At 49.0% G+C, this 70,915-nt stretch overlaps 1 protein-coding gene across 1 annotated transcript; it reads right to left on the bottom strand.

Moving 5' to 3' along the window:
- Positions 1-32,491: 32,491 nt before the first annotated feature.
- On the bottom strand, positions 32,492-68,718 carry TBX5 (T-box transcription factor 5). The gene is made up of 8 exons (XM_071444903.1): positions 68,543-68,718; positions 66,342-66,436; positions 63,668-63,787; positions 62,158-62,305; positions 59,888-60,040; positions 51,518-51,609; positions 41,446-41,672; positions 32,492-33,069 (listed from the first exon to the last, which is right to left on the bottom strand). Exons 1-8 carry the CDS (start codon positions 68,687-68,689, stop codon positions 32,492-32,494), a joined length of 1,560 nt encoding a protein of 519 aa, XP_071301004.1. The 5' UTR covers positions 68,690-68,718.
- Between the last annotated feature and the right edge of the window lie 2,197 nt (positions 68,719-70,915).

The raw sequence follows: 70,915 nt of genomic DNA, 5'->3' as shown, positions 1-70,915 counted from the left end.
CCAAGTGCAACACCTGGGGCAGAGTTTCCTAATGGGGCTGTGGCTGCATGGTCACAGAATCATGGAAGGGTTTCGGTTGGAAGGGACCTTAAATCTCATCTTGTTCCACCCCCTGCCATGGGCAGGGACGTCTTTCACCACACCAGGTTGCTCCAAGTCCTGTCCAGCCTGACCTTGGACACTTCCAGGGGTGGGACATCCCTCAGGGTGGGGTTGTTGGTCCCCTCAGGATCATTCCCAGCCTGCTCCAACTCATGGATGGGGTCAGGATGAAGCACTCAGACTCACATTTCCCTTGCCTTGGGATCACTGTTCCCAAGGCTGTCAATTGGAATCACCTAATTAAAACCTGCATCCTCACCTATGTCTGCAAAAAAACCTCACAGACAAATTTGGTCTGGGATTTTCAGACTGATTAAGCTGCCAAATATTAATAGTTTTTCCCCTCTTAGTTATCCCATAAACTGAAGGAGTTAAAACTGAGTAATTCTGGACTGTGCAGCAAAACCAGTGCATGTAAATAAGGAAACAATCCAGACTTTTCCCTCCTCTGCCTCTCCTGAGCAAGAAAAACAAATGTAAGAACTGAATTGAAGCTAAAAAAAATGTTGAAAGCCCACCCTTCTTCCTGGAGCAAACCCAGCTCAAGCAAGGTGGAATCTTCTGCTTTGGAGAGGGTCCCCAAATTGCCACCGTGCTGAGATGCCAGCTCAGGCATCTGAGGAAACTCCAATTCCTTGTTTGATTATTTTAAAGCAGTGCTTAATTACAGACCACTTCAAGATAAAAATATCTGTTTACTTCAAAAGTAATCCTCAAGTTTTCTTGAATACAAAGTAATGTGCAGTTTGTTATCTAATTCATCAAAATAAATTGTAGCTGTGCTGCTGTTCATTCTCCTACAAACTGAACTGACACCATTTCTTTCTGAGCTTTAACACACTCAAAGCCACAGGCTAAAAAAGTATTTTTGGGGTGTGGGGGGTTAAATTCAGCCTTAAATGCTGTTTTTCCTCTAGATTTCAGGCACGTGTGTGAATATTTTTAAACAAGGCTTGTGGAATCCAGCCCAGCATTTCCACTGAACACATCATTGAGTTGAGGGGGCTCAGAATCCTGAGCTGCCCCTCCTCTTTCTCTGCAAATCCCAGCCTTCACCAGCCTGGCAACCCCAGCCAGGAATTCCCTCTGATTTCCTCCTCAAACCACTTGATTCCTCCTGCTTCCTTTATTATTCCCTGTAATGATCCCTGACATGCTTTTGGCAGCCTCCTGCCAGATAATCAGGTTGTAGCGCTTGAGAGCAGCCCCGCTGCGATAAAGCAAAAATGAGTGATAAAAACCAGTGATGTATTTGCAGATCAGAGGCAGAGCAGCCTGGCCCTGGGACTTTTGATCAGCACAGAACACACGTTCCTCCTTGGTGCTGTAATCCAGCAGCCACTGGATTTGTCTGTCTCAATTGTCAGGCTGGGGTTGGGGCTGGAGCCTGGAGTTCTGTCTGCAAAACTCAGCTCCTTCCCCAGGGGATTGGACATGGCTCCTATTTTCTACTCTCCCAGATATTTCTCAGCACAAATCCTGCCAAGGGCTCTGTGTGTCCTAATAGAGCTCAATTCTCTGGCAGCCACCCTTCAAATCTTGGTCTGGCTGAGGGTTAAACCTGAAAAACTCACAAAGGAACTGAAAACTTTGATGGAAGTGGGGGGGGGACCCAGCAAAATGACCCACAAAAAATGAACCCAAATCAAACCTGAACCATGCAGCTGTTGGACCTGCAAAGATCTCCACTCCAACATTATTGATTTGGTGACACCTCTGCTGCCTGACCCATTAAACATGGCTCACTGGCAAGGTGTCAGATATTCCAGTGGCACTTTGCTACATCCTGGGCCATCTCCAGTGCCTGGAGGTGTTGGGCACCTCCTCAGCTTTTAAATTTCCTTGGTTTAGCAGCAAATTCCCATCAACCTCCATGTGAGAGGCATTTGTTCATAACCCAGTTTACAGGAACTCCTCCCAGTCTGAGGTGTGACTCCCCTGGGGTGATACTGGTTTGGACTCTTTTGGAATTTACCCAAATTAACCCCCAAAGGTCACTCTGGAATAGGAGAAGGGGCTGACACCTCAAAGCTCTTTCCTTCCAGCTAAAAACAGCAGCTGGTTTGAAAAATGCTCTCTTGGGGTGCTCATCACCTTCCATGGGCTGTGGATGGGGTCTGGACAAGTGGAAATGTGGTTTGGAGCTGTGGAGAGCTCCTTGAGGAGAACCCCTCTCCTTCCTCAGTGGTGGGGGTCCAGACACACTCCCAAAACTTATTGGGAAATTTATTCCCTGTTCTCTTCCAGGTATGCTTCCAAAATTTATTGGGACACACAACAGGCTCATGCCACAGCAAAGGCTCACAGGAAGGTCCTGTCCAGGGAAAAACAGGGACTGATTTGCCCAGAGCTGTTTTCTCTTGTCTTACCCAGGTGCTCTGGGTTCCAGGGTACTGGGCTAGGAGGTTGTTGGCAAAACATGGGAGAAAGAAAAGGAAGGATATAGGGAAAAGCCCAGTGAAAGCTGAACCCACTGTGCCCAGCTTCCTGCACTCCCTGGAGCAGGAGCAGCAAGGAATGTTCCTGGATTGGGGCAAAAATAGAAAAAATTCTGCAGATGAGCAGGGAGAGACTGAGGCAGCAGAAAGGCCTGAGTGGCACAAGTCTGGCCTAAGTGAAGGCCCGGGTTTATATCCAGGATTGACACAAAACCAACCACAATTCTGGTGTCCTGGATGCTCTGAGGGCACTAAATCAGGGCCCACTCGGTGCTGTGGGGAAAATTTCACTGGGGGAAAGCTCCTCCACACATGGGAGAACTTTGGAAAGGACCCAGCCCTTCCAGTGGCAGAAATGCTCTGAATTTCCCTGTTCTCTTCCCAAACCCCTCTGTATTTCCAGAGTGCTGTGCCTTTTCCTGGAGGAGCACTTGGGCAGTTGTTTTCCACAGGGGGGATAATTCAGCCTCCTGGGTCAATGCACAGATTTTTATCCCAGCTCTGCCTGTCTGTAATGGATGTGCCTGTGCTGGGGTTTCAGCTTGATCTCATGTTTTACCCAGAGTAAATTGTAGCCACGAGTGGAAGGACAGAGTGGATTTATCCTGTGGGAATGGCTCTGTCCTCTCTGGTGCTGGAAAACCGCAGGATTTGGCCGATTGCTTTTGGTTGAAAAAATAAACACCGATAAAACTTGAATTTTTATTTTATTTCAAAGAAAAAATTTCAGTTGAGGAGACACCTTGGGAGTTGAAATACCCCAGTAATGCATGGGCATCTCCCAGGCAATCCCTGCAGAGGAGTATCAAGGGTGTTTGATTGGATTCCTCAGGCAGCAGAGGACAAAAAAACCAAATTATGGAAACTGCTTATCAGACCCTTGGCAGGAGCAGGTTTTTTCCAGGCAGATCTTGGATATTTCCTTGTTGTCCCCTCTCCTTGGAAAGTCTTTTCAGAGCTTCCATGGCAAGTCTGCCCCAAACCCAAGGAACAGCAGAACTTTTGGCTGGAAAGCTGTGCTGAGATTTTGGGTGCTCATCACTTGGACGAGCACTTGGAGTGGGTGATTCCATGACACCTGCTGGAATCCACCCTGTAGACACAGGAGGAATGCTTAGGATGCATTTCCCTCAGACCACAATGTATTCCATATGCTCCCACTGTGGAGGAGAAGGGAGCTGGGTACATGGAGTTACCTCTGGAAAATCCATCATTCCCAGCTGGGGGGACAGCCAGGGCTTATCAGGGTTTTCCCTGGACTTTCCAGCTGGAAGAAATTTGCAGCCCAAGGCACAGTGGTGGTGCAAAGGAAGGATAAGCCCTCCCCAGCCGTGCTTACAAGCCCCAGTTGTTATCAGAGGATCAGGGGGGCTTTGGAGCCCCTTTATTGCTGCCCACCAAGGGCTCCTTGGGAGCCACTCCCTGTGGGATCCATCCCAGGAGCTTTCCCAGCAGCCATCCCCTGGAAAGCACCTGGACAGAACTGACATTAGCTGGGAGTCTGCATCTTCCTGAAGGTGCTGACAGAACAGGTTTTGTCCCCTCCCTTCAAACTCCATCCTGGTGAATCCCACACCCAAACCTCTCTTGCTGCACTCCAGATCCATTTTTGGAGGTTCCTCCTGTTGGAGCTTGGGTGGGTTCTTCTTTGCACATCCTAAAAACTAAACATGGCTGGAACCCAAATATCTGAGAGATTTGGGACTTCTTTGGGATCTCAGCTGAGCAAGGAACGTTTTACATCTCAAATCCATCTTCTGCTTTTGGTAAACTGGCAGCAACCAAACACCCAGCTACAATTTTAGGATTTGAAATGTTGATAAGAATTTAAATTTTTTTACCATGCAATTCAATAGGCTTTTTAATTATCTCCCTTTCAGCAGCTGTCCTTGATCTCTGGGTTTTAAAGCCATTGCTGGGCTTTGCCAGTCCCACATCCTCCCATGGAAAGGGTGAACTTGAGAGAACCCTGGATGGGAAATGGGGCCTTAGGGAGGCCAGCGAGATAATGATTGTTATCTAAACAATCGACTTGTTTACAAGCACCTTTTATAATTAACTTAACTGTTCTAATTAACATTGATTGTTGCTATTTAAGTGGTCATTATCTAAATTGTCATCTAAACTACAGGCAGGTTAGGCTGCACTTAAAATGTTCGTGTCTTTGCAACCAGTTTCTGCTTTTAAATATGGGACTATTTATTAAAACTTTAATAAACGAAAGAAATAAAAGTTCAGTATTTCAAACATGCTGGTTTGCCTTCCGAATTAATTTTTCTGCCTTTGATTTTTTTTTCCAGCTACATAAAAATACCTTGTTGCTGGCTTGCATCTGGAATAACAAACCCTATATATACCTGTGCACAGTGGCCCACAATTCCCAAAAAATCCTGATTATCATTAACCCAGCGTTTTCAAAGCAAAAGCCAAACACAAAAACAAAGTGTGTTCATCACAGAAGGTGAGAAAATCCATGAGGAATCAGATGGAAAAGTCAGGCTTTTAACACACTCCAGCAGATAATCAATGAAAGAATAATAACTTGAAAAACACCATGGCCAAGCTCCACCCTGGCACCGCTCCACCAAACCCGTGGGGATGGGCCAGCAGAGGATGTTCCCTGCATCTGAAGAGTTCCTTTTCCTCCTCTCACTCCAGTTCCCTGTCTCTGATGGATGGGAGCCCCAAAGATGCTGAGTGGAGGCAGCCAGGGCTTGCAGAGCTGGGGTTTTGCTGGGTAAAAGCAGAAGGGCTGGAAATGGCAAAGGGATTTCTACAAGAGCTGCCAAAAAAATAGAGATAAAAGGGGAAAAAAAAAAGAAGCTAGAGGTTGTGCTTTCTAAGGCCACTGCCAATTTTTTGAAAGGATAATCCCAGCAGATACAGCATTAGATGACAAAAGTCCCGTTGAGGAAATGCTGCCAAGTTTTCAAACATCAGCATTTAATCTCTTGGCAATAACACCAGTCCAGCTATGGCTTATCTTTATTTTTTTATAGTCACCAACAAGATATTTGCATAAATTATACCAGCAGCATATAGCCTGAAGTTTTATTTGCTCTGCAATTAATAGCAGCATGAAAACCTTCACATGGCAAATACAGGCTGAACTAACAGACAGAAATCCATCCATGGAATATGGAATATGGAGAGGAAAGGGATATTTGCCAAGCACCTGCCTCTGTTTCAAGCTGATTTTCATCCCAGAGCAGCAGGTGAAGGCAGCAACAGGTTAAATCCAGCTCTGTTCAGGCAAAACTCCTCCTGGTTTTTTACAGATGGAATATTCTAGGATTTGCAAAGAGGTTTTAAGGAGCTGGGACCCAAAAAGGACTTAGGGCAGGGCTTTCTCAGGGAGCAGAGCATGAAGCCAAGATCCTCATGGCACCCCATGGCAACAAGGATGAATTGTAAGGAGAGGCTGAGTGGGAAGAAGTCAATGTGGAATGGCTGGGGAGCCACTGAGCTCTGAGCAAGGCAAGAAACCCCTTGGAACTATTATTATTTATATCCAAAACCTTCAAATGTTGGCAGTATATAGAGAGATACACCATTATTGCAGGGCCATGACAATGCAGAGAGTGACTTTGCCTAGATGTAGATGTTTTTATCTGCATTTTATCTACAAAAGGTACAAAACCAAGCCTAGTTTCAGCTCAGCTCAGCTGTCCCACTCTTCCCAAGACAGAAAGCCTGGCTGTGGATCCTGAATCCCAATGCCCAGGCAGGGGCTGCTGTGTGACACTGCTCTCCCATCACTTCATTTTGCTGCAAGTCCTTTTCAGAGCAGGCAGGGATGGATTCAGAGCACTGGGCTCCCTGTGCAGGGGAGGAGGGACCACATCCTTCCCCTCCCTGCATCCAAAGCAGCAGGAGCTGGGGAGAAAAAGAGCAGGAGGTCACTGAGTTTTGGAGAGGAAGATCTCTGCCCTGCCCAGCTGGAGCATTTCCTGGGTTTTTAGAATCATGTGGTCAACCAGGAGTATTCATCTTTAAGGAAGCAATTCGTGTCTGGGTCCCTGATCACCTTGGGAAGGTGTGGGGCTGCCCCTGGGTCACTCCCCTTGCTCTGGAGATGGGTATTTTCCACCTTGGCTACAGAGAAATGATGGCTTCGATGGTTTATACTCCCAGCCAGTCTCCAAGTAAGGCAAGTGGTCCCCAAGGATGAAGAATTCTGAATTCTGAAGAAGAGGAAGAAAGGCTCCCTCAGAGCCAGGCAGATCCTAGGGAAAAAAAAAACCCAACAGACCAACCCTGTGCCTTTCCTGAGCCTAGTGACAGTGAATTTTTTGCAAGCTCTCCCTTCCCTTACACTAAGGACTTAGGCAGGAATTAACTTCCCAGCAGAGGCAGCCTTTCCTGCATGGCCATGAATAATCAACCCCAAGTTTTCCCAAGGAAACCCTTCCAGGCTGAGCAGACCCTGGCAAGGCACAGGCCATGGGGCAGCTGGGAGCTGAAGGCTCCTGAATTACCAGGATTTCCAAGATCTTGCCATAAACTCATTTGATGTATTCCCCCTGCTTTGGGATGAGGCTCCCATTGCTGTGGATAAAATCCATGGATGTGACTAAGGAACTTTATCCATGCTGGCCATCTCATCCAAATTCAAGGCTTTTATTATAATTGAAGGCTACTCTGATTTATGGTGCTGTTTTTTAAACACCACTTAATTCAGTGGTAGAACTCCTTGTCAGAGGAGGTTGTGCAAGCCAAGAGCATAAATGGGTTCAAATAACAATTAAAAACATTGAAAGCTCCAACCTGGGCAATTAATTCCACACAGGGATGTGGATATGACCCCTAGCTCAGGAAATCCTTCAGCTGCAAATTGCCAGGAGTTGGAATGACCACAGGAAAAATCATGAGGGACTTGCCATGGTTTTGTCCTGAGCATTTGCTGCTGGCACCATTAGAGACAGGATTTGGGGAGAGATGTGTCTTTGATCTGGGCCTTCCCAAAGTCTCCAAAGCATGACCTTTAACAGATTTACTCTTTCCAAAAGATTGTGGTTTAGGGCTGCAAGATACAGACCTGTCTCAAAAGCTGTATCTTCTCCATCTGGAGATTGAGCCAGAGCCTCAGGTCAGGAGTTCAGGATATCTTCCAAGCTTCAGCCTCAAGAAGTCCCTCAAAAGTGTGTTTTTATTAAAGGAATTTTCTGTGGTAGGAAACCTTGATAAACAAATATTGCAAAGTTTGGTGCAGATTTATGATTGCCCAAGCTGGCAATGCTTTTAAAAAAATATCCAGGGAGAGCACAGACATCATTCCCTGCAGATGCGTTTTCTTGCTGGCTCCTTGGCATGGCACAAACCCAAAAAATGGTGAACATTCAACTGGAGAAAACACCTGGAATTTCCCAGAACACACCTGGAATTTCCCAGAACACACCTGGAATTTCCCAGACCTCAGCCCAGGGTCTTCTTCAGATGCTCCAGATCCTCTCTTATGTAATAAAAATGGGCTGAAGGGAAGCAAAGTGGGTTTATTATTTATGTTTATGAAATCCTTGACAGAATCTCTTCATCCATGCAGAGGCTCCGTGGGAAAACAGGGTGTGAAGCTGAGCTTATTTACAGGAATTTTTCTGAGCTGTAAATGATGGCAGAAAATAAAACACAAAGGAAAATCTGGCCCTATAATTCATGCACAGGCCTTTTAGTGGGAGGGTGTTTTGCAAGGATAGAGATGTCCTAACCAAAGCTCTCTCTTTAACTTGTTTTTAAATATTTTAATGGTTTTGTTTTAATCAAAGGGCTCATCATCTGAGAAGTCTCAACATTTCATCTCTGAAGTTTTCCCACCCACTGAATTTTTGGCCAGCCCAGGTCTGGAGGGGGCTTCCCTCCAATGTCTTGGGCTGCCTCAAGAAAGCCTCAGCAAATAATAAATGGCAGCCTTGAGGGCATGGAGGGCTGGGATTGCACAGCACCTCCCTGCCAGAAGGCTGGGACAGTGAGCAGCACATTGGGCAGCACAGAGGGGAGGTGACAGTCCTGGGGAGCCACAGGAGGGTGACAGGAGAGACTGGGCTGGAGGGTGGGCAACAGCCAAAGCAAAGCATGCTGCCAGTGCTTGGTACCTCCTTCTATTTGTGCCTTCTCCACCAAATCAATCCCCCCTATTTATAAATCCAGGTGGAACCTGGATGTGCCCAGGCACCACCATAACAACCCAGATGCCCTAGAACCACACACCAAATACAGGAAATTTCAATTTCCCTTTTGCCAGGGAAATTCTGAGCTTTGTCCAGCTTTGTCAGCAGCTGCAAGGCAGAAGCACAGACCAGAGAACAAATATTTTGGCAAGTGACTAACGTGGCACACAGCTGGAAAATAAGGTATTCTAGTAAAAGAAGTATTTTGGGCTCCCAAGAAGGCGGGATTCCTTTCAACTTTCCAGACAGATTATAGTGGCCATTTCACGTAGCATTTATCACCTTGCCCAGCAATTTACAACCTGCAGGGTTGGCTCTTTTTAGCCCAACAAAACACTCCTGGCTTGGGAGAAGTCAGCAAGCTGGCACAGGTGACACTGCTGAAGCCCTGGTGCAACAGAAAAACCTCATTACAGCAAATTTGTTTAGGCAAATGAGCCAGCTAAGATTTCCTATGGCAGGGGACCTCAGAGCTTCTATAGACCCAGCTTCAAAGAAGCTCCTGGATTTAAAAAATCCCTATTTGGAGAAGAAACAGGAGGGGATTTTGTTTGTGTGCTTGATTTCCTCCTCTATTTCTGATTTAACATGGGAGTGTGTTTGGCTGGAGGAGGCCAAAATACTTTTGCAAAGGCACAGCCTCCTTCCCTCCAGGCAGCCAAGCTGTGGATTTGCCCACTGCTCTCCAGAAATCCATGGCACAGGCAGATCCCTTCAGGCAGGAATGCAGCCCTGTCAAATCTCAGGCCCTGAGCAGGACTGCCCTGACCCTCTGCTCCCTCCCAGCTCTGCTGGGCTCTCCCTGATCCCTGACCCCTGTGCCAGGAGGTGCCACTGCTGCTTGCCTGAGCACCCATTCCCCATGCTGGGGGTGCTCACAGGCCTGGGAATCTGCATCCTATTGCTGGGATCTGCATCCCCATGCTGGGATCTGCATCTCCATGCTGGGATCTGCATCCCTCTGCTGGGATCTGCATCCCACTGCTGGGATCTGCATCCCTCTGCTGGGATCTGCATCCCCATGCTGGGAATCTGCATCCCCATGCTGGGATCTGCATCTCCATGCTGGGATCTGCATCCCCGTGCTGGGATCTGCATCCTCATGCTGGGATCTGCATTTCTCTGCTGGGATCTGCATCTCCATGCTGGGATCTGCATCCCCATGCTGGGATCTGCATCCCCATGCTGGGATCTGCATCCCCATGCTGGGATCTGCATCCCACTGCTGGGATCTGCATCCCCATGCTGGGAATCTGCATCCCCGTGCTGGGATCTGCATCTCCATGCTGGGATCTGCTTCCTACTGCTGGAATCTACATTTCTCTGCTGGGATCTGCATTTCTCTGCTGGGATCTGCATCCCTCTGCTGGGAATCTGCATCTCCATGCTGGGATCTGCATCCCCATGCTGGGATCTGCATTTCTCTGCTGGGATCTGCATCTCCATGCTGGGATCTGCATCCTCATGCTGGGAATCTGCATCCCACTGCTGGGATCTGCTTCTCACTGCTGGGAATCTGCATTTCTCTGCTGGGATCTGCATTTCTCTGCTGGGATCTGCATCCCCATGCTGGGATCTGCGTCCCCATGATGGGATCTGCATCCCACTGCTGGGATCTGCATCCCACTGCTGGGATCTGCATCTCCATGCTGGGATCTGCATCCTCATGCTGGGATCTGCATCCCACTGCTGGGATCTGCATTTCTCTGCTGGGATCTGCATCCCCATGCTGGGATCTGCATCCTCATGCTGGGATCTGCATCCCACTGCTGGGATCTGCTTCTCACTGCTGGGATCTGCTTCTCACTGCTGGGAATCTGCATTTCTCTGCTGGGATCTGCATCCCCATGCTGGGATCTGCATCCCCATGCTGGGATCTGCATCCCCATGATGGGATCTGCATCCCACTGCTGGGATCTGCATCCCACTGCTGGGAATTTGCTGCTGGAGGATGCCCAGGTGCTTCTCTGGCCAGGGCTGTCCCTCCAGCTTTTCCCTCCTTGCTGCATCACCAAGCTCAGCACTGTTTTCCATGTCAGTGCTGGAGAAACCCGAGAACGCTCCGGCTTTGAGCGCTTCCATCCTGGCCTGCACGGAGTATCCCAGAAGAATGCAGCTGTCTCAGGCCAGGATCATTTCTGTAAAGCAGGAGATAGACTCTTTTCCTGATTTATTTATTCATTGCCTATAACAGCTTGTCCACAAACATCCCAGCTTGGTTAAATCTTTGACATGTAAAACATTTCCAGAAATTCTTGCTGCCAGCCGACAAGACAAATGGGGAAGACTTGGCTTTATTAATTTTTTTTTTTTTTAAAGACTCCTCACTTTTCTTCTGTTTTCTCCTTTCTAGTGTGACTTTGTCTCTGGCTCTCCCAAAGCAAGGCACTCATTTATCAGGCTTGCAAGTTCTTAGGGATTGGCAGACTCCGTGGCTTTTCCTCTTGGCTCGGGCCCTGCAGCCACCATATGGAACGAGTTGCACATTTTCACTCCTTATCGGGGTTTAGGATGGAAATATTTCCTTGGTTCTTCTCGGGGCATTTCTGCAATTGCACACATGCTGTGAGTGTTTAACCCTGACACTGCTGCTGAGGAGCTGCTCCTGTTCAGATGCCAGCCAGGATTGAAGTGGGAATCTTTCACAGGGAGCTCTGCCAGTGGTTTGATTCTGTTCCTGGTTATTACAAATAGCTCCTTCACTAGTTTTAGAGTTCCATGCACAGAACAGAGGAGAAGCTGTCTGTCTGTCTGTCTGCTTGTCTCTCTGAAGAGACAACTTTCTCTCCCTCTGCACATTGAACCAGTTCTGCTGCTGTGCTGTTGCAGCAGTGATGTCTGTGAAGGTAAGGAAAGCTTTTCCTCTCCATCCTGCCTTTATGAAGGTGGGTGACAGCTGAAGGCAGACAGCTTTTGAGGCCCAGAACTTCCATCCATGAATCTCCCACTGCTCTGCATCTGCTGGGGGGTTTCTGTCTGTTCCTTATGAAGCCACATCACACTCAGGGTTTGTCCAGCACTGCCCACCAGTCAGCCCAGCTGTGCTAACTGGGGCTGAGCACATCCAAGGCAGGCTCTTTGCATCCATGGGGGTATAAGTGCAGTGCTCAGGCTCACTGCTGGCCTGGAAAGCCCAGGAGAAGGTGAGACAGGGTTGGATTGCAGCCCTCAATCCAGTCACTCCACAAACCAGTAACAATATCAGGAGGTAATTTCCTTCCACTGCCAGGGTGATGGTCCAAGACACTTCAGGAGATGCTGCAGCCAAACCCAGCCCCAGGCAGAGACCAGGAATGGCTGCACCATTCCTGATTTACCAATCCACAGCTCTGCCCCAGTGAGCAGGAGCAAGATCTCTCCTGCTCTCCCCTGTGCCCTTTCTCATGGCAGCAGCTCCTTTTTCTGTTTAACTCCACATCCAAGGCACAGATCTTTCCTCATCAGGCATCCAAGCCTAGAAACCCTTGGATAAGATCAGTGGTGACAGATGTGTGCACTTCTTTTCACAGCTTCAGCTGTACACCAATTTACACATAAAAAGTGAGCTGAAAATAAAGGATGAAGTCCCTAAATCTACAGAGAAGAATCACAGCAAAAATGAGAGACTAAATATGATGCAAGATCTTAAACCATAGTGTCTCTTCCTCAGGGTCTCCTTCATGGAAGCGAGAATCTTCCACAACAAAGGCCTGGGGCTGGACCAGTGCAGTCCTTGTTGCATTTGACAACTTGCTGCAGCTCAAATACATCACTGGACTCTGTAAATCCAGATTTTTACACTTGTCAGTTCTGCTTTTCTCATCCTATGTGGTTCCTGGCCACGTCCAGCCCAGCTCCCTGCTATCCCAAACCAGCCCACAGTGGTGGAATACACAGGCCTTCAGTGGGAAGGGAATTGAACACCACTTTTAGGCCCAGGAATGCTGCCAGGAGCTTGTAAAACAATATTATAAACAGAAAGCAGCCTCTGGTGTCCATAGATCTGAGATTGGTTATTCTTGGTCAAATTTCTTCCATACTATAATTATTACTATTAAATTACCTGATTTGCTTGTCTGGCCTGTGAGGATTTCATGTGAGCCCCGTGTTTTTCCATCAGGCTCAACATTAGTCCCACGCTGATTTCCATGTTCAGTCCAGTGGTTTCAGCAGTAGCTCCAGTGCCAGCACTTCACCTTTAGTGAGCATACATCACCATCAGTCTCCAGAGTTGTTAAAAACCCCAGGTTTCCATGGAAATCACTGCTGATACTTGTCTGCATGTCTGGTTTTCCTTTCTCTGTGCCCACAGTTAATGGAGTAGAAAAGAAACCTACGTGAATCCCAGTTTTTTTAAATATTTCTCTCTTCACAGTGGAAAGACAATAATTTGTAAAAAACTGAGGAGAGGGCTGGAGTCTGATTTTCACATCCAGAGCCTACAGCAGCTGCTTTTCAGGAGCTGGAGCCCCACTGATGCTGTGGCCAGAGAGGTGCTGCTCTCCTTGCCCTGTGTAAGAGGGACAGCAAGTGCAGTTTTCCTTTGTATTTTATCAATATTCACCAAAGAATTTCCCTTCCTTTTGCCCCTCCAGGAGAGCAGTGCAATCTCAGATCTCCTTGGACATTTGGGCAAAGTCAGAGGAAAAAAAAAAACCACCAAATAATTTCCAACTTTAACCTCCATTAGAGGAAGGCCAAATATTTTAAGAGCCTCATTCAACTTCCCATGTGTTGTCTCCTCCCAGTCCAGCCCCTCACACAGAGGGAGAGTTTGGGTTGATTCCTTGCAGGCAAATGACATTTCCCCTCCTCTGCAAGCCTGGAAGGGCACTGGTAGCACTGTCCAAGACAATTTTTCCCTCATGTTCAAAGGATTGGTTTTCTAAATCACTTTCCAGCCCTTTCAGCGAACAGGAGGCTCTGAAAACACTCAGAAAGCTTCTCTTCATCTTGGTGCATCTGTTCTGTTTCTCCTCCATCTGGCCAGAGCACAGGTACACAGCCCAGAGCCTGGCCTTTGGCCCACATGCTCCTTCCAAGGAATTTTTGGACGCTCAGTGAAAAATCCATCCAAAGCTCACTCTGCAAAGGGCTTTTATTTCCATTTGAGTCCACTTCAAGGGGCTGCAGTGGGCTTAGTGATGTTATTTTTGTTCCTCTTTCCAAAAGGACAGCAGAGCCATCCAAAGTTTGGATTTAGGGAATTATTGGGCTGTTGCTGAAAAGGAAAATAGGAGGAGCTGCCTCTCTTCCCTTGTGTCTCAGGAGCTGAGTCTTGACCACTAATTGTACACCAGATGAAGTCCTCACTGTCATTGCCTAATTCCAGCTCAGACTCCTGGCCTGACTTCACAGGGCTGGATGAGGCAGGAATAGGAGCTGGCAGAGCCAAGGGATGCTGTTCCTCATCCAGCAGGAGGAACAGAGCTCTGGCAGTGACACTGGCACCTCCTGGAAGCAAGATGGGAATGCTGGCTGGGAGATGGCACCTTCAGGGAGCCAGGACAGAGGGCACAAGCTGCCACATCCCAGACAATTCCTGAAGCAGAGCCCCAGGTGCTTCAGGAGAGACAGAAGGAATCCTGTGTACCTGCAATTTAAAAACAAAATCATCATTCCAGTCCAGGAAGGACATCTCTGCCAACTTTCCTCCAGGATCTGAGTTCACAGAGCAGGTGTTTTGGCTTCCCACAAAGCACTTCAGGGAAGGAGTGGATGAGCTGAAGTGTGGGAAACTGGAGAAGCCAAAGTTTTCCAGCGGGGAAGCTCCACAATGAGGTTGAGAAGAGGAAAGCAGCCTCCAGCTTCACCCTCCCGTGCCAGGAGCTTTGCTGCCAACAGGGACACAGTGACACTGTGCCCCAGGGCTGGGGACAGGGCCACCAGGAGGGCTGGGAGCACCCTGGCAGGAAAGGCACAGAGGAGGAGGAGGAGGAGGAGGAGGAGGTGAAGCACATCCATGTGCTGCAGATGAGAAACCTGAATCTTGCTTTTCCAAAATAAACCCTTGGCCTTCCGAGGCTGAGATCCCAAAGAGCCAAGGCAGGATTCCTCCCGTGGAACCAGCCACCCTTTCCATGCACAAAATCTCTCCTCTTTTTTCTCCCTCTCTGGGGCCAGAGGGGAGGAACTCTTTAGCTCTAGATTCAAAACTGCCAATGGCTTTTCCAGGCCTGGGAGAGGAGAGATCTCCCCACACAGCCTCTGCCACGACCTGGAACTGGACAAGAATTTCCTCTTTCAAGACCATTTCAACCACTTCCTTTTATTTTATTCTCCTGTCTTTGATCCTGGGTGGGGTGCAAGAGGAAGAACAAGGCTTGGATTGTAGCAGAGATTTAGGAAGCTCAGCTCCGGACTGAAGCCCTTCTGATCAAACAGCAGCTGCCTCTTTGCTGCCATTGGGTGCAATGGTGAATTTTACCTGTAGAACCCTTCCATGTGCCACAGTTTTATGTTTTGCAGAGTAGCTGATCGTGCCTGACTCTTGGTGACATCCAGGTTGTGAAGCAGCAGCTCATCCAAGCACAGCAGGATTGGAGCCAGCTCCTCGAAAGCTTTTTTGTGGTTTTTACAGCAGCCATTCCCTTTTCCCTCATGAATTGCCTTTCCTGTTCATCTTTGAATGCAAGAAAAACCAAAACCATTTCAATTTTGACTCTGGAGCAATGTTTTTCTTTCTCTTCACTCACTTGGGCCAGCGAGAAAGTTTCCACAGATTTTCCCAGGTCTCTTCTTCGAAAACAGAGCAGAACAATTCATGGAAAGCAGTGCTTGTGTTGCCTGCTGCTGTTTGCTTTGGAGGGCAGGAGCAGGGTGGAAAAAGGAATTAGATATCCTCATGTAGCTACTGAGCTGCTGGATTCTCTCTGGAAAACAGCTGAGCAGGTGCAGCACTCAATTCACTGCTGGAAAATGAAAAAGCACAGGGAGAATGAGCTCCACCCAGCACAGGAGCAGTTCTGGGGAAGGCATCTCTCAGAACATCGAGCTAAATTTGATGCTCAGCACATGCCCAGCAGCAGAGATGGTTTGAAATTTGCTGCAGACAGACACCATGATCTCATCCTATCTCGTGGCCAAGGTCTGGATGTTCCCCTGAGGTCGAAACAGATGTTTGATGTTCAGTATTATGGGGTTTTGCTGGTCTGTGGGCAAAGGTTTTGGCCTCACAGAGGCTCCTTCCCTCTCCTGAGTTCCTCATCAACAGCAGGGAAAGCCAAGAGTCTGGAAATCTGCTGGAGAAGCTCCCTGCTCCATCCAGCTCACCAGTCTCTCTAGGTGCTGCATTGGAAGGGGTTTGTCATCTGAAATGAGCAGTAAGAAAAAGCAACAGAGCCCAAGAGGGGCCACAGGTGATAACCCAGAAGCCACCCAAAGCTCCTGCTCTCCCAACAGAAAGAGGAGTTTGTGTTTGTCATTGCACCTGGGTGATTGTGGAACTTTCTGCTGGAGAATCCACAGAATTATTTGGGTTGGCAAGGACTTTAAAGCCCATTTCACCCACCCCTGCCATGGACAGGGACACCTTCCACTGTCCCAGGGTGCTCCAAGCCCTGTCCAGCCTGACCTTGGGCACTGCCAGGGATCCAGGTCTGTGCCAGGGAATGATTCCTCCTGTACATTCTGTATAATATCCACCATTTTTCTGACACTGGTGACTCCAGAGCTTCCTTGCACCTCAAATGAAAGGGAGCTCTGGCCCAAATTGCTCCAAAGCCTGGCTGTGCCAGTGGTCCCTGTGCTGTTCACCCCTGAGGGCCCAGCCCCACGAGTTTGGTGACAGCAGAGCTGCTCCAGCTTTGAGGAGCAGCCTGCCCCTGTGGCCATCACCAACAACACAGAATTTGCTCTCCCTTTGCTCCAGGGGGCTGCTGGAGCCCCCAGCCAGGCCTGGGGGAGGCCTGGGGCTGCTCAGGCTCCTCCTGCAGAGCTCTATCTCTCTTTCTATTTCGAGGGCACTTTCAAGTGCAGGAGGTTGTGTGTCCTTATCACTTCCCAGCACCAGGGGCAGGCAGCCCTCAGCCCCTGCCAGAGCAGCCTTTAGGAAACAGCCGAGGGGACACGTTTTTTATTGTTGCTGTGATTATTATTGTCTTGTTGTTGACTTGTTCTCTGCTTTGAAGGAATGCAACCACCCCCAAGAGCAAATAGCAGAGGAGAAGCTGCATTTGTGTTGCTGCAGCCACTGTTTCCCATTTCTGTTTATCTTTCTGTCTCGGCCTACGAGAGGCTCTGAGCAGAAATCTGAGTCTGTGCCAGCTCCCTGTCCTCACCCAGAGCCAGAGCATTGTTTTGCACTGCTGGGGCATCCCTACAAGCACCACATGCTCCCTCTGTGTTTTCTGCTGACCTGTGGAGCCTCCAGGAGCTGAAGGACACATGTTTATTTTTAAAAAAGCCTGGATGAGTAGCTTAAATTTTAAGGGAGAAATTTTAAATTGCTAAAATTAGATGCCAAGGAGTCCCACAGCCCTGAATGCAAGAAGGTCTCTCTCAGGGGCAGTGCTCTCTCCCTGGGCTGTTTTTGGATTAAAGTTAATTCAGATCAAGTTAATTTCAGATGAAGTTAATTTTCAAGGAAAGCATTGGTGGGATGGGGTCACACTGCAGCCATCCCCTTCTGCCCTGGAGAGCACTGCAGGTCCTGGGACACACAAGGGGAAGGCTCCCAGGTATATTTTAAGGGCTCAGAATCTTTTCCTGCAGGTTGATGGTTATGGTGCTTGTAGGAAAATGCAGGAGCTGGGTGCAAGAACAGGATGCAGCTCCAGGGACATTCCCCCAGAGAAGCTTCATGGACTCTGCTCTGTCTGGGCTGCTCTGCCCAGGAACTGAGGCAAGGCAGCTTCACATGAACCAAGCCAGAGTGGGAATCTGCTGGAAAAACCCCTTCCAGGATGGAATGGAGAAGATCAGGACACAAATCACAGGTGACAGTTCTCAAGCAGAGCTGTGAGCCCCAAAACACAAATCCCTGTTCCCACCTAGTGCATGGCATTCCCCTCCTTTCCCTGTGAGATTCCCACAGGGAGTTCTTTTCCTATAAAAATGTCTAACTGCATCTTAAAAGCACATGAGACCTTTGTGGCCTTCTTGGCACCTGCCTCCACCACCTGACTGTACTGCCAGGGAACAGTTTTGTCTGCAATTCCCTTTTTTTTCTAATGGTCCCAGTGCCTTTGGAGCTTCCCAACATGGAAGTATGGAGCATTGACCATGTGGAGTCTCTTCCTAAATGGAAAAACTTCAATTTAGGGGTTTAGGTACTCCCATCAGAGGGAACACTTTGGAAGTGGACTCATCCCAGTTCACAGGGCAGTGGGATCCTCCCTCACCACCACAAACCAGGTTCAGTTGTTTTTTTCTTGCATGCCAAGGTGATGCCATAGCTGAATCTGGCCTAAGTACCAGCTGATTCCTTGCTCCAGGGAAGCACTGTCCCACATTCTCCTGCTAGCTGTGGTTTTTATCCCATTGTAGCTTTAGAACTGAAGGCATCAGAAGATTTCTGGGATTTATGAGGCAGCTTTAGGCCTTCCTCCTTTCTCTTTTGTCCTGACAGCCTGGCTTTTCAATATGACCTAAAAACCATTCTGTTGTCTCACTGGATGGCTTCAGAAGTGCCCATTTTTGTGCCAAAAGGAGAGATTATTGATCAGGAATTAAAGAGCTCTCATTGTGTAGGCTCTGGGAGCAGAGCAGAAGGAAGCAGCAGGTACCTGGTGTGGAGTAAGAGCAGAAGTCCCTAAAGCTGCTGGCCTCTGCCCCACTCCCTTCTGGACACATCTGTCAAACCTCCACCTCCAAAAGTGAAATTCGAAGAGATACAACCTTATCAAAGGACAGGGAACACAGCCCAGCCCTTCTGATTGCCCAGAGAATTCCAAATGGCATGGAAACAAATCAAGGCAGAGATTACATTTCAGAAATCTCCACTGAGCCATTTGAAAGGCAGTGCATGTAGGGCTGCACATTCCAGACTCTCAAGCATTGCAAGCTCCAGGGATGCTCCAAATCCTTCACTTTGCCAACATTTATAAGGCATATCTTGAGGCCATTGATCACTCCCAAAAGCCAAAGTTATCAACTTCTCTTATCTGCTGCCTGTCTTTATCCAGCTGGAAAACACTGTGTGCTCATTTAAGCATCCTTCAGGCACGGTCTGGTTATTCATCACACCTTAAAAAGGGGAATTCAGTGCCTTGGCCACAGTGTAAGCACTTAAAAGAGCAGGGATGGATCTCTGCAGCTCCCAACAGCATCCCCTGATCCCAGCTCCACCATCCAATACACAGGGGAGCAAAAAAAATAACCCAAAACTCAAAGGGGCCTCCTGGGAGTGAATCCCTAAAATAATCATCTCTTAGCTGAAGCAGGCAGGACTCAAGGACAGGGAATTGCTCCAGGAAGGAGGAGCAGGAGTGACTGGTTTAGGTAAATGTTGGATGGACAGACAGATGGAGACAGACAGATCTGTATTTGTATTTTTTCCACACATGTTTGTATTGAGTTGGATGCACTGAGAGAATTCTCCAAGCAGGTTTCTGCCCCACAGCTTCTTTGACCTCTCACTCTGTTTCCCCCTCTCTGAGTGAATAATCTCCCTCATGGAACCTTATCAAGTGATGTTTGACAGTCTGGGAACTCGATTGCATCCAGGAGCTTTCTGTCCTGCACCATAGCAGCAATATCTCCCAAAAACTCCTACTAAAGCCAGGCCCACTCCTCATAAATCACAGGCACACATTGGCTGTCTCTTAATCAATCTTCCCCAGGTGTTCCCTCATTCAACCTCACCACCAGCATCTTGAGGCTTTTCCTGGAAATTCAATTTTTTTTTTTTTCCTAAAGCATGCTCATGGCTTTTGGATTTTCTCTTTTCTCCCTGGTAATGTCCTGCTATCAATTTGCTTTTTGCAGAAGTCTCAAGGGCCCATAGATACCTTCTACAAATGTTTGATGAGTTAGAAACTCCCATCAAAAATATCATTTTGGAATCTCTACCTCTGTTTGGTTGCCCACCAATCAAGCAGATTAAAAAAAAATATTTTATAGACAGCTTAAAATACTTTATATAAATATATAAAGTCAGCTCACTTCACTTTTTCCTGTCTCCACAACATCTCCAGTAGCACTTCCCTGGTACCCAGAGAAAGCTTTTCTTCTTAAAATAGTTTTTATTCTCCAGGAAGAAAAAGTGATTTTTCAACAGAATGATAATTTTTTACCTTAAATTACCTGGTCTATTTGAAGACAGTTGATAAATCACTAAAGAAGCAAAACACTTCTCTGCATTGAATCATCTTGTAATGAGAAAGATTAATTTTGTCATAGCTTCATTGCTGGACAATTTTTTTCTTTTTTGGGCTTTTAAGTGTCTCATGAAAAACACACTGTTTGTAACAGGCCTGCTCCATTTCAGCTTGTAAAAAAATAATTTAAAAAAAATCAATGAAAGCATTTTTAATTTCTATTTTAGGTCAGAGCTCAGGCTTAGCAGAGCCTGACAAAGCCATGCAGGGCTGGCTGAGGTCCAGCCAGCTGAGGGGACGGGCAGTGAAGGTCGTGGATGCTTGGAAAAGCTCCCAGAGACACCCCCCAAAATTCCCTGAGCTTCCCTGCCTAAACACACAAGGTGATACAAAAAAAAAACAACAAAAAACCCCCAAACATTCCTGAGAGAGCTTTGAGAGCCTTCCACAAAAACAAGTCAAGATGTGATCCAGGGATGTTCTTTGTCCATCCTCTCCAGCTTTTCTCTGTCTCCAGAGGCTCCTGGAGAGCCCTCAGAGCACTGGGACATCCCTGTGCCAGCAGCTGAGCTGTCCCAGCAGGGGCACAGAGCCCCTGGGCACAGGGGCCACTGCCCAGTGACATCTGAAGTGCCTGAGCACAGCCAGGGACCCTCTCCAGGGCTGCACGTGGTGCCCAGGCAGAGCCAGGAGCTTCCCAAATTCCTGTGCTGAGCTGGGACCAGCCAGGCCCTCCCCAGCGGTGTAAAACACCAAAAAGTGACACAAATCAGGGGGGAAAAGCCCTTTTTGTGTGTTGTATCTATTGAACACCAAATATTTGGGTCAAAAGCTGGAAAATTGGCATCTCTCAGCTTGACTATTTTGTTTTCTGGCTGAGAATAAACCCTGCTGTGCTCAAAGTCACATCCCACTCCCCTTCTCTCACAAGGGACCCCTGGAGCCTCCTGAAACCCCAACAACCTGAGCCTGTTTAGGATGTTTGAACAAAGAGGATTTCCTAGAGGAAAAAAGACCCCTATAAATCCTATTTCTCAGCAGCTTTAATAGAGAGCCCAGCTCCTCTGCAGCTGAGCCTGTTGTGTCTGAAGTATCAGGCACTTGAGATAGCCCAGGGAAGTCGTGGTCCCTGCCCTTTTTATATCTATTGCCTGGTTCTGGAAAGCATCCTGTGAGGAGCCACTTGGACTTTAATAGGATGAATCATTGTTAAAGCCAGCATGTGCTTGGAAATGTTTACATGAGGGGGCCTGAAATGGAGATACCAAGAGGAGGAAAAAAAAAAAAAGAAATTCAGCTGAAAGCTGCTGGCAGAGCCGAAAGACACTCGTGTGGAAGGGTTCAGATCTGCTGGTTCCTTGTTTGAAATCAAAGTGGCACCTCAAGTGGAGGATTGCTAAACCCAGTGTTTGGGGGATCTCCAGAGGTTCTTCCCCCTGCTGATAAATGACCCCAGGACCAGCAGTGCCTGATGCAGAGGGAGGGAATGCAAAGGAATCGACACCTCCTGGCTCTGGGAGCCATGGCATTATTCACTGGTGGGAATGGCTCCTGGAAGGAGATAAACCTGCATTGTGAAGCCCCCAGAAATCACTGAAAAGCAGCAAAGAGCAGCAAAAGAGCAGCCTGGCAGTGCCTCCCTCCTGAGGAGCATCCAAAGCACAGCTATAACCCAGATCTCACTCTAACAAGTGATATTTCCCTCTGCCACCTGCCTTTAGGAGAATTTCCCATCATCTCCAAAATCCACATTTTTCTTGCTTTTTCTTCCACTCAAGGCATCACACTGGCTGTCTGAGACCAATTCTAGCTTCAGGCCAAAGTTTAGGAAGCATTTTGAGGCTGTTTCTTGCAGCCACATGTGTTATTTTTAAACACCACGTGCACCCAGGGTACTGCCAGATAGGCTGGGTATGTTTGAGGGCATGGTAAAACAAAGCTCCTGAGGGTTGGGGGTGAGATTCCCACCAACTCCAGCAGCTTTGAGATCAAACCCTGCAGGAGATAAACCTTATGCCCCTCACAGGCTGCTCTGGGATCTGGGAGCTTTGCCCTTGGCTTTGAGACTTTGAACCAGGGCCAAGCGATTGCAGCTCCTGGTTTAGGGGAAAAGGAAACAGAAAGGAACTGCAGGCTTAAAGGATTAGAAGGAAGAGCTAAAAATAAAGTACCAGCAATGCCAGACCCCCAAATTTACTGCTTTCCTGCAAAGAGGATGGGTTTTCCTGTTGTTTCAGTGAGGGGAATCAGCTTTCTGCGTGACTTGGAAGAGCAGGACACCGAGGGAAAGCTGAGTGCTGTTACTCTCCAGGAGTTGTTCCTGTTGTTCTTCCTTCTTCCTGGAACTCATCCTCTGGCTGAACATGAAGAGCAAATGGGTCTTGGGGAGCATTTCTCAGCTACTTCAGCTGATTTCAGTGAAGGGTTGCAGCCCATCAGTGCCAAAAGATGGCACAATTTAAGATATTGTGTCACGGTCATATTTTCTGAAAAATCCCCTTGCCCAGGATTCTTCTCCTGGGAAGCTGGGAAGCCTCAGAGAAAAAGGAAAACAATATTACCTCATTTGCTTCTCCTGTGTTTTGCTGCTTTAGAGTGTAAATAGAGACTGTTTATCCAACATGTGAATTATTTTAACTTAATGACCAATCATGGTCCAGCTGTGCTGGGACTCTGGTGAGAGTCACAGGTTTTTAATTGGTATCTTGTTAAGCCTTCTGTAAGTATCCTTTCTCTATTCTTTAGTATAGTTTTAGTATAATATAATATAATATAATATAATATAATATAATATAATATAATATAATATAATATAATATAATATAATATAATATAATATAATATAATATAATATAATATAATATAATATAATATAATATAATAATAAATTAGCCTTCTAAGAACATGGAGTCAGATTCATTTCCTTCCTGCCATGGGGTACCCTGAAAATACCACAATATTGGGCATCCCTGCCTTGACTTTTCCTGCCATGCTGCCCATCTCCTCCTGCCTTTTTCTTCAGCCCTACATTGTCCTTCCAATCTGGTTGATCCTGTCTTGGGGCCTGGATGACCTTTTTGGGGTTTTCCAGATCCTATCTCCTGCCCAGTCCTTTTCCAGGGACCACAGCTCAAGGAGAACAGGAGCAGGTGCCACTGGGACAGGCAATTGAGGCTCAACTGGAGGGAATTTTCTGGGAAGGAAAGGAAAAGTTTGAGTGTGGCTCTCTGCTGCTCTGAGCAGACAGTTGGCTCTTGAGAGGAAGCCCAACACTCAGCCCTGAAAACTCTACACACACAGATATGTTACATATTTATCCGAGGCAGAAATTGGCCAGGAAATGGCTATAAAACACACATTTTGAATAAAAGGAGGGAGATTTATGGCTCTTTTGTGAATCTGAGTCATATCTTTCTGCATCCCCCAGGCAGGAATACTCTAATCACTAACATACCCCAAACATGGACGCACAGTGGGCCGGGAATTGCTTCCTTCTGGCCACAGCTCCAGCTAAAGACGTGATAGGGATTGAGCTACTTTATCTGACAGTTGGTAAATGAATTGCCAATTCATTCTGAGCTCGGAGGGGGAGTTTTTCCCCTTGAAAAAAAAGGGTCCTTTTATATATGTCTTTGATCAGGCAGGGCCTTGACAAATTATTTTCCAAGGAATTTCTTGAGCCCTAATGCCATGAGAAGGAGAAAGGGGGGGGTGTTGGGAAAAAAAAAAAAAAGTATTTGCTCTCAAAGAGAAGCTTTTATGTCTCCAAAAATCACAGCGATGTAAGGGATTTTCTGCCATTTCCCCTCATCCTCTTGGCTTCAAGGGAAGCAGGTAGCTTGAGGATTTTTCCATGCCATGGAAGCCAGGAGGTGGATGGGGAGGAAGCAGTGCCAGCTCTCCCAGGCTGATCCCTCCCCAGTGAGGGAGAGCTCAGTGAGCTCCAGCACTGACTGAACATAAAGGTCAGGGCCATCAGTGACACTGAGAAAGAGCCCCTTCAGCACCAGCACGAGCCAGGGGAGCAGGGGACAGCTCAGGGTCGTGGCACCACAGAGCTGCTCCTTGCCACGAGTGCTTTGGAAAGGTTGGGAACCAAGGGAGCATCTCCCTGCCAGGGTCACTCCCAAGTGTGAGGAGAGAGCAGCGTTTGCTTGTCTCTTTCTGGAGTCTGGGGGGTTTTCCTGGCTTTGCCATTCTGTTCCTTTTATCCTAGCATTTAATCCCTCTCCTCCAGGCAAGGATCATGTCCTTGATGGAATCCCAAGTGAGTTGCACAAGCCAGGTCTGGACAATGGCTGTGCTTTCTATTATCCCTAATGCACAAATCACTTATTCCCCTGTTCTGCCACTCTTCTGTCCTGAAGGAGAACAGATCCCCACATTGAGCACAACATTCAATTAATACATTTCTGCTACACTGAACAACATCAGGATGGATTAAGCAAAAAAAATAAATTTAAAAAAAAAACCCCACATGACTTTTTTCTCTGACCTAACTCTGCATGGGCCCATCTGTCTAAAAGAATATGCCTGGTGGAATTCCCAGTAGCAGCCCTGCTATGGACAAGACTGATGGATAAAACCTTCTGGTTAAGGAGTAGTTGGTGCAGCGAGTTAGGAGCAGCTAAATTTCCTCAAGAAATGGGCCACTGCAGTTCTCCTGGGACCTTCACAAGCTAAATTCAAGCACCTTCAACAAAAAACCCAGAAGAATTTCAGGTTGAATGTTGAGGGTCCTCAGTGAAATGCCATTGAGCTTGGAGAGTTTCTCCAGCCAATCCATTCTTTAAATAGCACCTGTCCAACTTTTCCTGGCTCCCAAACTCTCCATTAGAAGCCCTAATTTAGGTTATATTTAGCTACTGTCCCATCCCAGCCTGCTGCAGCTCAGGCAGAGTTACCTGTCCTGAAATTCTCCTGGAATTCTGCCCCCCTGGAAAAAGCAGGATTCAGCTAGTGATCCAAGGGGGTTCTGCTCCCGTCCATCAATACTGATCAAGCTGTAAAAAATGCTAAAAACTGCCATGGCCAGGGGAGAAAGGACATCTCTAAAGACTTTCCTGTACTTCATTAACAGCTGTGTCAGCTGAACAAAGATCCAAAGAAACCAACTTTAAAAATAATCCCATATCAGGCTCAGAAATGCCCTGGGATGGTGATAATCCTGCTCAGACCCAGAGCTCCCTTCCTTATGGGTAAAAACCTTCAAGTAAAGGCATAGACTGAATCCGTGTCTGGAAGACAGTGGGGAGATTTTTTTTGTTGTTATTTAAATTGTATATTATATTAAATTATTATATTAAATATTATAATTATTGTTAGTTAATAAATTAGATATTGATTATTGTTTATTGTTATTAAATAACAATAAATGATATTAATAGATAATTAAATAATTATTAAATAATAATTAGATATATAATAGCTGTATTATAACACAGCTAAGAATGAGTTGACCCTTTTTGGTTCCTGACTTCCCCATGTTTTATTCTTTCTTTGAATACTCTTTACAGCTAAGCAACAAGTTGGATGCTGGGGTGGCCAGCAGCAGTACTTTGTGCCAAAAACTAAGCAGCTCTGATATTCCCAGAGGCAGCAAATAATAATAATAATAATAATAATAATAATAATAATAATAATAATAATAATGATGATGATGATGATAATTTTGTTTTACCTTGCCTGACAAAACCACATTTGTGGATACATTCACCCCCAAGCCCTCAGTCCCTTGCTGTTAAAGGCTTCACCATGCACTGCTGCAGGTGTTTGCCTCTTCCTCCCTCCCATCTTAGGGCTGTACTTTCTGGTTTTGATTCAAGCACCATTTATTGCCCTGGGGCAGATTACAGCTCACTGCTTCAGGCTCTGGTAGCAGCAAACACCCCTGAGTGAGAGCAGTGCCCAGGAAACATCCACAATGGCCAATTCCCAGATTCTCACCACATCCTTTTTTTTTCCTTTTACTCACTTGTGCTCCCAACAGAATCACTACAGGGAGCTGATGCAAAACCTCCTCAAAACTCCACCCTCCTCTTCCCCCTGCCTTCAATCCCTGTGCTGGGAGGGCTCATCCATGTGGGACACCTTGGGATTGTCTCCAAGGGATTTTCTCAGATGTTCCCAGGAGAAGTTTGAGCCAGGATGTTCAAACCAGCCCTTCTGATTGACTGTGGAAGATGCTGTACCTTTATTTGTCTCAGGAACACTTTTAAATCCACTTTTCTGTAATTGAGTCCTAACCAGGTGCAGGGCAAAATCTCCAAACCTCACAGCCTGAACCAGGCACTGGGTCTGAAGGATTTGTTTCAACCAAAAAAAAAGGAAGTAGGAGAGATTGGAGCCCCTGGGTGTGATGGGTTCAAGTGAAACACATCCCTCTGAAATTCAGGTTGGAAAATTTCCTTGAACATTTTGAAGGAATCAAAGCTAAATGTGAAGGAAGCATTGCCCCTCTTTGGGGGTGGGAATTTATTCAAACCACTCTCTGAACATTTGCCACTCGCTTCAACTGTGTCATTTTTATTACTCAAAAATAACACAGCAAAGGCATTGACTTGAACAGAGAAAAACAATTTTAAAAAGCAAACAAACAAATTTAAAAGGCCCCCAAATGAAATATTTTTTGGCCCATGATGAGTTCCAGCTCCACCTCCCAAGTCATGGTTTCTCTGCCTCACTTTTTCTCTCCAGAAAAATTACCAACTTTACAGTATGTTTTAAAATCAAACAAAAAAATCAAATACAGGGCAGGGGGGGAAAGACTCAGAATCCTTTGAGAACCTCATATATTCACTGGTGTCCAGGAGCTGGAAATTTTAAGAGAAAAAACGAAACCACACTTTTGCAAATCACATGAGACCCATCATAAAATTGTCAGAGTTGGCAGCACTGTAAAATCTATGATATTGTGGGCTGGATTTATGGACGAGAATCCTGAGGCTCTGGGATATTTTTTTCCCTCAGCCCTCGAGGCACAACAGCAATTTTTGGGAGGTTGGCTCTGCTGTTGGAGCAGCCTGAGCAGCAGAGGGGTGACTTTGTCCCTCCCAAGCATCCCTGCCTGTAGGAAAAGCTTCACCAGCACAGGTTTGGGGGCTGCTGCTGGGGAAAAGTCATCTCAAAACCCACCCAGCACTGTGGCTGGTGAAATCACTCCACACACTGGTGGAGTGATTGATAGAGGCAGACAAAGAGCTCTCTGTGCCTCTCAGGGCATCAAAATCTTCCCCAGGTACCTGGCAGGGAGTGTTTGAGCCCAGGGAGGCAGCTGGAAAAACAGCATTGTGACCACAGGCTGGAATTGCTGCTCACTCTTTCAGAGGTGTTCTCAGCACGGGCTGGGTTCTGTGCTCTGAGGAATTGCTCAGCCTGCCCTTGTTTATTCTGCTTCATCCCTAAAGGCCTGTTTGCCTTCTGCCTGGTGATGTTCCATGGCTCCTTTCTTCACCAGGTTCCCTGCTCATGGGGAGGAGGGATCTCCACTGCCTTCTCCCCCCCCTCAGCAGCTCTCCTGCTCCTCTGGAGCTCCCTTTGGAGCCCAGCTCCCTCCTCACTGGGGTGCAGCTCTCCTGGACTCTGATTCCATCATCCCTGTCCCCAGCCCTGGGGCAGGAGCAGCCCAGCCCCAGCACCCTCAGCAACCAGAGGATTGTTTGGGGATGGTCCTCCTCGTGTTTCAAGGTTCTTATTAAAGAATCATAGAATGGTTTGTGTTGGAAGGGGCCTTAAAGCCAATCCAGTGCCACCCCTGCCATGGCAGGGACACCTTCCACCATCCCAGGGTGCTCCAAGCCTGGCCTTGGACACTGCCAGGGATCCAGGAGCTTCACTGGGCACCCTGTGCCAGGGCCTCACCACCCTCACAGGGAAGAATTGCCAGTTTAGCTCTGAATAGGGTGAATTTTGCAAGCTCTTTTGTCCAATTCCTCCACTGACAAATGTCATTTCCCCCCCTAATTTTGCTGTTTATTGTTATCGTCAGCATTACTATTCTTGGCTAAGAAATAAATCTATAAGAAAAGAAATCCAAGAAATCACATCAGGCTCTTTGGAACATAAAATCACACTCAGAGGGAGAGGACAACCTTCTTCTTGACAGCTCCTGGTGTTGTTTTGGACCACCTGGGGAAAAGCAGAAGCTCGAGGTAGAGCAGGCACATCCACATCCAGGCTGGGATCACTTTTCCCTTCACATCCTGACTGCTCCCAGCCCCACCCATGGAAATGGAATTGCCATATGGAAATGCCACGCTGACAAACTCCTTCAAAAGAGGAGGAAAAGGCTGTATTGGATCCTCCCACCACCTTTTCTTTGCCTTGATCCCCGATTTTACTGCTGTGACTGTTGCCCTGATTAAGTTTTTCTGAGCCTTCTGATGTTTACACTCTTGTAACAAACTTTCTCACACACTTTCTGTAAATAACTCATTGTTTTGCATTCTTTTATGGAGGAGGAGAAATTTGATAGACTGTTGGTTTGTCCAGTGTCATTGGAGGGGTGGCACTGTCACCCTCCAATCCACTGTCACTTTTGGAAATCCATAAATGTTGGAGTCAGAAATTAAAAATTCTTTTTTTACCTTGTGAGAGCTGCGTGCCCGTGTTGTGTTATTTGGTGTCCTATAGTGACAAATGATGATTCTGCCACTGATGGCCTCCCTGCTCCTCACACCAATTAGGCTCCACAAGGCTGGATCCTGAGGGATCTGCCTGGTTTTCCAACCCCAAACCCCATCACAGAATCTCAGCAAAACCCCAAAGAGCCAAAACCCAAACCTGAGGCGCTCTGAGGAAATGAGTGGAGTTGGAAGCTTGAGGCTTTCCTCCCAATGCTCAAGAAGTAATTTTCCATGGGAGTTTAGTTTTCCTTAATCCTCTTTGAGATGCCTGGCAGGCATTTCTGGGGAGTCCTCTTTACTTACAGGGTAACCACAGCCCCTCTAACGACATGGGAATCACTTGGTGGGGATTAGATGATTACATGGTCAGCAGTGGGACAGCCAAGCTGGGAAAGGACAACCTAGATGACAGCTAAATAGAGTGTAATTGTTGTGTTCCTTAACTCAAAATGCAATTTACTCATCAGTCTTGGAGCACTGCATGTTCTGTGTGATTTAATGCAACGTTTGGGTGATTCCCTGGGGGTGGCTCCATGCAGACAAAAAGCTTTGCAGGAATTGAGGTCCCAGCCCTGCCCCACGTGTGGTGCCTGCATCTCCTTCTGCCCACAGCAGAAGCTTCACATTTTGGCTGTGTCTGACCCAACACAATCACAATATGTTTTGCAAGCATGAGGCAGTAAAGGCAGACATCTAAAAAAGGAAAGTTTTATTGGAGGCAGTGCTGGGAGAGGCCCAGAAGACCCCGTGCCCCACATCCCTGGGACAGCAAGGGGGGGAATATCTCTGTGGAGTGGCCCTACTGATCCTGGGTGGGAAATGCAAGCACAGAGAGCCCCCAAGGCCTTGAGCATGCAAGCTCAGAGATAGAGATGGATGCAGTGCTCGACCCAAGCCCTAGAGAAGGCTTGGAGCTTGAGAATAGACTAGTGAAACAGACATGAAATAAGAATAAAGATTTGTAGTTTAAGCAGAAATGTGTTTTGAACAAGTAGATATAGGTCTCACATAAGTGAATAAATATACTAAGCAAGATAGCAGAATACAATTAAAGTTTAGCAACAGGACTTGTTATAGAGTTAATAAAAAGTAGAAGATACAGCAATAAGTTTCTGTAGAGTCATATGATTGGACAGAAAAAGATGCATTGGGGTAAATCATCTAAAACTTAGCAATTAGCAATTGGTAATGAAGATGTTAGCAAGCTTTGTGGAAGGTGCTGACTGGATGAGAAATTTATAAAAGACATTGTAATTAGAATTATAATGGCTTCTGATGCAAGGCCTCTAATGTATGGCTTCTAAAGTGATGGCTTTGGGTGTGACAGCCTTACAGTCTCACCCTTCAGGAGACTGATTTTGCAATAAACCACCTTTTAAACACCTCTTCAGCCAACCCCATCTTTCTGTGTCCTGAACAATCCTGCTGCCTTTCTGTGCCTTTGCAGGGTGTCCCTTGGTGTCCCTGCCATGTGGGATAGGCTGGGGACACCTGGGCTCCTTTCATGTTCTTCCTGCAGTGATCCTGGCCCAGGCTGGGGACACATCCTCAGCTCCTTCCCTGCTCTTCCTGCAGTGATCCTGGCCCAGGCTGGGGACACATCCTCAGCTCCTTCCCTGCTCTTCCTGCAGTGATCCTGACCAGGCTGGGGACACATCCTCAGCTCCTTCCCTGCTCTTCCTGCACTGATCCTGGCCCAGGCTGGGGACACATCCTGGGCTCTTTCCCTGCTCTTCCTGAGGTGACCCTGGCCCAGGCTGGGGACACCTCCTGGGCTCCTTCCATGCTCTTCTTGCAGTGATCCTGGCTCAGCAGCCACACAGAGCCAACCTCTCTGTTGGTCTTCCCAGCTGCAATCTCTTCATTGCTCTGGAGCTGATTTTCCCACCTGGTTTCCAGTTCCCAAAGCATCTCCCCTCCTTCACCAAGGCTGGGACACAACCCCACAGCTCCCCTGGGCCAAACACCTCCCACCAGCCTCCCTGCCCTGGGAACAGGGTGAAAGTTCCACCTCACTGGGCAGTCCCAGTGCCACCCCAGCACCCACCAAGGTCACTCTGAAATCTGCCTTGATGGGAAGGTGACCCCAGGAGAGCAGGGCCCTGGGGGCCCCAGGCAGTTGTGGAGCAGACAAGGCCACAGCTCAAGCTCAAGCTCAGCCCATCCCTACCTTCCCCCTTGAGATGCTGCACCCCCTCTGCTACAGCAGAAATCAATAACAATTCAATTATAGGCATCGACTTGAAGCAAAAAAATCAGGTAAAACCACCCCAAACCTGAAAATACATTAAGAATAGGTGGGCACTCCCTTGCCATTGAGAGTGTGTGGTATTTATTAGCCATAAAGTGGCACACAAAAATGGGAGAGCACAGCTAGGTAGGGATTATTTTTTTCTCCTTAGCTCCAAGGCTTTGGATACTTGTCTGTATTCCCTCCCAGATCAGAATTCCCAACATTCCCACCCACATTCCCAGAGGCTCACACGCAGGTATACCTCTTTAGTTAATTAGAATTACTTTTAATTAAAAATATATGTAAATTATATAGAGTGTGCACAGCTTGGAGAGAAAAAAAAAAGAAGAAAAGAAAGCAAATTTCCATTTCAATAAAAATTTGAACCTCTTGGAATCAGCTGCTCTTGTGACATCCTTGGAGTTATTGGAAATCCCACGTATAAATAAATAGGACCAGGAAATTTTACACCTGAAATATTCTGCAGTAGACATTTTTCCTTGCACAATTTTGCTTTTCCTTCTCTTTTTGCCTCCACCGCTCCCAGTCTCTCATGATCACTTTCTGCCCCTTTTAAACACATTTATTTAATATCTCACTTCACGCACCCAGACTGATATCCCTTTTTTTATTCCTTTTTCTTTTGGAGAGGAAGCAAAGGAACACAGGAGAAAATGAAAGCCTGGGATTGCAAACAAGCGTCATCATCATTTTGGTGAGCAAACTTTTTCCTCTCAGTGTCTGCATCCTCTCCCCCCTCTCCCCCTGTGGCAGCTGGCTCAGAGCCTGGCTTTCCACATGCTGCTAAAAATCCAGCAGGACTCAAGCTGGGGATGTTTGCAAGCTTGGAAATAACCCCATGCTTCTGTCAGAGACGGCTGAGGGACCAGGAAAGACCAGGAGATGGGAAGGGAAGAGGAGTGAGAGAATTACAAATGGGAAAGGAGATGAGGGAACAGTTTATGGAATGGTTCCTGGAGAGAATTTTGGGGAATTTGTAAGGAAACACAGCTCCTTGTGGGAGTAATTTCACTCTTGGTACAATGCCTGGGTGAGGTAGGTACTGGATTTATTTATTTGGGGGTTCTCAGTACCTCTTTCTGTTGAAAAGTAAAGATAACACTACCTAAAAAAAAAAAAGAAACACCACTCCAAAATTCACCCTTGGTAAGAAGGGCTGGTGTCTTTTATCTTTTTCTTTTTTTTCTGAGAAAATGGAAAGAAAAAAATATATATTATTATTTATTATATAACATTGTCAACATCAACACCACAAAAAAAAAAAAAAAGTAACATCCTAATTGTTCTCGTTCAAGCATTCTGACCATGGTGAGAAAGGCAGCAGGAGTTTGGTGTCCCTTGGAGAACAAAAAGAGCAGAAGGGCAGGGGGGGACGAGGGTGGTGGCAGCAACACAAACTGGGTGGGACCGTGGAGGGACAGAAGTGTGCTGGGCTGTTGGCTTTTCTTTTGAAACAAAAGAAAACAAAAGGGGGGTCAGGGCAAGTCACGGCGAGGCCGATGGCTCCCAGCCGTGGTTTCAGTCAGTGTCCGTCCCTCTCGAGTGCTGGCGGTGAACATTCACTTCAAGGACTCTTGCAGAACGCTTTGTTATCAACAGGGGGATTCTTTTCCTTTTCCTTCTCCCATTTGCTGGGATTTTCCCGTGGCTCTGGCATTCCCTGCCCCCCTGGTTAGCTGTTCTCACTCCACTCTGGCACCATCCCCACGCCGTGCACCGAGTGGTACTGGTGGGGCGACAGGGTTCGAGGCACGCCATGGGAATAGAGGAATTCTGCCGGCTGGAGGCTGCTGGGAGGGGACTGGATGCCCGTTTGAGGTCCACACTGCCTGACGATGGGCTGGTGAGAGCTTTGGTGCTGGAACATGCTGTGGGTGTCTGCGATTTGGGGCGACGTGTGGTTGGCCACGCTGCCCAGGCGGGGCATGAGCGGCCCCGAGGTGAAGTGGGCAGAGAAATGCTGGTAGGGTAACCTGTCCATGGGCTGCATGGCAGACACTGTGCAACTGCTGTACGAGGGCACGCTGGGCCACGTGTTACAGCTGATGTCCTCCAGGCTGGGCACGGGCTCCGTGGGCGGCGCAGAGCTGGCGTACATGCAGGCCTGGCGCTGCGCCGACTCAGTCCTGTACGACGTGTTCAGTCCCTGCTGCTGAGGGTAGCTGGACCTGTAGAAAGGGTCCTCGTCTGCTGGAGAGGTTTCCATGTAGGGCTTCTTGTAGGGATGCTCGGTGGTGGAACATTCCTCATCTGTTGGGAGAGAAAAGGCCTGGTAACCACCAATGATAACGTGCCCGAGGCTGAACCTCCCTCTCTGCAGTCCTGGTTTTACTGAGGACAATCTGACACTTCCCTTGGTGTAAATTCCCATCATTTCCCTGGAACTGATCTCAATCTATCCTGTGGAAACCAAGCCTTGCACTTGGCCCTCTCTGCTAAAGCAGGGAAGGGATTATCCAGGAGCTCTGGGAGGAAAATCAAGATGCTGGAGGGATCCTGAGGTTTATCTTCCTTGGTGATCCCCCCACATGCTCCCCCATCTCCTTCCTGCTGCCACTTTTACCTGAGGAATAACATCTGCCTGTGACCTCTGTACCCCTGTCCCCCAGGAGGCTCAGAGCTGATGCTGTCAACTCAAATCCTTTACAACAAAATGTTTCCATGATAAAGTATAAATGATAAAAAGAGACAAAAAAGGAGATCACAATAAAATCCTCCCAAGAGAGCACCAGCGATGGCACGGTTGGGACAATCAGATTTGGAGTTTGACAGCCCCAGCCTTTAGCTGTGCCAAGGCAGCTGGGCACATAAATCCTCACAGGGCTGTGGGCACATAAATCCACACAGGGCCATGTGCTGGAGCCAAGGGGAACAAAGGAGAAAAGTAAATTTCACAGCTAGAAACAACAAGGCACATCTTGCAGAGCCCTTTGTTTCCTGCAGCATCCCAGGCCAGCAGAGGGAAGGAGATAAACAATTTAGGTGAAATCTCCAGGGTGAGGCCAAATGAATAAATGAATGTGCACTTATTTATTCATTCACAGGGTCATCAAATGAAATCCAACTCTGCTGGAATGGATGGCAAAATTCCCAGGGATGAGCACTTCACCAAGAGATTTTAAGGACAGTGTGGCAAGGGAAGGGGAGCTGTTCTGACATGGATTAACTTTGCTGCTGCTGCTTCAAAAACAAGATTTCTGGTGCAGGCAGGAAAACATCCCACTTGGTTAGAGCTGCCCTGGCTGCACCCTTTGAACAGGGGTCAGATTTGAAAGAAATTTGGAACAAGTTACCCTTTACAATTTTTCTCCACCAAGGTGTTTTGAGCTGTAATTTTTTCCACCCCCAAAATACAGTGGGGAAACAAACCCCGAGCAGTTGCACAGAAAGGAGGACTAAGAGCACATGCCCCACAAGAGGCACAGAGGTGTTGCTGCCAGGCTGCTCTGAGGGGAATGCTCTTGTCACACCTTCAGGAGGGGCAGGTGGGCAGTGCAGGCATCTTTTGTTTCATCTAAACACACACACACATGCACATAACCCTTATTGCCCCGACAGCCACGAGGGCTCTCCTGGAAGCTGCACCCTCTCTGCATGTAAAACAACCCCTTGCTCCCACCCAGGGGTCTTCAGAGTCCAGCTGGAACAACTGCTGCTGTCCATCCTGGTCCCACAATCCCACAAAGGGCAGGTCCTGAGGAACACCATGGGGACATCCCCACAGAGGCCTTTGGCTCTGGAATAGCATAAATTCAGCTGGAAAGCCACAGTCCCATTTTGTTCTTCCTGACAACATCAAAGCCTGGCTCCTTCACCTCAGCAATGCAGAGCCCTGATTATCAAGTTGCTCCTCTGCCTTCCCTGTACACTGGGGTGGGAAGCAGGATGAGATAAATGAGCAATTCCATCTCATTTTTGAAACCAGCTGAAACAATGAGCAGGGAGATGCAGGAATGTGTCATCCTCCTCAATGCAGCTCAGGTCCAATTTATGTAGGAGCAGGGGACAGGATGGGGTGCCCTGAAAGCCAAAAGCTGGAGGCACAGGTGTAACCTCTCTCCTGATCTCAGCTCCATGACAGGAGGTACATCTGGAAGAGCAGCCTGAGCTGGAGCTTTTATGGACAGTGTAAAAAGTTTGGATTCCTGACCCACCGCTGAGTAATAAGAACACTGGGGTGGAAAAACAATGTCTTGTAAAATGCAGCATTGTTCTGCTAATAAAGTTTTCAGCATTAAACCGCATCACTCTGCTGGCACCAGAAATCATTGGCTTGGGGTTTGACTGTTTATTTTATTTTGATTTTTTTAAATATACAACACAAACCAGTCAAACTCTGTTTTTCCATGGTGTAAAACAGCCTGACTTACAACCTGAGCTTGCTGATTTTTCCATTTAGCCCAGACATTTCACTGCCTGCCACAGCCCAGCTGGGCAGAACTGCAGTGTCACAGAACCACTTCCAGAATCTATCACAGGTGAAGAGAAAACAACAAAGCCAACCAGGATTTCACCCCATAAGTGCCCTCTGACCTTCTGTAAGCTCTCAGGATCACTCTGCTGGTCCCCCCAGAGCCAGGTTCCCTGAGGTTTTACGTGGAAAGGGATTTTAAGGTGTGTAAGGACCTTGCTCCCATCTCCAAACAGGACCTAGGCACTAACAAAGGGTTCCAGGCTGCCCTAACATCTTCTGCCTGTCCTCCTGCCCCTCTTCCCAGTGATTTTCCCATTTGTGGAGCCTCAAAGTGCCAGAGAGGGAAGAGAATGGTCCATGTGCATCCTGAGGTGGGATGGTGCAGAGCAGAGAGCCTCAGCTGGAGCTGCCTGGGGGATTTACAGCAGTCCATGCTCTCTGGGCTTGTCCCACCCCTCCTCACAGAGGAGATCAGAGCCAGCACAGAGCAGGGCATCCCCAGGGTGTGTGGAGCAGCTTTAGGGTGGAAAGGGGACGTCTTCAATGACAAAAGGAGCACAAGACCAACAGGGCTCTCATGCAATGCCAAAGGCTGCAGTTTCAATTCATCCTCATGGGCTCTGGAGCCTGGACAGTGCAGCTCAAGGGAGAATCCTGTCCCTGAAGGTCCTCTTACCTCCTCCTATCAACGTAAGCAGGACACTGGCAATATGTAACTGCCTGCTCAGGGCTTGATTCCCTGACAGCAGCTCCTTGTCCTTTTCCAGGTGCCACTGAGCCCTCAGAGGAGCTGTTTGCTATCCTGGGAGATATCCTGAGCATCTCCCCCTGTTGCTGCTATTCTTGGAAGCCAAGGGTGGTGATCAGCTCTAGGGAGCAGCCCCTCGATGCTGCACAAACCTCAAAAAGCAGGAGGTGCTGCCAAGCAGGGGGAGCTGCCAGCGCCAGGGAGAAGCTGCTCTGAAGTGAATCCAAGGAAAACGGAGCCTGAAGAATGGGCTGGAAACTGGCTCCCTCACAAGGAATTTGATGATCTATCTAATGAAGGAGCTGGAGCGAGAGCACGAGCGCTTCCAAGATTTCCGGTATTTACTACTTCCAGCTGGGCTGTAAATACCACGCAAATGGCTTTTTAAATGGAATTTTCCCAATTCCAAGATTCAGGCCACGTAGAATGAAATGCAAACATGGAAAGCCTCTGGACTTCAGGGTGTGCTGGGCCTCCCTCTTCCCCCTTGGTGTAAATCAGGAGAGCTCATCTCCCCAGGGTGGAAGACAATGAAGAATGGGACATGACTCCTTTGGTTTTCAAATCTCACCCGCACTTCCAGGGCGTTAGAGGAGGTTCATCCTGACTTTGTGAGGGACACACAATGGGTGATTATCACTAACTCTGTTGTTTTATCCAGTCTGGATTCCAGCACGGATCTGGCACAAGCCTGAAGAGCCAATACCAGGCTGCAAGAGTGACAAAGGTTGTCCAAGAAGAAAAGGACAAGGCAGATTCAATCAAAATGAACATCTCTAAAGGAGAAATAAGTCCTAAATCCTAGGACATGGAACTTAAGACATGCCAGCCATTCCAGCTCCATCTCACTGTCTGTGATATGGCTGTGTTGTACTGAACACGACAGGGCTGTGGGACAGGGACAATCCAGCCCCCAAAAGCTGGAATCTTTTCCACAGGCAGCAAGCTGCCAGCACTCCCTGCAGAGGCACAGCAGGCACCTCTGACAGGAGAGGGAGTTCAGAGAATGGCCAGCTTGGAAGGGACCACAGTGGCTTATCTGGTCCAACCTCCCTGCTCCAGCAGGGTCATCCCAGAGCACATGGCACAGGATTGTGTCCAGAAAATTCTGGAATATCTCCAGAGAGGAGACTCCACACCCTCCTGGGCATCCTGGCTGGAAAGACGTCCTTCCTCATGTTCAGGTAGAACCTCCCAAGCATCAGTTCCTACCTGTTGTCCTGCTGCTGGACACCATGGAGCAGAGCCTGGTCCATCCCCTGGCACCTCCCTGCAGGCACTGATGGAGTCCCCTCTTAGTCAAGAATGGCCCAGCTCCCTCAGCCTTTCCTCATTAGGGATATCAAACTACAGTGCCACAAGAGTGTGGCTGCTCAGCAAGACCTGGGTGCACCCCAGCTCCCTGAACATCTCCTCCCCATGCAGGGAGTCCCTTGCTCACCCTCAGTGTCCCACAGCCACCCTGCCCTGGGCTCCCCTGCATCTCTCCAGCTGCAGCACAGCTCGAGCCTTGGGCAGCTCATCTCATCTCCAAACATCAGCAGGGTGAGCAGTGTGTCCTCCAAGGAGACAGCCCATGCCTGAGTTTTGTCCTACAGATTCTTTGAGTGAAAAAACAGAGCTGGGTGGGATGTGGGAGAAGTTGGTTCAGTCAACAAAGAGGTCTGTGCACACTGACAGTGCCTGTTCTTGAGGAGAAGGTGGAAAGGCATTGCTGTACCAGCACTGACCTCATCAGAGCAGGAAGGAGATGAAAAATAAATCCTTCCCCAGGGTGATGTCCAAGTCAGGGGGCTGAAGGACACGGTCCTCACCGGTTGGAGCCAGTGGATTCTGCCACGTCCCTCTTCTCCCTCAGAGTGCCAACTTGACAACTTTTATAACCTCCCCAGGGAGAGCCTGTTCCAGTTGCCTCCTGTTCAGCATCACAAGCATCCCAGAAATCTGCCAAGTGGTTGGGATTGTGTAAGGCTGGGAGGGAGCAGAGGTTTAGAGGGATGACTATTTAGTCCACAGGATATCTGAGAGAGAGGATAATACAAGGGAAAACCAGGCCCAGTATCCGAACTGGGATGTGGGGCTAAATGAAAGACACAAGGCAAGCTGCCTGCTGGTGAGGCCTTTTGGGCTTCTCCAAGCACAACAATGGGAGAGGGAGAGGTGGAGAACAACCAGAAAAAAAGACAAAGCTCCAACTGCTGTTTGTGTCAGCCTAAAAATCCACATCAAGAGCTGAGACCACTCCTTGATGAGACCCAGGGTTGAAGGTAGTCCATCCTCTCAAGACCAGTGACTTTGTCACGTGCCATCAGTAATCCCAGTACGGGGCTGGGATGCAAGGCAGGATGATCCATTCCCCATTCCTGGAACACTGACCCCACTGCAGTGCACTGGGGTCATTCCCAATGCTGTGACCCTGCCCTCCCACCTGCACTCCAGGAATCACCAGATTAAGAGCTCTGGGATGTGTCCTTCCTTCCTTCCTCAGCCAGGAGAGCATCACCTCCCTAAGCAGGGGAGCCTTCAGAGATAACATCCCCTGGCAGCCCTGCTGCTCTCCCCTAATGTAATTCCATATCAGATCTCCACAGTGAATCCATCTTGCCTTGACAGCTAAGAACAACACTGCCAGCCACAGAGACTTATCCTTGCCTTAGGTCACCAGGAAAGCAGAAGTTGAACAAGGTTCCTTTGAGTTGGGTGAACACAGACCTGTCCCTAAGTGAGCCTAACCCAAGGCTTGGCTCTGATTGAAGAGGAGGCAGAGAAAGTTCAGGAGATGTCAAAGCTGGAAGGAGACTGGCTTGGAATTCACCCTAGAAGATGCAGACAGCAGCTGGTCTCAAAGCCAGCTGAACTGCCCTCTGCCCCTGAGAGCACTTATCCGTAACCACAGCCTTGGGAAAGGAAATAATCCGCTTGAGATAAATCCTAAACTGCCTGAGGAGGAGTCAGTGCTTGGGGAGTGGATAGTCCAACACAATCAATAAGATTTCCAGTCCAGAAAATGGACAGAGGGACAGTAGGAACAGATAAACTCTTGCTTTTGAGTTTTCTGAGGTGGTGAGGCTTGTTAACTCTTAAGTACAAATGTAGGAAAGCAGGAGAACTGTGAGGGAAAACTCAGAAATGAGAGGCTGGAACAGCAAAAAAAAAAGAGGAATATCATACATAGGATTATTTTCCCATGTCCAACAAAGATCCTTGCTGGTGCTGGAAGGAAGTTCCACGCTCGGTGACATGAAACCTTGGATCACGCTCTGATTTATCCAACCCGAATCGCTCATCTCTAGTGATTTTTTTTTTTTCCTTTTAATTAATTTCACTTCGCAAAGAGCTGCTTGGCAGCCCAGGCTGGCTCTCTGGTTCCCATTAACTTTGTGTTTCTTTCCTCTAAGCCCTGGTGGCTGTTTTCCATTTACCAAAGGCACGGGGAGGGGAGAGAAGAAGGCTCAGGGAGGAGAGCGGAGGCTCAGGCTGCCGGGACACCCAGCCTCGAGGAAGAAGCCGCTGGTGTCGGGCAGGACGCTGCTCCTCTTTGATTAAAGCCTTTGGCGGCTCTGATAAAAGGCCCTTAACTGCTTGTGCCACTCAGGGCATGGCAGAGATAAGGAGGGGAGACGAGGCCTCCGCGGGCCTGTCCCCGCACTGGGCCGCGCAGGCCAAGAGGGCCGGGGAGCTTTATTCCAGGGCAGATAGCCGTGCCTTTTGTGACAATAAGAGGAAGTGAGATAATTGGGGGATTGAGGGAAACCACCCATGGAGACAGCACTTAGCGGGAATCCCAAAACTGGAAGGAAACCTCTGTTGGTTCCTTATCACGTTCTGATGTGGAGGCGAATGATGAATTGCCCCGCGGGGCAGGGACACGCAGCAGGCAGGGATTGTCCCAGGGGCTGGTTGTCATTTGGGCCAGCTTGTTTTGGTTAGTTTTGTAAAAGGGGGAAGAGCAGAGGTGAGAGCTCAGCTCTGGGGATGGAGGAGCTGAGAAAGGGCTCCCAGGAGCTGCAGCTCCCAGCGCTGAGGAGGGATCTCAGGGATCACCTTCCAGCACCAGCAGTGGGACTTTGCGGCAGCCCAGCACCTCACCCCACAGCAGTGCAAGGGTTAAACAGGCCACACACCCCCTCTGACCTGGGGGACACTTTGGGCATCTCCTTATTCCCTGCCTTACAGCCAGCATGCCCATTTCCAATCCCTGCTCTGGCACATTCTATGTGAGCACAGTCACCTGGAGGGGACAGAAAATGCCACCTGTTTTCCACTGTTTACCTCAGGAAAATATTAGGATTTCTTTCTATTAGGATTCGGTTATTTTTTTTTTACTTTGCATACCTGTACACAGCCCACGTGCTCCTACAATATTTGGGGGATTCACCAAGGACATGGGAGAGATTTCCACTGCCCTCCTGCCTCCTCTGCCAGCACTTCCCAGCCCTCCCTACCTTAGACTGTGTGTCTGCACATCCCAGTGCTCCAGGGGTTATGTTGCTAAAAATAATGACATGTGTCTGACTGATAGGGTGGTGCAGGGAAGCGGGAAGGGCTCTGCTGTGGGGAGAAATTCCTGCTGCCTTGGTGCTTTCTGCCTTCTGGTAGCTTCTCCATAGAGGAAATCCCAAGAAGGCCAACAGGGCTGGTAGAAACCAGCTCCTGCCCACCCCTTGTCGCATCCAGCCCTGGAAATCCCCTATTTGTTTCCAAGTAAAACTGATCTAAAGCTTTTGCTATCTCAGTCCTACAAGTGGTGCTGCTTTGAAGCATTCCCATTGCTCTGGGAGAGGAGGGGAGAGACCACAGACCCCTCATGCCTGCCCAGAACAATTATCCCAGCACTATCAGGGGGCTCTTCCCAGCAGGACGAGCTGAGCAGCCACTGGAAAACCCTCACAGTTTGATCTCTAAAGCTCCTAAAGGACCATGGGTATCATGGGTTTCAATGCCAGGCCTGAGCATTTCTGCAGACAGAAAACTGTCTCCCAACTGAGAGACAGCCCTGAGTTGAAAACTGGGCAAAATACAAACTGTCAAGGTATCTCCACTTGGAGATTAACCCTGTCTAAGGGGCTGCAGATAAGTCATCTTTATCTCCAGCACCAGCTATCTTTCCAAATGTGGATTCATGGTGGGTGAAAGGCACTGCCAGCCCTCCAAACAGCTCATTCCCAACCCAGCAGAAATGGGATTTTAGAGTTTCCCAGCCCACAACCCTCACGCCTTGCTCATCCTCCAGCATCATTTGTTGCATGCTATTTTTGCCAAAAAATCAACTACTGGAGGAGGGAGACAAAGGAAAATATTTTCTCACTGAATATCTAAAATACTCTCTTTCTTTCACTTTGATGTTTTTCTACCCACAAAGGCAGTTATCCTTGGAGCTGTCCAAGGGGAAACATCAGGGAACAATGCTGACAGTCATGTTGGGAGGGGGAAAACACGAAGCAGGGAGCAGGCAAGCTCTGACCTTTTCTCTTGGTGCAGTGGTAGATCTGGCCGTGCTCCTGGGAGATGGGGTAGGGGTTGGCAGGAGGCAGCAGGTCCTGGGAGGTGCTGGACACCCCATTCTCACACTGGTACTGGGAGCCCAGGTTGGAGGAGGCAGAAAGGACCCTGGTCTCACCGCTGAAGGGGCTGTGATTCGAGGACACTTTTTGTCTCACTGTGCTCCTGGGAACAACCGGGTACTCTTTACTACAAGCAAAGAAACAGAAGAGGAACAAGTCAGCAAAGCAATCAATTAATAAATAGATCAGAGGATTAATAAATGAAGGCAGCACATTAGTGTCATGGAGTTTGTTTAGGCTTTCAGGGAAATGCAGATACCCCTCCCTGGAGGCTGCAGGCCCGTCACACTTTATCCATGCAGAACTTGTTATTCCCTTTCCTTTTAGTCCCCTTAAATTCAACCACCACTATTTTATACACACACATAAAATACATAAATGCAGTTTCAGCAAAATAAACATGGTTTCTATTTACATATTGTAGCATTTATAAGCTACATACTGTTTGTAATGTATTTGCAATATGCACATGCATGTAAATAAAACCAGCATTTCTGCCAAGCTGACTTGGAAATTAATTAAATATTTAGGTCTACTTTTTTCCCCTTATAGCAGCTGTCCCCATTCCTTTTGCCTGGAGCCTCCAGCCTCCCTGGATGGGAGATCCCTGCACCACAGACCTAACTCAGAAAAGAGAAATAAATAAATGACTGGGATTTGATGCACACCAGAGCCTCAGGATGGGAGGGAAAGCCTGGATTGTTCTCTTGCCCCCAGATCTGGTTTGAAGTCAGGATGCTTTGCCAACACAGGCTGGAAATCCCCTCTCCTCAAAGTCCCTCTGGTGTTTTTTGGAGATGTTTCTCCAAACACATGGGCAATGTGACTACCCCAAAGATGATTCCTGCTCTGCAGGGAGAGCTGAAGCAGAACAGGGGGTCTCAGACACTTCAGGTGAGGTAAAAGTCTCCTCCTGAACCCAAAGGCTTGCTAAAATGCATAAAGATCAGGTAGTACAGCACCACAAAGTGTCACCAGGCTCAGAGCAGCCACAAAGTGCTGATTCCAACACAAGTTTTCTCCTCTGAGTATGCAACCATCGGACCAAGCTGGCTTTGAGGTACCCCCCTCACCTGTCCAAAATCACTGCGCTGGAGCTCCTTAAATACCATCCACAGGCTCACCTGGCCTCTCCCATGCAGAGGAAGAGCCCTGAACCTGCAGTGACACCCCTCAGGGAGGATCTATCACCATACAACTCAGAACTTATTTACAAAATTTAACAATAGCAATCATATAAACCTAGGCCAGCAGGGAGCTTTCATCCAAACCACTGCTGTACTGGCTGCCAGAAACATCAGCAACCAAGCTGGAATGGAAGGGAAATTCACCCAGGAGCTCAAACCCAAAGAAATGTGGCTCTGGTTGGGCCATGAAAGCTTTCCCAAGCCCAGGAACTGGGGGCTTGCCAAGGACAGCCTGCTCCAAAGGTGGGGTTTCATCTCCTGGAAGCAGCATTTGGTCAGAACTAAAATCCAGGCTGTGCATGAGGAAGAAAAGACAGATGGACCAGGAGGAAGCAGAGATTTATCCCTTGGATAGTGAGGGCAGCAGTGGATACCAGGATTTGTGGTGGCATTCAGAGGACCTGCCTGTGGACACCCAGCACTTAATTCCACCAGGAGATTTAGCTGGAGCACAGCTTTGGTGGCTTCTGGGGAAGGTCAAGAGCTGTGGCCATCAGACTTCAGGGGTGACCCTCAGATCTTCTGGGTTCTAAGGGATCTCCCAGCCCTCCCAGGTGATAGATTTGAGCTGCCTGTTCCACCTTCACACCGTGATCCTCAATGAAAACTATACCAACATGACACCCCAAGCTGCATCCCCATCTTGTTTCTCTTCCAAGGAGTTCACCTGCAAGGAGATGACTCCTGGATGTTCCTCCTTAGCTCTCCTTCCTGAGGAGCAGCTGCATAGATTGGCTGGGTTTGTCTTTCTTGGCCCCACACAACCAACATCCAATTCCCAAAAAATGACAGAGCCTCGTGCTGTTTCCCATGGGAACCTGAGAGCTCCAGTGGAGGAGAAAGAGGGACATCTCATGGCATGATGCCAGGCCACGTGACACTTAGGAACATCTTTCACTGGTAGATTTGGCCAAAGTGGGTAAATCTGGATGAAATCCTAGAGGTGTTTTCCAGCCTCAGTGATTCCATGACCCTTTTCAAAGGATGTCTCCTTGGAATGTGATCTCCATGGGGGTTTCTGACCATAAATTCTCAGTGGCACCCCATAAAGGTCAGGCCCTCACTGTGCCAAGCCCCACACAAACAGTGGGGAGCCATCTCCACCTCAGATACTTCTGATCCAAACCAATGGAGAGCTGAGAGCAGGAAAAAGTGAACAACCTGATTAGGGCTTTTATTTCTTGATGAAAAACTATTTTCCTAGAATCATGAAGCTTAGAAGAGACCTCCAAGGTCGAGTCCAACCTCTGATCAACACATTGCCAACTAAACCAGAGCACTGGGTGCCACATCCAGTCATTCCTTGGGCACCTGCAGGGATGGACACTCCACCACCTCCATGGGCAGCCCATCCCAAGGCCTGACCACCCCTCCAGTGAAGAATTCCTCCTGGTGGCCAAAGGGAAGCTCAGCTCCTTTCAGGCCAAGCAGGAGCTGTTTGTCTGCACCAGCAATACTTGAACCCCAAGTGCCAGAGCACAGGGGTGTTGGGTTCCAGATTCCTTCCAGAATTTCCCAGGGAACAGGAGGATCTCCATGGCCAGAAGAGAGGACTCCTGCTGTGGATACAGCAGGAGCTGGGAGTCACTCAGGAGAGGGAACAGGTTGGAGTCACCAAGTTTCCAAACAGCAATTCCCAGGAGGTATCACAATAACTTCTCTCCAGACTGAAATGTTTCCGTTTCAGTCAAAACATGTTGGGTGCTATTTTTGCCAAAAAATCAGCTACTGGAGGAGGGAGATGAAGGAAAGTGTTTTCTCACTAAATATCCAAATATTCTCACAAATATCCAAAATATTAGCTTTCTTTCACTTTGATGTTTTTCAATTCACAAAGGCCGTTACCTCTGTAATTCTGCATATTTCTCCTTATAGGAGCTGAGCTGAAATAAATCTTTGGTATCTTCTAAAGCAGCAATCATCTCAAAATATTTCTATTTTTTCCTGAGCCCACTCAGCATGGATAGTGCACACCTATCATTTTTAAAGACTGAAGGGCAAACTGAAATGGATCAAATTCTTTTTTTTTTTTAAGTCAATATTCCCAAAGTAGTAGCTGTCATCCTGAGCTATAGTTTAATAGAATGAAAGGTTTCTGTCATATCCAGAAATTTTGCTGTCCAAAAAAAAAAATCTGTAGTGAAGTAAGAAGGGGGAAAAATGTATTAAAGCTTGACTTAAGCAATGTAGGAAATTGTCCACAGAGCAAGGATGAGGTTCTTGATGCTTCTGGGCCAAAATGTTAGTTTTACATGGGGTGTTAATGGGCTACTTTAATTTTTGCATTAAAAATTGCAAAACTAAAAGAGATCTTTAAAAACCTGATTGGGAAAAGAATTTACAAAGAAAAACCTATCCCTGGTCTATTTAAAGTCTGTTGGAGGCTCATAATGAATATTTAGTCAGTATATTAAAATAGCAGAACAGGGAGGAACAGCACAAGGTGCTGTGTAATACTTTGATTTTTGTTAAAACTTGGGCAAAGAAATCATGGATGATGTCCAAGACTATTGATGCTGAAGTCTGGACTCTGTTCTTGCCTCCCACCTGGCCAGAGGTTTCCCAAATCCACAGGGCTGGACAGCAGCTCTGCAGAACTTCCCAGCAGCACCCACATTCAAATTCCTCAGAGAACTGCCACCCTACAGATCAGGTCTGACAAGTGAATCCCTCCTGCAATCCCAGATCTCAAATCCCACCTCTGCCAGGTGGAATTAGAAACACACTCTCATTTTCTCTCATGACAACTTTCCCTTTCCCTGGCCAAGTGATGCTCTCACCACGACAGACTCAAGAGTTTTGTAAGATCACTTCTGCCACCAACTCACAGCCAGCAAAGAATTCAAAGGACCAAATTCAAGATGATTTTGCAATCTCAGAACCAGAAATCTTGTTGGCCACTGCAAATTACTAATAACTGGAAAAATGATAAATTCAGACCTGCACAGAGCAACATCCAGTTCACTTTCTTGCTCATTACTACACTCTAAGAGCATAAAAGTTTTCCATATATTTTCATGTGCAGATGTGAAGTTTCCTGATGTACCAGCCAAGGCATAGTAAATGAAGCTGCCAGACAAAAACCTGGTTAAAAACCTCTTCAAAAAACCACAGTTTAGAATCAGGAAGCTCCTGCATTGAAGCATCCAACCCCTACTGGCCCTAAACAAGTTATTTTAGAAGATAGTCCTGATATTACTGCAACAAAACATTGGATACCTCAAGGCTTTCCAGAGCTGCTGTAGCTCATGGCAACAAGGCTTCAAAAGACTTATTAAATATTAGATCCCAAGGATCTGTTGGAGGTCAGGGTGAAGCATGACATGGGAAAGGATTTCCTTTCCATGTTTTTACCGCAGCCTTGGAAATACCTAAACTGTCTGAATCTTGTTCACAATATGAAATCTTAGTGTAAAACCTGGCCCAAGGATGAACACAGGGATTCCTCCCCACTGTTTCCAAATTTCCAAGAGATTTTAACTCCTCCTTGGGCAGTCCCAACAAAAGGACAATTATTTGTCACCCCATCAGTGCTGTCCCCTCTACCCAGCACAGAATCAACCCCCAATTCCAGATGTGCAAACACAACTCAATGTCTTTGGGGTTTATAGTTCCCAGGCCACCAATTGCTGTCCTTCCTGCTGAGGCTCAAGAGGAGGGAAGGAGTGGAAGTCAGCCATAGCAGACACAGCAAAAGGAAGAAGTGAGGGAAAAAGTGCCTGGAATAAACAGATCATCTCCCAGGAAAAAAAAAAAAAAAAATCAAACCAAACCCAGTTGTCAGTGTGCATTCATTTCAGCTGATTTCCAACATATTGAAATAAAATTGAACCACTCTCAAGAGGCTGTCTGGAAGGGGATAAACTAGAGCAGGAAAGGACGTGGTAGGAGAGGAATTACTGAAGACTTCCTGCAGTCTCAGCCCCTGATTAAACACAACCCCTCTCTGTGTGGGGACTGTGGAGCTGCCCCACAGAGAGTAACACCTGAGGCTGGGTGTGCAGCAGCACAAACCAAAGTATCCAATGAGGAATATGAGAGTCTGTTCAGTGCCCCATTCTCCTCCAACACAGCAAATGTCCTGACCTTATGCCAGGACCTGAGGGGCTCCAAGATCCCTGGGCTGGGATGAGAATCTCAGGCAGCTGAACAAGGCCAAGTGCTGGTGCTGTGCTGGGGCAATCCTGGGATCAGTCCAGGCTGGGGATGAAATGATGGAGCAGCCCTGGGGAGAAGGGATTGGGGGTGCTGGTGGGGGAGAGCTGGACAAGCCCCAGCACCCAAAAACCTCCCATGTCCTGGGCTGCCTCCTCTGCATCATGGGCAGCAGGGCAAGGGAGGGCTCTGCCCCACTCAGGTGAGACCCCACCTGCAGAGCTGCCCCAGCCCTGGGCCCAGCACAGGGAGGACCTGGAGCTGCTGGAGCAAATCCAGGAGGCACCAGGATGGTCAGAGGGATGGAGCAGCTCTGAAGGGAGAGCTGAGATTGGAAATTTTCTCTGGAAAAGAGAAGGTTCCAGGGTGACCTACAAGAGAGTTGGAGAGAGACTGTTTACAAGGGGCTGGAGTGACAGGAAAAGGTGAAATGGCTTCACATTGACAGAACAGGTTTAGATGGGATATTTGAAAAAAATCCACCCCTGTGAGGGTGGGGAGGCCCTGGCACAGGGTGCCCAGAGAAGCTGTGGGTGCACCTGGGAGTGTCCAAGGCCAGGCTGGACAGGGCTTGGAGCCACCTGGGATGGTGAAGGTGTCCCTGCCCATGGCAGGGGGTGGGATGAGATGGGCTTTAAGGTCCCTTCAACCCAAACTATTCCATGATGATCCTGTGGCCTGTTAGCAACTCCTCTGAGCAGTGCAGCCCAAAGCCATCTCTGGAACCGACACAAGAACCAGCAATGGAAAGAACCAGGTAGAGACCAAGAGCTCTCATTAGCAGAAATGAAAAGATAAATTTCTCCAGAAAAAGATGTTGAAGTAAGAGGAACACAAGAGGAGCTGGAGAATGGATGTGGGCCAGAGGCAGCACCTCATCCCTTCGTGCTAGGCTGAGCTGCTGCTGATCAAACCCTGCTGCTGAGATCCCAGAGAAAGGTCAGTGACAGAAACTGCAGCTACCCTGTGTTTCTTGAGTGGCTTTCTCACTTCAAAAAAGCTGTGAGTGAGGTCTGCCCAGCTTCCCTTTGGACTTCATCTGAATTCTGTCAAATTCTACACAACACATTTCAACCAGGATCAGGAATATTTCCTGGGGGATGTGTGCTGGAGGAAAGCATCCCCTCCCCAGCAGATATTATAATGCCAAATCTCACACTGAAAATGTTTCAGACAGAGGGAGACCCCTGGGAGATTTCAGTGACAGAACCTGGGAAATGGAAGTGGATTAAAGATGCAGTGAGAGGACACAAGAAGAACGAGGTGGTTTGCAGCAGACCAAAACTGGTGTGTTTGAGTCAGCCTGGTGCTCACCAGTCCAACAGGATGCTGGAGTGCCAAGGAACACCAGAGCTCATCCATTTCTTCTGCTGGCACCCCAAAATGCACTGTCATCTCTGTCCCACTGGCTCTGACTCACTGAGCTGATTTTGTGTCCTCGGTGCCTGGCCCTGTTTCTGCTCTCAATGACGCATGGGAATCTCTGGAATAATTCCTCTGGAGCCAAGAAGATTGCTGTGGATCAATGCCAAAGGCAGCAAACTGGCTCGTGATCCTTGACAGAGAAAACACAGCCACAACATCAGACTGTGCTGTCACTCTTCCCTGTCATGTGCAGCATTCTGGATTTTTTTGTCACTTTTCAAGGGCTCAAAGTACCCATTGAGGGAGCCAAGAGCCACCATTTCATGGCATCATCATCTCCCTTAAAACCTTCCCAACAGAAGCTTCAAGGGTTGAACTGCATTAATTTACAAAATGTATTAAATTACAAAATAACCAGGGCCTTCCAGAAGCTCCTCAGCCCCCATGAGAACCACCACAGACAATGGGAGCTGCAGATGAGCAGCAAGAAGTGGTTACTGAATTGACCAGAATTGCTCCCTCACAGTACTCCAGACCCACACATGTAGTAAAACTCACATCCCTCTATGGATTTTCCTTTCTTTTAAATGTTCAATAAAATAAAAAACTCAACCTCATGCTCAGAAAATTGAAAGCTTTGAAAAACCTCCTCTTCCCAAAGGGTCCATCCTACCAAAGAAGCTGCTGAAGGCACCTCTTGTGCTTCAGGAAAGAAAGGCAGTGGGAAGAAAATTAACATTCACTGGAATTCGGATCTCTCTGGAGCTCGTGGCTTCTCTTTTTCACTTAAATCCTCTCCTGAAAGTCTTCACACCACTCCTGAATGAAGTCCTACCTGGACAGACTTATTACCATCTTTCTGGGAAATAAGAGGAAAAAACCAACATGGGAGGCTCTGGAAAGGAGAAAGCCATGGAGAGGGATGGACTCAAAGCCATGGTGAATGTCAGGTCAGAAGCTTCTGGTACAAAAGGCTCTGAACTGTTATAAAAATGTGGGGGTTTTCCAGATACTTTTTCCTAATGAAGGAATAGCACTAAAAATGCATCCCACCATATTCTCCAAGGGGAGAATCCCCATCATTCCCCTAAAACCAGGATAGACTGACTAGTCCATCACTGGGAAACGTCATAAACATACATTTATATATTAAAATATACAACATATAAATTTAATTACATTTTAATGTATATTTATATGTTAAATCTATATAAACCCACAAAAGGCAAGGCATAGTTCTGCAACGTTCTCAATCCTGAATGGTTCTTTATCTCATAGACACAACCTATTTTTTATAGCTACAATTTATTTATATATATAACTGATTTTATATATGGTTTTATATATTTTCATATATAATTTTGAATATATTCATGTATCTACATAAAAAACCCACAAAGGTGGGCACATATTTGCAACCTTGAATGGGTCTTTATTTTACTATAATCATCTTATCCTGCCCTCCCTTAAAAAAAATGCCACCTTTGTAAAGGCACACAGCCATTCCTCTGCTAAGTTATTAAAATGAACATCAGAAATTATCCAGTAAAGGCAAGGATTTTAACCCTTCCAGCCCTGAGTGGGTATATTTATATATTCCAAGTGTTTCTGTTCCCTGCATCAGCGACCGCAGCCCCTGCATAAAAACGCCAATCAATTTTTAGCACGGGCTCAGTGTGGCTTGATGCCATGCTCTTCATATGGCACTGAGCCCTTCCTAAGAGTCCTCCCTGTTCCACCTCCTCCCTCCTGCTCCAGAAAAAAAACCCCCCTTGAATCCAAACCTTCAAATCTTTCCAGTGGCTGTAATGAAAGGGTGGTTTGGCAGCAAAAAAAATATTGGCAGGGGGGAGAACACATCATCACTCAAGTTCCAGTAGAAGCTGGGAGACTGGCACGGGGTGGGGGGAGCTATTTCAAGGGGTAGTGCCACCATAAATAAATAAATATTGACAGATCCTGCCAGGATCTGCTGGAAAGGGCAGGCAGGGAACACAGAGCACATTCAGGAGCCCATGGAGATGATTTCGATGGAGCAGATTAAGTGCTGCCTATACCTTTCTTTATACATCTATCTTGGCTTTTCTGGGGCTGAGTCTGAACATGTTTGTACACAGGAGGACATTTGCCCAGTTTGGGTGGGTTCCAGGCATGTTTGCAGGAATTATTTGGTGCCTGACAGCACAATTTTCCTGGCTATGGAGGGCCACGCTCATATCATCAACTACAACAAGCAGGAGTGACCACCTACAGCTGGCTCCTGGGTGGGCAGTGGGAAAAACCCTCCCATCAGAAGGTCCCAAAGCAGGTCCCTCCAGCAGGAGCCAGAGGATAAAGGATCTGAGTGGCTCCTCCCCTCCTGGAAAATGCTCTTTTGAGAATCTCCATCTGTCTTAGCTAGGATCGTGGGTATGGCACCGTTCCTGCAAAACATTTGCACCAGGAAGCAGCTTGACACATGGAGAAAGTTCCAAGTGAAGGTAAAAGCACGAAGTTAATTACCAGCAGGGCCTGACATTTAGAAAAGGACATTAAACAGGATTTTCAAACAAGATTTAGGCTTGCTTTTCAGCTTAAGTACTTGCAGCCAAACCCGAGATTCTAAAAGGCCTCCTCAGCCACCTGGCCCTGGAGATCCCAACATTTTCTAACCTTTCCTTCTTCAATCTGAAACCACCACGCCTCTGCTCCTGCTCTGCACATCCAGAACCCAGCAGGCAAACACTCCCCTCCTGCCAAAGCCCCTCCAAAGCCAGTAACAACAGAGCACAGGACTCTCCTCCACCACCTCCAGAGGCAGCTGGAGCAGGCTTAAAAGCCCTACTCCCAAAACAAGGCTGGGAGCTTTGTCTTTAAAGCACTGTCACCTGGGAGAAAGAACACTCTGGTGGCTAGATCTTCTTCCAGCTACTCCAAATTTTTAATGGGTCTAAGTGCAGCCTCAGAGAGGAGAGTTTAGTACAAAGCTAAAGGCTGCTCTGGATGGGGACGTGTCTGAAGGAAATGCAAAGTCCCTGTGGCCAAGACAGCATCCCACAAGTGAGCTCCTGCCTCTGCCACCCAGCAATTAAGGAACTCCCCAGGGAGCAGAAGGTCCAGGATTTTGGCTCCAGGTCCTGGGAATACTTCAACAACCTGATGTAGAGCACCCATGCAGATGCCAGGGCAGGGAGTGGCACCATGTCCTGGCTCAGGGACGTGCCAAGCAAGGCCCAGGTGGCTCTGGTGACCCTGGGAGGGTCCCCATGAGGGTGGCACACGTTACCTCTGCATCCTGGACATCCTGTGGAGCTCCATGTCATCACTGCCACGGAAGCCTTTGGCAAAGGGGTTGTTCTCAATCTTCAGCTGGGTGATCTGAAAGGGAGGAAACGCAGCAGGGTCACGGCAAGGGACAGAGGGGACAAAGGTTATTAAACCCAAGGCAGGTGGGATGGGAGGGAAAACACAGCTTGCAGGAACTCCAGGCATCCCTCAGCTCAGGCACTGACCATTCCAGATGGGCCTTTCCCTGGAATGCTCCACAGGAAAAATATCTCCTGTCAACAGCCTCTCGCTTCTCCCAGGCTTGTCCCATAACTAACACGTGGGACTGCTCACACACATTTTTCTCTGGAGAAAATCTGCTTTCTGAGAGTTTCATTTTGCTGTTGGGACAGAAAGGGCTTCGCTGCTCCAAGGACCAGGGATGGAAGTTGGATCTGAACAAATCCCAACAAGTATTTTCTCATCAATGCACAGACAAGACCAAAAGCTCACCTCTCAGACCCTGCACCCTCTCTCCCAGGCCACTGAATCTCACCCTTTGGGTGTTTCAGACCAGCTAAATGTGCTCCAGGTGCTCTGCATCTGCCATCCTGCCCCACAGCTGGCAGCACTGCATGGACTCATTACCTAAATTACTTTGAGGGCAACTTCACCTGTGACCATCAAACCCTTAAGGATTTTTTGTCTCCCCATCACTTCCAGTTTGCTCACTAAGTGAGAGTCTAAAGTTTAGCCAGATTAATCCCCTCAGTCTCAACTTTGGTCCTCTTAAAACATCTAAATTTAAGATTTAAAGCAGCTTCTAGACAGACCATGCCCTTACCCAGGGACTATGCTGCTCCAAGAGGTTCCATCCCTCCTCCACTACTTTTCCTGAGGGTTTTGGTGAGCAGGGCTTGTCATTTAAGCCAATATTCATTGTGGACCAGCAACACCCTCAGCTGCCCTGTGGATTTTGCAAAAACTCCCTCTGCCTGCCAAATCTGATGGAAATACTTTGGTGCCTTGGCAGAAGAGGACTGAGCCTGGACCAGGTGTGATATTGTTGCAAAGACCCAAAGTTTGTGCAGAAGAGGGGAATTTTCCCTTTTTTTCCCTCTTTTCTCCATCCCTGCCTGGCAGTCTGAGCTCTCAGCAAGGACTCAGGAGAGACACTTGCCCAGGAGGAAAGAGAACCCCGTGTTTGCCACTGGAGGAGCTTCACGCTCTCACCACGTTTTATGGAAACCCCATCCTTCCTTCCCATTGAGAGCTGGCCAAGGGGAAGGAAAGAGCTCAGGATCAAGGCAGGGAGAACAGAGAGAGGTTCATGCTCACAGAGTCAAGCACAAACAACCAGGCCCACCTCCCTGCCAAAATCCAGAGAGGAAAATCTGGCTCGCCCAGTGTCAATAGCAAACCTCGCCAGGTGGATGCACAACCAGATTATTTTGCTCTTTTCTTGTCTTTCTGCATATTTTTTTCCAAGGGCCGCTTGTTTATTTGCCATTTTTGCCTTATTCAGCCCCAAACTTCTCCCAGAGCCCCCCACCACACTTACACTTATCTCCACAGGCATTCCCATTAAATCAGGACCATACTTCAGCACATAAACAAGCCCTTGGCACTTTTGGCACTTTTTTTTTTGTCCCTCATTTCAGATTTCAAAGAGAAGGTAAACAAACAATCTTTTGGGGTCAATTTGCCAGTTGAGCCATTCTCTAGCAATAAAACAGAGGTGCATTTTGTAATTAAAAGCCCTGAATTATTACACAACCAGCTGTGTATTTTGCAAAGCAACTGCCTATCGGTTTGAAGGTGGTGACTCTTCTAGAATGAATAATAGGCATTATTCAACATTTTGAATGTTCCTGAAGCCCTGTAAATGTAGGAGTTGTCCTCTCTTGCCGACCCCAATGGCAATATTTGCGCACATAAGTGAAGTCCTTCAGTGAGTGAGGATTTACAGGATTGGCACCAGCACACAAAGGCACAAAGGGCCGGATTCATCCCAACCTGACCAAAGGCATTTTAACCAAGGCGCCTGCACTGGGAGCCTCAGCTCCCTGCTGGAATCAAGGGAGGGACATGGGGACTGCCAGAGGGCTCTGGGGTGGGTGGCAGTGCCTTCACAGGTCCCCAGTGCACTCTGGTCACTGGAGGAGGAGCCAGCAGTGCTCCAGCCCCTCGTTTAAGCCCCTCAGTTGAATGCCCCGTTTGATTCTTCAAGGTTTTAATGACCCACGAAATAGCAGCCAAAATATCAAAATGGGACCTCAATATTGCAAATCTGGTGGTTTAGGAGAAGAGAAATCCCCTAACCCACACCAGGAACACACTTACAAGCGAAGGTGTTGATGCTGATGGCCAAAAGCCCCAAGAGAATCACAGCCAACTTCAGCCTCCTTAAAATTAAGGATCTGCTGCATTGAAGGCATCTGAAAACCAGGGACTAAAGATTTAGAATTAATTCTCAGAGCTTTAGTGTCCTTCAGATGGATTGGAGCTCCCAGAACAAAGTTTCCCCAGGTGACACCTCATGGCATCAGCCACCACAAAGCCAGGAGAGCCCAAGCCAGATTTAACAAAACTGTACACAACAAACTAAAACACAGAGAAAAAGCTGGTGAATCCCTGCTTTAGCAAACAACCTGTGGAAGATATTTCACTTGGCCACTTTTTTGCCTGACTTCCCAACTATTCCAGAGGTGGAAAAGCAAACTCAGGGGTGGAAATAACCTTCTTCTAGATCAGCTTTGCCACAGCAAAACTGAGTTTAATTGACTATAACTCACGGGGGGCAGGGGGGAGAAAAGCTGTCAGAAAGTCAAATGACAATTACCTCATGAAAAATAAAACAAAATACAACGTCCTGCGAGGTCATTAAGACAGAGTGCCCAGGGCTGAATTGTACAGCACAGGTTCAATAAAACTGAAGGGCTTTGTGTATTTGTTTCTGACAGCAAAGTTTCCCTGGTTCTGAAGCAGCCACAGACCCTTGGAGACCAGAGCTTTGCAGGGTGAAGCTTCCCAGATTTCCACTTTTCAGGGTTTGTCTGACCTATGGGTTCATCTTCACTTTAATGGGAAGTGACAGTTCCCAGTGGAATCGGGAATCCCAAAGGAACCCCTGGGCTGCTCCCCTGCACTCCTTTCTCTGGGCTAATTGGCCACAAAGCTCTTCTGCTGAGACCTTCCCAACAGCATCCTCAGCTCCAGCAGGACAAAATTGAGCTTTGCATGGAGTTAGGTCGAGGAAAGATGCTTTACTTCTTTTTCCTTTTCCACAGACATGCATTTATATGAAATTTGTGCCTAAGGGCTCACGAATATCATTATGGCCAAAATCAAAACTACAATTTTGTAGTATTTTTTATCAAGAACTTAATATTTTTCCTCAATTGTTTCTCACTTTAGAAGTTGTAACAAAGTTAAAACTTTGTTAGGGGTGATGTGCTCCACACCAGGTGTTCTGGACTCTATTTTATTTATGTATTTTGCTAGCAACTTCTTTTTTTAAGCACTTAAGCTAAGGGAAAACTCTTCACCCTGATCTTTTTGGGCTCTTCTGAAACTAAGAAAGGTTGGGCATTCTGGAAAAGGAATGTTCTTCAAGGAATGTGGATCCTGAATTTCTGGATTCTCACTCAGGTCTACTTAGAGAACTTAAAACTGATTGGAGGGGGAAAAAAATTCACCATTTAGTGATGAAGAGGTGCAGATGATCACCCTTGAGAGGTGCAGAGCACTCATGGAGCTCCCCTCTCCGTGGGGATCCAGTTCTCCCTGGCCTGCAGGTGCCCATGGTCCTGCTCAGGGTGGCACAGAGGGACCTGGAGCAGCTGTGCCAGGGCTGGAGCTGGCAGTGCTGGGAGCCACAGGAGCTGGAAAGCACAGAGACTTCTCTGCCAGGCTCTCAATGAGCCCAGGAAGGAGCCAAGGCAGGATGGAGGAAGCCAAACCAGAGGAGTGGGAAGGAGAGAAACAGATGCAGACAAGTTGGCTGCTGAGCCCAGGGACACCTGGGCCAGGCAGAGGAGCTGGATGGAGAGCTGGGACTCAGAGCCCCAGGAGAAGGGAGGGGGCAGTTTCTGGCAGAGGGGAGAAGATGCTGAACCCAAAGCTGTGAAGGAAATGGGAGGGACTGGGAGGCTGCTTGGAAGTGCTGGGGTGAGACAGAGGGGCTCACTGAGGAGCCTGCTGGGACACAGGGACCAAGGATGGGAACAGAGACCTGGCACAGAGCTCTGGGGGAAGGAGGTGAGTCTGCAGGCAGGATGGATGCCAGATGCAGAGGGAGCCTTGGCCAAACTGGAGGAGAGGGGCTGCTTTGAGGACCAAAAGGGTCCAGGGGCTCAGGGCTGGCTGAGAACCCCATCCCAGGGCTGGCAGGGAGCAGGAACAGGACTGGGAACAGAAGGTGACAAGGCTGCTTCAGCCAGAGTTGGAAGAGTTTTCCACGAGATCCCTGGAAGGAAGCACTGTCCCAGCAAGGCCTGGAGCAGCAGTGAGAATCATGAGGAGCAGCAGAGAGAATCAAAGAGAGAGCAGCAGCTCCCTGCCATCCTCAATGCCCCAGAGCAGCAGCTCCCTGCCATCCCCAGGGCTGCACAGAAGCCACCAGGTCTGGTGATGAAGAGGAGCTACTTGGTGTCACCTTGCTTAGCCCCAAGGAGCTCTGTCTCTCCCAGCACTTGGGGGAGCCCTCTTTGGAGAAGAGTCTGCCCTGGGTAAGGAGAGGGGCTGTCCCCTCTCTCCAGCCAGATGGAGAAGCACAGGGACAATGAGCCCAGGCAGGGCAGGGAGAGCCTGGGGGCTGCACAGGGGAGTCCCATGAGATGCCAGCCAGGCCACCCCACTGGTGGCCTCTGCTGAAGGGGTGGAGGTGGCCACCTGCAACCTGAGACAGGGAAAATGGAGCTCTCAGGAGAAAAAACCCACACCCAAGGACCTGCCCACCTCCAGCCCTCAAGGACAGTGACAAGAAGCCACATGCTCAGAGGGGACACCAGCTCTCCAGAACTCCCAGAGTGGAGCACCACTGACTCACCAGCATGATTTTAGCACTGGGTCTTTTTCTTTCCTTCCTCCACCTTTTTCTTCCCTTCCTCCTTTTTTTGGGGAAGGATGAACCTCTCTAGTCAGAAACCCCACCAGATACCTGGCAGTGAATCCAATCTTTGGCCATGCCCTGCCCTGCTCCTCCCTGGTGCACACAGCATTTCTGGGTGCCTGGAACATCCCACCCGGGGCAAACGTTTCCTTAAAAGAATTTTGGCTACCAAGAATGTTAAATAACTTAGGGTGGGGGAAAAAAAAAATCAGCATAAAACCGGATATCCTGAGGGGGGGGAACCAATATAAAGCCCAAGCCCAGCTAAGGGGGAAAGTAGGTTGTAAAAATTAATGAGAATAATTGTTGTGAATTCTTGCTTTTGAAAGAACCCTCGTGAGGGGAGAACCTTAATTATTTCTGTCTATTAGGTTCATTTCCTGGTCCTAAGCAGAGAGCTCATACCTAATAAATATGAGCCAGTAACACAATGATTTAAGCTACAGCAAAATGGTGCTTAACTGCAGGGAAAGTTAATATTTGGGAATCAACCTGATTGCAAGCACCCATTGTGTAAATGGCAAGGAAATGAAATGTGCATGTGACCTTTTTTAACACCTCAGTATTTCTGGGGTGTTTTTAAGGGTAGCAGAGAGGGGGGAGGTGACCAATGGAGCTGCTGACAACCGCCCTGAAAACTTCACCAAAACTCTCTTCATTGCTTAAGCCTCTTTTTGGGGAGTAGGGCTGAGGAGAGGGAGATCCTAGGGTGCTTAAATATCTTTTCAGGCTGTCTAAAATATCAGGGGAAATAAGCACAAGCCCTGCACTGGGATTGCAGCTGTGCTCTTGAAATAAATTGACCTATCTGGAAGCAGGCAGGTATTTCTATAAGCTGTGTAAGCACGGACTCAAATGCATTTTGGGGTGAGTTACACAGTTCATTCTGTAATAGAATTCAGCTCTAACAGAGCTCTTGAAACCTAAACCCCGTGCAGGGATGAATTTGTGTGTGTGTAAAATACATTGGTGTATAAAACTCTGTGTAAAATATGTCAGAGGCTGGGTGGGGTGGATGGGAAAGATTGCATGAGGGATGAGCTACAGGTGAGAGACAAAAATGGGAAAAAAATCAGCAGTGCACTGACAGCAAGAGCTGGGGATGCCCCACATGTTGGGGGCTGCCATCCTTTATGGCAGGGGGGAATGCAGCCTGTGTTACAAAAGAAAAATCTGGTTTTCCAAGCAACCTCAGCTGTGAAAGCTGAGCTCAGGTTTCAGCTGGGGGAAAAGACCCCAACTCAGTTTCACCCACCTCAGCTGGGAGATGTTTCTCCTTGGCATCTGCATCAACCCCAATATCATTCCCCATCTGCACTGGGGTGAGCTCCAACTTTTATTCCCTTCCCTGCAGGGAGATGCCATTTAGGGAAGATCATCCCCTGGTTTATTTTTATGGCTCTATCTTTCCCAATTGGGATTTTATCTTGGGGCTCCAGCCACTCTTCCCCTGTTCCCCCCTGATTCCAAGCAGCACAGGGAGGAATGTGTGTGTCAGGGGGCAGAGGGATGTCAGAGCCTGTAAAACGTGTCAGGGGTGTGTAAAATGTGTCCTGGTGTGTCTGTGGGGATTCCTGCCTGTGTCAGATACACAGATGTCATTTCTTATCACACAGATGTTGCTGATTTACAATCAAATATTCCTGCTCCTCCTAGCATGGCAGTTTTCCCAAACTACTGTACTTACATGTTCCTGCTTTGCTTTAGTTTTATTTGCATGATCATTTCTTTTCCTATAAACCAGCCCCATTTTTCTTCAAAGGAGAGCAGCTCCATTCACGTCTGTTTTCTGCTCGGGAAATGCCTTTAAAGCAGGCAGTGTGTCCTGTTTTATTAACTCCCACTTCTATTAATATTATATTCTTTCTGCAAATCCATCAAGCAGAAGTTAAACTTGATTTTATAGCATCCACAGTGGAGTTATAATTTAAGGCATAATTTGGCAAGGACTCAATTTGGATTGGGTTTGCTTGTCCCAGCCGTGCCAGCAGCTCCTATTTTAAAGGGCAGGGAAGTATTTTCCTTTCTCCCTAGTTATGGTGGAACACTCTTTCTTCTCCAGCCCAGCTCTGCTCTCTGCAGCTTGCTGGTCAGCTGATGGATGGAGGAAATGCAATCATTTCACACAGCTTTAGGAACCTGCATTTCCAGGAAAGCATCCAGGATTTCTTTGGGGTGCTAAATGACTTTTCTCTGTTTGAAAAACAATTATTCTATGGGGTACAAAGGAGCCATCCTACCTGCCTGTAAGTACAAGTTTATAGTAAGTGCTTTTTATGTGATTAGGAGAGGAATTTGCTTTTTTGCTGAAAGAAATTGAGTTTTCATGGGGCTGTGGCAAACGACAGTTGGTGAAAGAATCATCTGTGGAGAACCACACTGCCTTCAACACTCAGCCTTCCTCCTCCTCCTCCTCCCGTGCTGGGCGGGGAAGCCCAAACCCAAGCAGGGAAGGAGCGGAGGGGCAACAACAGCACCAAGAAAACCCTTATTCCACCCAAGCCAGCAGAAGACAAAGCCATCCCGTTATTCTCGTGCTTTGTTTGCTGATCCCGGGAGCTGAGCCTCCCTTTCCTGCCCGGGCCTCCCGGCTGCCGAGCCCCCCGTGGGCAGCCGGGTTATCAGCGCCCGGCCGCGAGGGGAGCGCCCGGCTCCCTCCTCCAGATTAGGAGCCTTTGACCCACGGCGAGGGGGGGAAGATAAAGCAAACTTCCTCGGTTGGTCGTCTCCATGTAAGCAAAGCATCCTGGTGAGCTCATTCCCCCCTCCCCGGCTCGCCCCGAGCCTGGCTTTGGATGCTTTGTGCGGCCAGGAATAACAGAGGGGATGGGATGGGAGAGGGGAAGGGAGGAGGAAAATGGGAGAGGGAAAGGACAAGAAGAAAGGACAAGGGGAGGAAAGAAAGGGGAAGAGAAAGGAGAAGGAACGAAGGAAGGAAAGAAAAAGGAGAAGAAGGGGACAAGGAGAGGAAAAAGAAGGGGATGAGAAAGGAGAAGGAAGGGAAGGAAAAGGACAGGGAGGGGAGAGTAGGAAAAGAAAGGACGAGGATAAGGAGAAGAAAAGGAAGGGGACAAGGAAGTGGAGAAGGGGAAAGGAGAGGAAAAAGGAAGGGGGAAGAAGAGGGAAGGGAAGAAAAAGGAGAAGGAAGGAAAGAAAAATGGAAAAGAAAAAGAAGGGGTCAAAGAAGCAGCAGGGAGGGAAGAGGGGCTGAGTGTCTCAGGAAGAGGGAAGGAGCAGGATGCGGTTTGCGGGGCGGGGGCCGGCCCAGCCCCTCACCTTGTGGTTTTGGTAGGAGGTGACGGCGATGAAGGCGGTCTCCGGGAAGACGTGGGTGCAGAAGGCGGTGTTCTTGGAGCCGAAGCCGTTGTTCTCGTCCGCTTTCACGATGTGAAGCCGGGGCTGGTATTTGTGCATGGAGTTCAGGATGATCTGGGCAGGGGGAGAAGGAGAGGACATCCCGTGGGAATGGAGGGGGCACAGCACGGCGCATCCCCCCCTTGCCAGGTCAGGAGGAGAAGGACACACATCAGCAGGAACCCGCAGCCCCTTCCCCAAAACGTTTGCCCTTTTCAGGAGCCCCTTCCCCAAAACGTTTGCCCTTTTCAGGAGCCCCTTCCCCAAAACGTTTGCCCTTTTCAGGAGCCCCTTCCCCAAAACGTTTGCCCTTTTCAGGAGCCCCTTCCCCAAAACGTTTGCCCTTTTCAGGAGCCCTTTCGAAGGGCAGATGGAGGTGCTGGGGTAGGGGCACGGATCTCTCCAGAAACTCACTCGGGGAGCCCAGCAGGGCCAGGAGGTGCTGTCAAAGGTGCTTCCTCACCTGCTCCCCCCACACAAACCCCTGAGGGGCCAGAGCTGCTCCCCCAACGCGTGATGGGGGCAAATGGGGGCATCTCAACACCCCCATCCCATGGCAGGGGGGTAAAGAGTGCAGAAAGGGTGAGGGAAGAGAGCTGGGGAGATTTGGGGGTTTAGGGACATCCCTCCCGCCAGCCACCCGCACAGGACGGTGGCGGAGCCGGGAGGGGCTGCGGGGGGTTCCAGATAAAAAGCGGGCCCTGCTCGGTACCGGGTTAATCCCGGGGGAGGATGGGGGACGGCGGGGGGCCGCTCGGGCCCGATAATGACTGCCGGACCCTGGCGACAGCGAGACGCAGCGCGTCCCGCCGCCGCCTCCCCCGTCCCGGGGGTTTAAGCAAATTGCTTTGACATCCAGGAAAGTCGTAGACATCAACGGTGAACGATCTAATGGTTTTTAATTTCATTACAGCGACTCTAATTGAGAGGCTCCTGGCGCAGCTCCTCCTCTGAAGTCCCTTATTGTCCCCTCAGCGTCTTCGGTTTGTTTGGAGGGACTTTTTCCCCAGAGCCGCCTGTTCCCAGCGGGGATGCCTGGCCCCTTTCCCCCGGGCCGGATCCCCCCCCGGATCCCCAAAAGCACCCCCGGGGCTGGGATGGGTTCCCCCGGCTGCGCTGCTCCCCTCCCTCTTCCCGCAGGAAAGGTCCTGATCCCTGGGAAGCAGCCCCTGCAAACCCCTTCTGCAGCAGCTCCATTAGAATTAAAATAAAAATTCGAATTATAAAAAGAAAAATGAAATCAAGCCCCGCAAATGGAGGTGCAAAGGAGAGCTTGTAAATGATGCTCAGCATTGGGGTGGGCTCGGGACTCTGCTGGCTCCTCTCCCCCAAAGCCCTCTCACTTCTTGGCTACCGCGTGGGCGAGGATTTAATAGCACAAAATTTATCATTAAAAAGTGAAGAAGAAGAGAAAAAACAGCTTGGAAAAAATGAAACTGAAGTGTTGAAACGAGACTGGAGAAAAATCCACTCTTGGAAAGGGCTGGCAGGATCTGGAGTCACATATTCGTTCAATTATATATTTTATATATATATATGTACACACACATATATATATATTTTATTCATACATGCACATATATATTTGCTCAGAGGAACTCGCATCTTTGGAGACCTTCGAAGGAGGGCTGTTCCTGGCTGCAGAATTCACACAAATTTTCACGGCCCCACGAGTCTCGCAAAGACTTTTAATGCCCAAGAAGTTCTAGCGGGATTTCAATTTCTCTAATTGTCTTTAATTATTGTTACTTTTCCTTTTTTCTTTTTTTTTGATCGAGGGATCCACATCGTTTTAGGTCCTATTTCCTCCGCTAATTATGCCTGATTGATTTTACCTGTTAGGCAAATTCTCGGTGGCAGCGGGCGGATTTTGACGATTGGGGACTCTCCATGCGATTAAAATCCGAGTGACCAAATACTCAGTGAAGCCAGGAGAGCTTCACCCACTCGCCAACTCCAGGCCCCGGGGGTCTGTCATCAATTCCCATCAATTCCCATCAATTCTATTGAAGGTTTATGCTTCTAATTTTTGGGGGGTCCTCAGTGAGGCTCATCCCGCTCTCTCCGGGGTGAAATAACGCCCCAGGAGCCCTGGGTTTGAGAATGGGTAACACTGGCAGGCCCTGGTGGCAGGGGACACCCGCCATGGGTGCTGCACAGCACGATGCCCTTGTCCCAGCCCCGGCACTTACATGTCCGAAGGGATCCAGGTGGTTGTTGGTGAGTTTGAGCTTCTGGAAGGAAACCAGCTGCCTCATCCAGTGCGCTCCGGTGGCGGGGGAGTCGGGGTGCACGTACAGCCTGCCGGGCATGGCCGGCTCTGCCTTGCCTGTCACCGACCTGCGGGGACACGGGGCTGAGCTGCGGCCGCCTGGGGACGGCCCGTGGGCTCCTGCCCCCTTCAGTCCCCTCCCGTGGGCTCCTGCTCCCCGTGCATCCCCTCCCGTGGGCTCCTGCTCCCCGTCCGTCCCCTCTTGGGGTTCCTACTCCCATCCGTCCCCTCCCGTGGGTTCCTGCTCCCCGTGCATCCCCTCTTGGGGCTCCTGCTCCCCGTGCATCCCCTCCCGTGGGCTCCTGCTCCCTTCAGTCCCCTTTTGGGGCTCCTGCTCCCTTCAGTCCCCTCCCGTGGGCTCCTGCTCCCTCCAGTCCCCTCCCGTGGGCTCCTGCTCCCTCCAGTCCCCTCCCGTGGGCTCCTGCTCCCTGTGCATCCCCTCCTGGGGCTCCTGCTCCCCGGGCATAGCTCCCCGTGGGCTCCTGCTCCCTTCAGTCCCCTTTTGGGGCTCCTGTTCCCGGCCATCCCCTCTTGGGGCTCCTGCTCCCCGGGCATAGCCCCCCGTGGGCTCCTGCTCCCCCTCTGTCCCTTCCTGGAGTTCCTGCTTCCGTCCATCCCCTCCCGTGGGTTCCTGCTCCACGTCCGTCCCTTCCTGGGGCTCCTGCTCCCGGCCACCCTCTCCCGTGGGCTCCTGCTCCCTTCAGTCCCCTCTTGGAGCTCCTGTTCTCGTCCATCCCCTCCCGTGGGCTCCTGCTCCCTGTCCATCCCTTCCTGGGGCTTCTGCTCCCCGTCCATCCCCTCCCGTGGGCTCCTGCTCCCCGTCCATCCCCTCCCGTGGGCTCCTGCTCCCTGTCCATCCCTTCCTGGGGCTCCTGCTCCCCGTCCGTCCCCTCCCGTGGGCTCCTGCTCCCCGTCCGTCCCTTCCTGGGGCTCCTCCCGTGGGTTCCAGCTGCCCCTCCGTCCCCTCGCACCCAGGTACCCCGTGCAGGGCAGAAAAGGCATTTCCAGCACGGCTGGCTCGGGGAATTACTGAGCTCTTTGGCACCTTTCCCGTCGGAGATGGCTCTCGCCGCTCGCCCGTTTAACCCCATCCTTCCCCTAATTAACGGCCAGGAGGAAAAAAAACCCCAATCCTTAAAGATTTTCCTGCCCGGCGATATTCCCTTCCTTAATATAATTAAACCATCAGCTCCACAATAGCAAACAACCTCATCGTCAATCAGGATTCGTTAATTGCGACAGAATTCCTGCGGTTTTTCCTTTTTTTTCGGATTTCTGTCCCATTTCTCCAGGAACACCCCACTGCGCCCAGGTGAGGCTCCTGCAGCCCAACATTTTGCACGGAAAAAGAAGGACGAGCCGCTGATTGAAGGATTTCTCGCCCCCGGGCAGCCCCAGAGGTCTCGTCCCTGTCCCCCAGGCGTGCCTACCATTTATTATCGGCGAATTTGTATCTGTGGTCATCCGCCGGTACAATATCCATCAGCAGGATGTACTTCGTCTTTGGATTGAGTCCAGTGACCTTCACTTTGTAACTGGGGAACATCCGCCTGTTGAATAAATAAATAAATAAATAAATAAATAGATAAAAGTATAAAACCAAAGTTTGCCAAGGTGATTTCGTGTGTGCGAGGAGGTGACATTGGGGGGAACATTTAACAAAAGGGCTAAACCCCGGTCCCAGGTGGATCTTCCCCACCGTCCCCTTGGCGTGTGGGACAAGTTTGGGTGGTGCTGGGTCCCATCCAGGCGAACCGGGTGATTTATCAAAGCCAAATCGGAATTTCGAGGCTGGCGGGTTTGTTCATTCACCTCCTCGTGTGTCTGCTCGTTTATTCGTATTTTTACTAATTATTTCTTTCACTAAAGTTTTGAATCTCCGGGTTTTTTTAACAAATCTGAGCGTGAGAACTTTTGGAAGCAAGTTACTTCCCTCCCTCCATAAACCACGGGAACGGGAGAGGAAATTTGCCAAAAAAAAAGTTTTAAAATAAAAGTTATAATATAGATACGCCTATAAAAATTATATTTGTATATCTTTCTATAAATGTATATGTTTATAGAAATATGTTCTCATATATTACATATATAGAAATATAAACATTTTAAAATACATTTATATGAACACCTCGAGGTTCTAGGGACAGATACGGAGCAAAAAAACCTGCACGCACTCAGGTGGAAGAGAAAATCCGTGAACAGCCGTGCGATCACCCCGAGACAGCAGCAAGCACACCTGACAAATCCTTGGAAACCCTCGGATACACACAAGGCAGGGGCTTTTCGAAATATTTTCCATTACTGCAAGGCAGGCACTTAAACCACTGCTGTTATTTTAGTTCGAGCTTTCCAAATATTTAAAAATAAAGCAGATGAAAATGGAGCCCTGGACTTAAAACAGGCATAAACAACAAAAAAAAAAAAAAAAAATCCACAAAAAAAAAAAAAGTCCCACACCTCTAAAAATACCGCGCCCTTCTCCGAGGCTCGGGATCTTATCGCTGCCGTGGGGCACCTGGGCTGGGCTTTAATTCGGGTCTAAAAAGTTGTAGGAGGGGGGTGAAAAGTGCCCAACGAAGGCAGCGGGTGTTGAACTTAAACTTTTTAAGGGAGAAGAAACCAAATTCCACCTGGAGATTAATCTGTAACTCCATGGAAAACACCTGAGCAGCGCGACCAGGGACTTCAACGAGAACCACGGGCAATGATGTAAATAAGGAAACCGAGCCCGCATCTTCCCTCGAGCCCTGCCTGTAAATGTCTCTTTTATTGCTCTCCAGATGAGATCTCTGTCCACAGAGATTTTTGTTTGAAATTTCTGCAAGGTGGTTTCTGTCTCCCTTCCAGAGTTGGATTTATTTTTTTTTTTTTTGTCCCCGTGAACCGGGGTTTTTATCGGGAGATCCCAATCCCAACACCGGCTTCATCCCATGTCCCCTTGGCCACAAATCCCTCTCAAATCCGTTTTTGTAGGAGCGAGGTTCAAGGGGAAGGCGAGATCTATTCGCTAAAACTTTACCCAGCCAGGTCGATATTTATTTTCCCCCTCCCTCTTCAGGCAAATTTTGGAAGCCCACAGCAAATACCAGCTGACAGAGCAAAATGAAAGTTTGATTCTGCCCTGTTGATTGCGTCCCTACAACCTGAAACTATTCCTACACGTGGAGACTTTTTCCCTTTTTCTCCAAGAATTCTAATTGAAAATCACAACGAAAAATCCTCCCTCGGGCTGCTCCCAATTTGTTGATAGGACTGGAGAGACTTTTTTACTGCGTCTCGCTGGCCGCTCTTCAATTTAACAACCCTCCACCACGTTAATATCCAGGATAATGTTAAATCCCCTCAAAAATACCCTCGTCCACATATAAATATCTGCGGATCAGGTTTACACAGCCGGTCATGGAATCGATTAAACCCCAATAAAGTTGGATTTGCAAGGCTGCATATTTTGCCGCACACCCACGCAGATAAACACCCGCATAGAAACACACCCACATGATATTTATTTGCCGACGCATCTATCTCTGCATCTAAACAGCTTTATTATCTCTCTATAAACAGTAGCTTAAGACCGCCTAGACTTTTAAAAGGGGTGAAGTGGCTGAGATGGGAATATTCGCTCCACAGTGAGCAGAAATAAATAAAAAACCCTGTAAAACGCATAAAACTTTGGGGGAAAGCAGAAGAGCCAAATTGGATCAATAATAATAATAATAATAATAATAATAATAATAATAATAATAATAATAATGGCCCAGCGAGCTGCTCTAAACAAAGTTTGCTTTTTGGCCAAGTGGTTGCAACTCGCGTTCGCCTGGAAAGTTTCCAAAGGCCTGAAGTCGGAATTAATGACCCAACTGTTCTGGTTAAGAAAGAAGCCAGAAGAAACAATTTCTGCCGCCTCTCTGCAGGCAGGGAGGGCTCTGCACGGCCGGGCAGTGGCACCCACCCACACACACACACACACACACACACACACGGGCTCGGACACGAGAGGTGGGACCGTCCCCGTGCCAGGGAGGTGCCCGGTGCCCCCCAGCCAGGCGGGGGTGTCCCCCCGTCCCCGCAAACACCGAGGGGACCGTGGAGCCCCCCTGCTCTTACCTCCCGGCCTTTGTTATGATCATCTCCGTGCCCACTTCGTGGAATTTCAGCCACAGCTCGCGTTCGTGCAAAAACACCTTGATGCCCTCCATGCCCTGCGGAGCGGGGAGGCACAGAGCGTCACCCCGAGGGGAGCAGGGACAGCCCCGAGAGCCGCGGGGAGAGCCCCGAGGGCAGCGGGGACAGCCCCGAGGGGAGCAGGGACAGCCCTGAGAGCAGCGGGGACAACCCCAAGAACCATGGGGACAGTCCCGATGGGAGCGGGGACAGCCCCGAGGACAGCGGGGACAGCCCTGAGAGCAGCGGGGACAGCCCCGAGAGAAGCGGGGAGAGCCCTGAGGGGAGCGGGGACAGCCCCGAGGAGCGGGGACAGCACCGATGGGAACGGGGACAGCTCCGAGGGGTGCAGGGACAACCCCGAGGGGAGCCGGGACAGCCCTGAGGGGAGCGGGGACAGCCCCGAGGGGAATAGGGACAAACTCGCCAGGACAGCCGGGCCCTGCACGGACCCGCCGGGAGCTGGCAGGGAAGGGCCGGGCTCTGCGGGCCGAGCTCGGGGCACTCCCGGGATAGCCCTGCCCAGAGCAGGCCGGAGGGTTTGAAGGCCGGAGGGGTTTGAAGGCCGGAGGGGTTTGCAGGTCGGAGGGGTTTGCAGGCAGGAGGGTTTGAAGGCCGGAGGGTTTGAAGGCCGGAGGGGTTTGCAGGTCGGAGGGTTTGAAGGCCGGAGGGTTTGCAGATCGGAGGGGTTTGCAGGCCGGATGCCCGGGATGCCGCTCAGGGCAGGCCTGGAGCGGGGTCCTGCGGGGCTCTGGGGCGGGGGGCGATGGCAGAGAGCCCCCGGGCCGGCTCCCACCGCATCCTCCCGGAGAAATCCCCCGGCGCCCCGGCCCGGCTGCTCCCAGAGCCAAGCGGAGGAGATTGACACCGTCCCACGAGCGATTTACAGGCCAGAGCGGCGTGGGGTGTCACCCTGCTCCCGTCGCCCCCTGATTTTCTCTTTCCCACCCTGCGCTTGGGGCAGATGCCACCGTGGGGACAACACATCCCTGCAGCCGGGCTGGGAGGCACAGGGGACACCCCCGGCCAAACCAAGCCCTTCTCCCCGTCACTAAAAATGCCCCTCAGAATTCGGGGGTCGCTTTCCAAACACCCCCGGTGCCCGCTCTGGCCCTGCCGAGCCTTCTGTGCACCCCGTGGGCAGCGGGGTCCATCGGGGGTACCTGCCGGGGGACCCCACGGCAGGGACCGCGGTGAAAATCTCCTTTCCTCGCATTTCTCCCCTGCCAGGGCTCCCAGCACGGGGAGAAGCCGAGGGCTGGCTCGGAGCACGGAGCCCACATAGCGCCAGGGGGGCCAGGGCTGAGGGAGGGCACCAGGGACCCCCCAAGTGTCGCTCTGGGGGTGCCCACGCGTGGTCAGCCTGTGCTGAGTGCCCGCTGTGCCCACCCGGGTGTCCGAGGGTGCACAGATGTGGATATGTACAAAACATACACATTTATATATAAATATAAAGGGCATCTCCGCCCGTGCATTTGCCCACTCGGGCTCGGACACTGGTGGGTGTGGGGGTGCCGCTGCAGGGCGGGCTCCCCTCGCTGTGTTTTGGGGTCCTGCTCCCCTACTGCTCCTCCACACCCCCAAAACTCTCCCGGGCACATCCCCGCAGCTTTGGCTCTTGAGCACGACCTCAAATAACACGAAAGGAGGGTGAGCCCACGGCCAGGCGAGGCTTTGCTCTCGCGTGGGGCCTAAATTCACCCAACCCCCGGCTGGCGAGGGGGCAAACCGCGGGGAAAAGGGGGAAACGAGCGAATGGAACAGGGATGGGGTGGGAAAGGGGCAATGAGCGAATGGAACTGGGATGGGGTGGGAAAGGACAAATGAGCGAATAGAACAGGGATGGGGTGGGAAAGGGGCAATGAACGAATGGAACAGGGATGGGGTGGGAAAGGGGCAATGAACGAATGGAACAGGGATGGGGTGGGAAAGGGGCAATGAGCGAATGGAACAGGGATGGGGTGGGAAAGGGGCAAAGGAGCGAATGGAACAGGGATGGGGTGGGAAAGGGGCAAAGGAGCGAATGGAACAGGGATGGGGTGGGAAAGGGGCAAAGGAGCGAATGGAAGAGGGATGGGGTGGGAAAGGGGCAAAGGAGTGAATGGAACAGGGATGGGGTGCAAGGGGAGCAGCGTGGCGCTTACCTGCTGGGTGAAGGCTGCTTGGGGTGAGGTGGGTGACTTGCTGGTGTTGCCCAGCTGCGTGTCCTGCTTGCCCTCGGCCTGCAGCTCCTTGGCCTCCGGATCGGCCGGCGTGCTGGGCAGCCCGAAGCCTTCCTCGCTATCCGCCATGTTACGAGCTTCCTTCGCCGAATCCCCCACTGCAGGCACACGTCGGGAGAGAGCAGAGATAAGAGACGCACAAGTCAATGCTGACGTTTAATAAAAGATAGATTTTGATCGGGCGGGGTGGCTCCGAGCGAGAGCAGCGCCGGCCGGGGCTGCCCCGACCATCCCAACACTCACTTTAACACTCACAAGGCCCTTTAACTTTGGGAGAGGGAGAAATAAAGACTTTTATTTATTATCGCAGCCCGCAAGGGATGATAGGATTTGGGGGGGGCTGGGGGGGGTGTGGGGAGGGAGGGGAAGGGGGAGGCGGTATTATTGAATGCATCTTTTGGAAAAGGTAAACAGCGCGTTTTTAGGGCTGCCTGGCAGCACGCGGGGAGCGAGGCACCCGAGGGGCTGCGGAACGAGCAGCGAGCGGCACAAACGGAGCTCTGGAGGCCCCACCTCGAATCCCCCCGACCTCCAGAGGCTTGGCCACCTCCAATTCCTCCCGGCTCGCTGCGGCCCGGGGGGTTGAAAGTCCCAACTTTCCTCGCAGGGAAGTGGAAGCGTTCACCCCGCTCCGGTTTGGAGCAGGAAAACGCCACTGACACACGAGGCCGCTTCTAGCACCCAATTCCCAAGGAAAATTCAACTTTTTGCCCCTCTTATAAAGCAGGAAAAAATTTTAAAAGCCTGTTCTTCTCTTAGCCCGGGCAGTTACAAGAAAAGCAAAGGATGGACGAGAAAATTATAATATAAAAATGCAAATAAATCAATCGGACAAACGCTGTGCGAGGTAACGAGGACTCGGGCTGGTGAACGGGAGGTGGAATTGGGGCTGGAGTGAACTAAGCCAAAACATTTAGGATAAAACTGCACCAGCAGAGAAAACGAGCTTAAAAACGAGCTTTATATCTGATGTGAGTAACCGCAGTGAGTTTTAAAACTGCATTTTGACTTAGCTTTAAAGGTCTATCAGGAATGGTAAAAGTTTCATAGCAACACACACACAAAAAAAAAATCCACCAAAAAAGATAAAAGCCATGGAATTATCTGTTAGGTTTTTATTGTTTTTAAGGAGTTCGGAACTTCAGAAAAATATTTCTTGCATGTTTCAAAGAAGGGGATTCAGTTCTGAAAGGCCAACCATATGGAGGCAATATTGGGTTTAAATACATGAGAATGTTGTTAAATGAGTTCCTCGCCCTGCAACGATATTTGAAAGCTGCTCAAAATCAAGCAGAGAGAGCGAGAAAAAGGCAATTCTCCTTTAAAAGCGAAGGAAAATTGGGATTGGAAGGGAGGGGGGAGAAAATTATCTTCCCCGCTAGTGGTGGGGAACGCACACACGGACGGATATAGAATTTAAAAGGACAAAAAGCGAGGGGACTCCAGGTCCGCACCCCTGGGGCTGCAGCTCGTGCGGACACGGCCCGTGCCCGTCCCTCCCTCCTTCCCTCTCTTCCCAAAGGTTTTTTCCCGGCCCCGGAGCCGAGAAAGGCGAAGCGAAAGCGCGGAAAGTGCGCGGGGCGCTGCGGGAGCTGCCGCGCCGGGCCCGGGCCCAGCCCGTGGGGGCAGAGCCGCAGCTCCAGGGACCATTTAAGGATTTTCTCTTCCCCTCCTCCTCCTCCTCCTTTTTTTTTTTTTTTTTTTTTTTTTCCTCCTGAACTGTTGTGGTGTCTTGTTTGTTTGGGTTTTTTTCCTTGCTTTGGGAAGTGCCGCTTATGCATTTTTTAATCGATTTCCCTCCAGCTTGGAGCTATGGTTCCCCTAGAGCTGGCAAGGTTAGGGGGTAGAGCGAGGGAAAATAATAATAAAAAACCCTAAAGCATGTTTATTAAAACAAAGAGGGACCCAGCCATGGCAGCGCAGCCCAGCCCAGCGAAGCCTCCTCGATGCTCTCCGTGCCCAGACATAATTAAGCAGATATAAAAATATTCATAATTTTAAAAACAGAGGGTGTGACGACAAAAAATAACCCCACAACTAAGAGCATTTGGCGATCCGTGGCTTCTAATTTCTTTTTTTTTTTTTTTCCCCTTAAAAGAGCTTCTGAGAAGAAATGGAGCTTGACAGAACCAGGCCGCGGTGGCTGGATGAAAAATGCATCTCGCTTTGCTAAAGTAGCGCCGAGTCGGGTTTGCGAGAGGAAAAAGCTCAAGAGGGGGGGGGAAATTTTATAAAATAAAATAAAATAAATAAAATCATCACCCTCTGCTTTTGTTCCGGGCCCCCCTCCCAGCC

Source organism: Agelaius tricolor, unplaced genomic scaffold (assembly GCF_023055355.1).
Source record: "Agelaius tricolor isolate 1412-34295 unplaced genomic scaffold, bAgeTri1.0.p SCAF_20, whole genome shotgun sequence".
Taxonomy (NCBI): Eukaryota; Metazoa; Chordata; class Aves; order Passeriformes; family Icteridae; genus Agelaius; species Agelaius tricolor.
The sequence above is the reverse complement of the archived record's forward strand: the minus strand, read 5'-3'. Positions and strand labels throughout refer to the sequence as shown.

Bases quoted from the DNA above. Each gene is read 5' to 3' on its own strand.
- TBX5 (XM_071444903.1), bottom strand. From the start codon at position 68,689: ATGGCGGATAGCGAGGAAGGCTTCGGGCTGCCCAGCACGCCGGCCGAT. The intron at 62,306-63,667 runs GTAGGCACGCCT...GTGTCCCCGCAG, and splicing joins AAATTCGCCGATAATAAATG to GTCGGTGACAGGCAAGGCAG. The intron at 51,610-59,887 runs GTGAGGGGCTGG...CCTCCCTTTCAG, and splicing joins CCTCCTACCAAAACCACAAG to ATCACCCAGCTGAAGATTGA.